The 52,846-nt window shown below is 44.8% G+C and overlaps 2 protein-coding genes across 3 annotated transcripts; one reads left to right on the top strand and one right to left on the bottom strand.

Annotated features, from left to right (window-relative positions):
- Window positions 1-473: 473 nt before the first annotated feature.
- LOC121573578 (2-acylglycerol O-acyltransferase 2-A) lies at window positions 474-12,160 on the bottom strand. The gene is made up of 6 exons (XM_041885668.2): window positions 11,984-12,160; window positions 10,759-10,937; window positions 4,634-4,838; window positions 2,336-2,510; window positions 1,554-1,753; window positions 474-1,044 (listed from the first exon to the last, which is right to left on the bottom strand). The coding sequence occupies exons 1-6, from the start codon at window positions 12,075-12,077 to the stop codon at window positions 890-892; spliced, it is 1,008 nt and encodes a 335-aa protein (XP_041741602.1). The 5' UTR covers window positions 12,078-12,160; the 3' UTR covers window positions 474-889.
- A 2,722-nt stretch (window positions 12,161-14,882) lies between these two features.
- Window positions 14,883-51,188, top strand: LOC121573577 (microtubule-associated protein 6 homolog). 2 transcript variants are annotated; one of them, XM_041885666.2, is made up of 5 exons: window positions 14,883-15,959; window positions 41,304-41,523; window positions 41,841-42,073; window positions 49,100-49,210; window positions 50,649-51,188. In XM_041885666.2, exons 1-5 carry the CDS (start codon window positions 15,226-15,228, stop codon window positions 50,785-50,787), a joined length of 1,437 nt encoding a protein of 478 aa, XP_041741600.1. In that variant the 5' UTR covers window positions 14,883-15,225; the 3' UTR covers window positions 50,788-51,188. The 2 variants fall into 2 exon arrangements, with proteins under 2 accessions (XP_041741600.1, XP_041741601.1); XM_041885667.2 differs by lacking the exon at window positions 49,100-49,210 and having other exon boundaries at window positions 14,884-15,959.
- The last annotated feature ends 1,658 nt before the right edge of the window (window positions 51,189-52,846 follow it).

Raw genomic sequence — 52,846 nt, 5'->3', positions numbered from 1 at the left:
GCAAACGTACAAAATCAGCAGGGGATCAAATACTTTTTTCCCTCACTGTATATTCAGAAGTCTACTTTTAACAATTTCCACTGAACATTTCACTAAAACACATTTACTTGAGGAACAGTGCAGATGCAAAGTTTGGTTACATAATGACAGTAAGATCTCCTTACGTTTTTTATGTCACCACATTTTCCAGAAACATATCTAGTCCGAATTAAGATTCAAAGACATCTACAGAAAGAATGGGGTGTCAGCTATGACATGACACTGAGTTAAAAAAATATATTTTGGTTATTGAACTACAGTATATGAAGTGGATCAACACCCGGTAGCAGAATGATGGTAACAGAATGACATCATGGGTCCTTGATTTGTACTATACAGAAATGAATAATTGTTAATGTCATTCTCTTCATGGTGATGTATCCTGAATAGGTACACAAAGGTAGAAAAATGTAATATCCTCCTTTGCATGTTTGGGTATTATTCTACACACTGGCTATTATTCTAATGAGCTCAGCCACCAAACAAGAACAAATAGAGCACAGTACAGTCCAGTAGATTACATTTTTCTGAAGATGGGAAATAAGTAAATACGTGTGGGATAGGCACATACTCAATACAGTGGTTTGCATGAAGGGAAAGATTTGTCCATATCTTGGCTAAGAATGTTCATATCAATTCATCGTGTTGCTTGTCTTCTGTAGTTTGGTCCTTTAGTTGGTTATGGCATTAAAGGTTTTTATGTTTGAGGAAAGTCAAGTGAGAGGATTTTGTGGTGCAACTCCAAAAGTGCTCTCTCTCTCTCTCTCTCTCAACACCTCTCTCTCTCTCTCTCTCTCTCTCTCTCTCTCAACACCTCTCTCTCTCTCTCTCTCTCTCTCTCTCTCCCTGCTCAGACGAAGCTGAGGTGTTGGTCCTCTGGCACTCCGTACTTGCCCTTGTGCTCCTCAAACAGCTGGCTGAGTTCTTCTGTGTAGAGCTGATGGAGGGTGTCCAGCTCCTCCACTGTGGGCTTCTCATTCTTCTCCACTCTGATCGGCTGTCCCACTGTGGAGAGGTCAAAGGGTATGCATGATGACATCACGTTCAAATATAGATTACAGTGGTAGTGCATAATGCGCAAAAATGTATTTGCTTTTTGGATATGATTTTTATTAAAGGTATTTGTTTAACATAATATGATGCCATTTTCAAGTGGGGATTGCCAAATAGATTTACACAGCCAGCCACTGTTGCTGAGAGGTTGCAGCAAACTGACGCAATCAAACTATCTAGCATGTCAAATATAGCCGATGGGCAAATGTGTCCGTCTCTGTCGCTCTCTGCCAGATAGTTTACTGATATGAAACCTCTGCCAAAAACAACAATTGCCTTTGCAACATAGCTTGAGAAAAGGATAAATAAATTGGGCAGATATAGTGGACAGCTACTGATAACCATTCTGGCTTCAACTGGCAAGGCCCAACATTTCTAAAACGTTGCTTAGAGTTATCTAGTCTACTTAACTATGAAATTGGAACAATGTCCTAGGCAGTGAAGATGAGACAGTGACTCACCCACAGTGTTGATGGGCTTCCTGTAGGGCATGATACCAAAGCTGTACTGGAAGACGCCCCGCGCATGGAAGAGGGGCAGAGAGATACCCATGATGCTCTGCAGCTTGTCCTGAATCCAGCGGAGCCAGGTGCCTCGAGGGTTCTCCACCTGGTCAAACAGCTCGTTCTCTCCAAAGGAGAAGACTGGCACCAGATGAGCACTATGGAGGGAATGGGTGGAGGAGAGGAGACGAGGAGGGGAGCGGAGAGGAGAGGGGTGGAAGAGAGGTGAGGTGAGTTGAGACAGGAGTTTGGCCTTCAGTTTTGTTACGATCGTCTATGAGTTTGTAAGGTACAGTATATTTGTAGAATGCAGACCCATGCAGTTTCCATTTTATTACTAGGTGTTGAAGTTTGTCCTAAATGATTCCACTATTGATGAAATTCATAAGCAGTCATGTAAAACACGTGATTCGAGCAAGCTTTGTGTATCCCACAAAATAAGTTGTGAGCTACTGTAGCTGGACTTGCTGTGTAACCAGCAAAGTCAAGGGAAAACTGAATTGGGTAACACTGATGTCACTTGACTTGTCCCTCTGCATGTCATACAGTGCTTGCATGCGCCCAATATAAATTCTCAAAGGGCTTACACAAGTCACTATTTCAGGAAGCCGCCCACAAGTACACACTGTACATATTCATATCAAACTATGAAGCGATTGATTCAATTGAAGCCACTTGTGCAACCATGAGATAAGTTATGAGACAGATAATGAAATGTCCTCTGCCACCTCTGACCCTACCCATGTTCCATTGCCAGTTTGACGAAACCTTTCTTATTGGCCAAGAGAATGGTGAAAGCGCCAGGGCGTGCGTCCAGGGCCTCGGGGGCTCCTCCCACTGCTATGACAACGGCATTCCCACCTCCCTGTCGACGTAACAGATAGCTGGCACTCTCCTTGTCCGAGGGAATCAGACCTGGGAAACCCATTATACACACAGGTCAGGTGTTTGTAATAGTGGGGGGAAAGTTTGGTATACTATACTTCACTGTCGAACGATGATCAAACTCAAAGATGTTAATTTGCATCATGCTGGTTGTCCCCAATCAATCAGCTAATGAATACAATTGATTTATATTACATTCTTGTCTTTACAGTAACATACACTGAGTATCCCAAACATTCGGAACACCTTCCTAATATTGAGTTGCATCCCCCATTCACCCTCTGAATGGCACACATACAAAATCCATGTCTCAAGGCTTAAAAATCCTTCTTTAACCTGTCTCTTCCCCTTCATCTACACTGATTGAAGTGGATTTAACAAGTGACAGCCATAAGAGATGATAGCTTTTCACCTGGATTCACCTGGTCAGTCTATGTCATGGAAAGAGTTCTTAATGTTTTGTACCAAAGCTGTTCAGACCCTTCACTCAGTTCAGTGCATTCGGAAAGTATTCAGACCCCTTGACTTTTGCCACATTTTGTTGTGTTACAGCCTTATTCTAAAATTGATTAAATTGTTTTTTTCCCCTCATCAATCTACATACAATACCCCATAATGACAAAGCAAAAACAGGTTTTGAAATGTTTGCAAATGTATAAAGAATAAAACGCAAAAATAACATTTGCATAAGTATTCAGACTCTTTACTCAGTACTTTGTTGAAGCACCTTTGGCAGGGATTACAGCCTCAAGTCTTCTTGGGTATCATGCTACAAGCTTGGTACACCTGTATATGGGGAGTTTCTCCCATTCTTCTCTGCAGATCCTCTCAAGCTCTGTCAGGTTGGATGGGGTGTGTCGCTGCACAGCTATTTTCAGGTCTCTCCAGATGTTCGATCGGGTTCAAGTCTGGGCTCTGGCTGGGTCACTCAAGGACATTCAGAGACTTGTCCCGAAGCCACTCCTGCGTTGTCTTGGCTGTGTGCTTAGGGTCGTTATCCTGTTGGAAGGTGAACCTTCACCCCAGTCTGAGGTCCTGAGCACTCTGGAGCAGGTTTTCATCAAGGATCTCTCTGTACTTTGCTCCGTTCATCTTTCCCTCGATCCTGACTAGTCTCCCAGTCCCTGACGCTGAAAGACCTCCCCACAGCATGATGCTGCCACCACCATGCTTCACCGTAGGGATGGTGCCAGGTTTCCTCCAGACGTGACGCTTGGCATTCAGGTGTTTAATTTTGGTTTCATCAGACCAGAGAATATTGTTTCTCATGGTCTGAGAGTCTTTAGGTGCCTTTTGGCAGACTCCAAGCGGGCTGTCATGTGTATTTTACTGAGGAGTGGCTTCCGTCTGGCCACTCTACCATAAAGGCCTGATTGGTGGAATGCTGCAGAGATAGTTGTCCTTCTGGAAGGTTCTCCCATCTCCACAGAGGAACTCTGAAGCTCTGTCAGAGTGATCATCGGATTCTTGGTCACCTCCCTGACCAAGGCCCTTCTCTCCCGATTGTTCCGTTTGGCCGGACGGCCAGCTCTAGGAAGAGTCTTGGTGGTTCCAAACTTCTTCCATTTAAGAATGATGGAGGCCACTGTGTTCTTGGGGACCTTCAATGCTGCAGAAATGTTTTGGTACCCTCCCCCAGATATGTGCCTCGACACAATCCTGTCTCTGAGCTCTACAGACAATTCCCTCGACCTCATGCCTTGTTTTTGCTCTGACATGCACTGTCAACTGTGGGGACTTATATAGACAGGTGTGTGCCTTTCCAAATCATGTCCAATCAATTCAATTTACCACAGGTGGACTCCAATCAAGTTGTAGAAACATCTCAAGGATGATCAATGGAAACAGAATGCACCTGAGCTCAATTTCGAGTCTCATAGCAAAGGGTCTAAATACTTATGTAAATAAGGTATTTCTGTTTTTTATTTTTAATACATTTGCAGAAATTTATAGAAACCTGTTTTCGCTTCGTCATTATGGGGTATTGTGTATAGATTGATGAGGATTTGTTTTTATTTAATCAATTTTAGAATAAGGCTGTAACGTAACAAAATGTGGAAAAGGTCAAGGGGTCTGAATTCTTTCCGAATGCACTGTATGTCACAAAGTGTTTCACAGTAACCCGGCCTTGACCTAACCCCAACCCCACTAACCTGCCATCATGATGTAGTCTCTGAAGAAGGGGGCTCTGAACCAGAGAGGCAGCATCAGCAGGAAGCTGTCAAGGCCAGGGAACAGTTTCCTGAAGCCTGTAGCGTACGTACAGAAGTTAATGAAGGCTCCAGCCACCAGCACCCCATGGGGATGGAAACCAAGGATGTAGTTCTTCCCGGGGTCCAAGTCTGCTGTCTTCACCAGCTGCAATACAACACACAGGGGATTCACTTGTGAATTCAATAGTCATAATAGTTATGTACTATACAGTAAACAGGGTGCAATCACATGAATTTCTAAATCTGAATCTTTGTGAGAGATTTTTGAAACATTTCAAAAATGTATTGAAAGCCATACTCTCTAGGAAGCCTATGAATTGACTTCCAGGTATTTGGCCTATATCTTTATGTCATGTGTATCTTCATCACATGTCACCTGTGTGAGTTCTAGCTGTTGTTTGCCTGCCTCCACAGGGGCTGTGAGAAGAGACTATCCTGCCTCTAACCAGTATCGACCGGTGTCTCCTGTCTCTTTGCACAGGCAGATTGGAGATAAACAGGAGGAAGGATCATGCCTGTTGTCTCCCTTGATAGGATGGTCACAGGTCACTGGATGGGGTCAAAGTTCCTTGTTAGTTAACCATGTGCTGGGAATGTTATGCGCATACATGTCAAAACCAAAGCTGCTAAAAACACTTTTTGAATCGACCTCAGTGTTTGAGACTAGCAGTTCAAGGCCAATGAACTCCAAGAATCCAGTCCCCACCTATTAGTTATAGGGCTACGCTAACCTCTCACTAGCAAAACAAGGGTAGTCATCGTAGTAAACACTAAGCACTAAGCAGGCATATGGTGGGATATATTGACTTAATGGATTGAGATGATTAATTCAAGGACGAACCACCAATTGTAAACAACCCGTTTGACCTTCTCTTGTTCCTTCTCTTGTTTGTCTGTAGTCCTCTGTCTAATCATGAGATTTTGCTGTTTCCAAGAACAGATCACAGAATTAGTCAAGCTCTAAGACTAAATATACCAATAATATGTCTGATTCTGTTGTCTGGGGCCATGCAGTCCTCTGATGTCTGGAGGTACTTGGCTCACCCCAATATCTGGGCGTGGGGAATGCATGTTCGGAAGTGTACTGAATGTATATTGGGGAATGGAGCTTTATCAGAGTTTGGCCTATTGGTCAACAAAGATGTCTGTATGAGTGAGAATGGAGCTCTAGTCGTGGGTTGCCATAGAGCGAGAACACTGGCCAATTATTTAATGGCCACTCATTATTTTGGTCTGCGCTGGAGGCAGCCTCTCTTTTCAGGGTTAATCATTGGCTCCTGTTCCTCCATGTTTACTAACAAAAGGGGTGTCCACTCCTATGCCCGCCGATACAGTGAACACATTTTTCACAAAGTGTCCCGCTCATGCTTGATATACAGTAACCTATATCTAACTCTACTATTTGAACTCAGCAGAGGTTTTAGGCATGTTGTTGGATTTTGGCTTAGAGTTGGGTTCAAACAAGACGAAAAGTGTATATATTTCTACAAATTCAAAGTGATGAGAGGAGTCAGTGTCTATAAACTATAGTCAAATGTTTTCAGTTTGGAAGTTGGGGTGCAGGCGGAGACAGTGACGCTGTCATTAGGGATGGTAGTGGAGAACCAGACCTCAGTGAAACCGATGACACCCTCTGAAGGACACTGCTCTGTTCAGACTAACATTGACTCTTTATTCCAGCCTTAATAATGCATGAAGTCAGATGCTCTGTTGGCACTTAGGGGAAATTACATTCCAGGTTTGAAGAAGTAATCTTTGTTTGGTACTTGGTATCTGGTTGTGTTTAATGTACTGTATCTTTCCTTGAGAAATGAAGGAAAGTCCATATGAACTAATGATGATGTTGCTCGTTTACTGTAAATTCCCCATGTGGAATCGATCTGTGTAAATTCACCATGTGGCATTCAGAACCAATTCATGTTTTGCTTGAGGGAGAAATTACTCTCTCTAATACAGTTTTTCTCAGTGGTGTAGTAGAGGGTATACGCAAATATACACCATATACCCGCTTATTTTTTCAGTGGGCATTGCGTATAGTCACTTCTTAATCCCCACAACGCATATCAAAGTAGTGTAGTGGAGATATACAAGGTTGATGGAACAGATCAGAATGTTTAGCTTAAAATGTTGATAAACTATTATTTCTTTACATTTTAGGCGCAGCAATGTGCACACGGCGGCAGGCCTACATGCAAATATTCCAAAAAGCAATTTGCGGAAAAACACCATTCATGGACAGAGATGTAAATATCATTAGAAATTTAGAAAGAGGGGAGATCTAAAGATGTAACAACTATCATGGGTTGCTATTATGAATAGGATAATGCTAGACAATGAAAGAAAGTTGACAGAAAACCAATAGAACAAGAGAACGCATCCGAGGAAGTCTTTATAAAATAATTGCCTCCACGTTTCTATGGTAGGATTTTGTCTATAGGCTACTTTGAAGCAAGTTAAGACATGCCTCCTAATATAAAGAAAAACGTCCAGGTTTCAAACAATTAAGGAACAGGAAAAATATAGTGATGCTAATCCTAACCTTCTTCTGGTAGATGGAAAGGCTTTCCCAATAGCCTTCTCAATTAAATGTTAACTAGCTACAAACTAGCCTATGCCTACCTGGCAGAATGATATCATGATTATTTGCATCAATCCAGTGGCCATTTGTTTTGCAAACTCCATCTTATGAAACACCACACTTGAATTAAAGGGTAACTACCCTCAAAAATCTAAATTTCTTAAATTTACCCCAGACCTCAAAAGTGGTCTCTGGATGTGGTTTAAGCATTGTTATGGACTTTGAACATCCAATTGTGTTGTTTTTCTATTAAAAAGGGTAACTTTAAGAGTGAAAACCTGAAACAATAAAAACTTAAATGTGCCTACTTGCACAGTACAGCTTGGGTTGGGACCGTTTGGGAAATGTTGGGCCAAATGTTAGTATCCCCACTTCTCCAGGAACCACTACACCACTGTTTTTTCTCAATCGGGTACAACCATTGTTTGGATCTGTGTTGAAACGTCTCTATAGCAAAACAGCAATGATCAAATGTTCAAATACATTTACAGAACTTCTGATCATTTTCTTGCCTTTGTACCTGAGTTGCATATCTTACACCCCCTTTTGCAAAACTTTAAATACAAATGTCATGAGTGAATACAAAATTCACTGTTAAGTGGTTTCTTCACAGAATATTAACACATTGTTTTCATTAGAAGAGAAATGTGTGCAATCATGTTGTTTCCAGCTGTCTGTAAATACTAGTGCACAAAAGTCTAAAATCATCCCATCAGTGTCATACTATGTACAATATAGGGAAAGATCTAGGCAATAATTTCTGTGATTTTTGTGGAATGAAGTTGGGTTACTTCTAAGTAACTTTGGGTTACTCCTAAGTCATCATCTCCAACATTGTTAACTTTGAAAATCGATAACATTGTTCCAAGAAATGATTGAACGTGATTGAGAAAAACTGTCAAACGTACAGGCGGTGTAAGGGCTATTTGACCAAGAAGGAGAGTGATGGAGTGCTGCATCAGATGACCTGGCCTCCACAATCACCCGACCTCAACCCAATTGAGATGGTTTGGGATGAGTTGGACCGCAGAGTGAAGGAAAAGCAGCCAACAAGTGCTCAGCATATGTGGGAACTCCTTCAAGGCTGTTGGAAAAGCATTCCAGGTGAAGCTGGTTGAGAGAATGCCAAGAGTGTGCAAAGCTGTCATCAAGGCAAAGGGTGGCTACTTTGAAGAATCTCAAATATAAAATATATTTTGATTTGTTTAACACTTTTTTGGTTACTACATGATTCCATATGTGTTATTTCGTAGTTTTGATGTCTACACTATTATTCTACAATGTATAAAATAGTACAAATAAAGAAAAACCCTGGAATGAGTAGGTGTGTCCAAACTTTTGACTGGTACTGTATTTGCCTTAATACTGCTCTGTCTGTAGACTCTCTCTGTTGACTCAATTACCACATAAATACTACAGTTGACTATAGAATACAACAGTACTTACTGTAGAATTCTGTTATAAACTGTAGTCTACTATAGAATACTATACTACACACTGTAGTATCCTTCAATCATGTGTAGTACTTACTATAGAATTATGTAGTATATTGTAGGATACTATAGTAAATACTACAGTTTTATCTGCAAAAAAACACTTAGTAAATACTACAGTAATATCTGCAAAAACACTACAAAACACAAAACTTTTTTAACTATAGTAAATACTACAGTATTTAATTTGCATAGACCCTGCCCATTCATCCCCATTCTCATCGACGGGGCTGTAGTGGAACAGGTTGAAAGCTTCAAGTACCTTGGTGTCCACATCACCAACGAACTATCATGGTCCAAACACACCAAGACAGTCGTGAAGAGGGCACGACAAAGTCTATTCCCCCTCAGGAGACTGAAAACATTTGGCATGGGTCCTCAGATCCTCAAAAAGTTATACAGCTGCACCATTGAGAGCATCCTGACTGGTTGCATCACCGCCTGGTATGGCAACTGCTCGGCCTCTGACCGCAAGGCACTACAGAGGGTAGTGCGTACGGCCCAGTACATAACTGGGGCCAAGCTTCCTGCCATCCAGGACCTCTATACCAGGCGGTGTCAGAGGAAGGCCCTCAAAATTGTCAAAGAATCCAGCTACCCTAGTCATAGACTGTTCTCTCTGCTACCGCACGGCAAGCGGTACCGGAGCGCCAAGTCTAGGTCCAAAAGGCTTCTCAACAGCTTCTACCCCCAAGCCATAAGACTCCTGAACAGCTAATCATGGCTACCCGGACAGTCTGCACTGCACACCCACCCCCACCCCGTCCCCCTTTTTTACTCTGCTGCTACTCTGTTAATTATTTATGCATAGTCACTTTAACTCTACCCACATGTACATATTACCTTAATTACCTCGACTAGCCGGTGCCCCCGCACATTTACTCTGCACCGGTACCCCCCTGTATATAGCCTCCCTACTGTTATTTTATTTTACTGCTGCTCTTTAGTTATTTGCTTTAAAAAATTTTGCTTAACACTTTTTTTATTTGTTTTACTTTGCATTGTTGGTTAAGGGCTTGTAAGTAAGCATTTCACAGTAATGTCTACACCTGTTTTATTCGGCGCATGTGGCAAATAAAATGTGATTTGATTTGATTTGATTAACAGTACAGAACAAAGTGTAAATTCTGACAAAGGGCAAGAGCGTAGACCCATCTCAGCGTAAGGATATTATCTTACCTTATCTTATTATCACACTGTTAGTATGATGTTGAGAGACTGAGTTCTTACGATAAGACCATTGATGATCAAATTCCAATTTACATCTCTCAGCTGAACTCGTGTCTCTCTACACACAATCCCTATTTCACCACTAGATGGCGGCATCAACCAGCAACAGTTGTGGAAAGGCCCATCCCTCCCTCGTGTCAAAAAACATGCACAGACCTGGCCCCTGCTCTTTTAATGATAAGCCCCCCAAATCATACAGTCACAAACACTCATGTTTTTTTTTGGCATCACTCCTAAACTGAGACCTGACAAAGAATGAGATCTGACTGCTAATGAGCCAATTACAGTGGGATCAGAATGGGCGGCAGAAGGATGTGGTCGTCATGCGGAGGGAGCATACATAACTCCACACATTGAGAGAGCTCATTCTAGAATTGGCATTATCAGTGGTGCTGTCTGGCTGGGCCCTGCATGCTCTTGTATAGAGATAAGGCCTGAGGAGCCACTGCCAGATCGCTGCAATCATCCTCTGCAGAGGGCTTCAGCCTCCAGTCCAAATAACACAGGAGGGATTTGAGATGAGGAGGATAGAGTTTACTGGTAGCAAAAGATGTTGGAGATACTGCCTGACCTCTACCAAAGGTTGAGTAAAGGTCTTTGCCATCTCCATAGTATATGCACTCCCACAGAGTATGTCTGAGAATTGTCTGTGTTTATATGAAACATGTATTCTCCATTGAACATTCAAAAAAGGGCTACACTACAGTTCTGACTCTAAGTATAGTCATCATCAGCTTGCAGTAAAATCAGCAAAGTCACCCCACCTTGACAGGGAAGTAGTCCCTCATGTAGTCCCAGACACGTAGGTGGCACAGGAAGTGGAACCTGCGGCCCCCCTTAGACGGCGTTTCCCAGTCGAGGAAAAACCAAATGGCATACAGCACGCTGATCAGCCAGAACCGCGTGAACATCAACACAAAGAACATCATGATGCAGCATGGAGCTGGAGGAAGACGACCAAAACAGACAGACACACACACACATGCACACACACACACACACACACACACAGACAGATAGACAGACAGATACACAAACAGACACACATAAACAGATACACATTAGTCAACTGGGAATATTAGTCTTAAAATCAATTTCACAGAAATCAAATACATGTATTTGTTTTCTAGGTGATTTGGTTGTTTATATGAGAAAAACAGTGGAAGAGCGGCAGTCTATAACTTGGGGAGACTTGAGGTTGATAGGGCAGCTTTATGATGTGATGGGCACTGCACTATTAGGTTGCAACTCTTAACCTGCTGACGTACTGAACAGCAGCGAGCAGGAGAGGGACAGGGATAGAGAGAGAGAGACGGGAGAGAGAATAAGGTAGGGAGGGATAGAGAGAGAGAGAGACCTTCTAAGCAAACCAAGAATTGTACTACAACTCAAGCCATGAGTTTTCCTGACCACGTGACCTGAACAGATTGACCAATAACTAGGACCCAGAGTTCTTCTTGGTCAGGTCATTTGGTGGTCTTGAAAAACTAATACCAGGCAGTGAGTTCCCTCTTGTCCACTAGGTACCACTGATGCACAGTAACCAATCCATCTATGGGAGAATAAAAAGTGTGGAAGGCCTAACGGACAAATCTATTGTGACACACACTGGCATGAAATCATGCACTGAAGACCATGGAGGTCTCTCCACTGTCCAACACATGTTAAGTAAGAGTTAGTAAAGTTACTTAAGGCAGTGGCTTCTGTATGAATATATTACTGTACGCACTTGCCTTGGTCCGTTTCAGGCACAACTCCATGGGCACATGGAAGTCAGCCAGCAGTTAGCCTGCCTGGCAACTCTCATAGAATTCCATTTCAGCTTCTCCACACTGAGCAACCCATTAAACAAACAGAACTGGACACAAGGCTCCCCACTTGTTACGCAAGGAGGAAGAAAGGCTAACTAACACTACTGCACAGCACAAACACACATAGACTGCCCAGAACAAACAGAGCAGAGCAGAGCAGAGGCAGACAGACACTCACCGAGGCCCAGAAAAGAGAAGACCCACTGCAGCACTGAGGCCATCTGCAGTCTCCTGGTTAGGGGCAGGTCAGTAGGGGCAAACTGGATCTTCATGGTGAGGAACTGGAGAGAGCTGAGAGCTAGGCAGTGCAGGCAGATGGGAGGCTAATGTCTTGGACTAGGACACCCAGGAGAGGAATGAGCAAAGTAGGTCCAAAGTCTGCCTCTCTCCCTCTCTTTCTTTACAGTCGTCCTATCATCTTATCTCTGCAATCCTTTTAATGCATGGGTTAATTACTCAACCCATATCTATAGCTTCAAGAACTTTGACCTTGCTGGTACTGAGCAACTTGAAATGCCCTTCACGTTGAACAATAAACAACAAAGTAAAGTTATTGTACAGTGAGCTGTCAGCAACAATAGTGTGAACTGAGCCAGTGTATTTATAGATACTGCATACTTTGAGAGCCTGTAGCCAATCAATATCCATATTAGTTTTCCATTAAGTGTGTTTTCTTCTTGTGGTTGAACCTCTTGATCTTTTTATATTCTGCTGTTCACCAATCAGTGCTCAGTCCCAATACATTTTATCCAGGTGCTTATAGAAGGGCTTTGAGCAGTTGATTCACACTAGATGTGATCTACATTTTAGTCATTTAGCAGACGCTCTTATCCAGAGCAACTTACAGGAGCAATTAGGGTTAAGGGCACATCAACAGATTTTTCTCAAGGGCACATCAACAGATTTTTCACTTAGTCTGGGCAGGGATTCAAACCAGCAACTTTTCGGTTACTGGCCCAACGCTCTTAACCGCTAGGCTACCTGCCGCCCTAAAGTGAGATTAGCCCTGTTCTATCAATCTTTCTATTAGGTGGTTTATATGATTCATTATTGATTGTGACTTTTCCATTTTCACATCATATTGATTATTTGGGGGCTATCTGTTACGCCATAAACATATGAAAATCTGACATAATGTATATCATAACCTTGAGGGAATATATTTGATGTCACTGATAACTAGTCCTGTGAATACCATTCCTTATTTGTATGCTCTCACCAGCAATTTGGTACAAATAACCCACTGGGCACACCACGTCATTTCAACATGGATAATTGGTTAATAGTTGGTTGAGACGTTGATCAATGAGATTACAATCAATATTCACCCGCAAAAAAAACAGCCAAAAGTTAGTTGAATTTCCAACGTTTTATCATTATGCTTTCAACCATCTAAAAGTACAACCAAATTCCAATGGAAAAACATTGTCTGATTTTTGGTTTAGTTGTCACCCAAATGTCTATCCCTGCGCTTTCAACCATTTAAAAGCACAGCAACGTTCAAATGGAAATACAATGTCAGATGTTTTGTTTATTTATACAACAGATTAATATGTTATCACTGTGCTTCACCAAATAGCACAACCATATGACCTGGATTGCAGTTGAGATTACATTAAAAGTGCATGGCACAAGTGATGAATGCCGTTCAAGATTCTGCACAGATTATTACAGCAATTGTGAAGATCTCCACAGACCTGCGATGACCTATGCATGCTATCTTGAATATGCATGCTTTATATGATTATATAAGACTTTTATAGTTACAGTAACCTCAAAATGTGGTCATGGATGAGTTACTCATTTTAAGGTTGAACGTTACATTAATTTGTAAGATAGCCTTATCTTTAGGCCATTTACTGTATTTAAAAAGTAATATTAAATTGTGTTTGGTTGACAACACAACCAAATATCAATATTTAAAGGAGATGTCGGTCTAATGCACTGCATGGCAGTGTTAGAGACATCACTACAGACCCGGGTTCGATCCCGGGCTGTATCACAACCGGCCGTGATCGGGAGTCCCATAGGGTGGCGCACAATTGGCCCAGCGTCGTCCGGGTTAGGAGAGGGTTTGGCCGGGGGGGGCTTTACTTGGCTCACTGTGCTCTAGCGACTCCTTGTGGCGGGCCGGGCACCTGCAGGCTGACCACGGCCGTCAGTTGAAAGTGTTTCCTCCGACACATTGGTGTGGCTGGCTTCTGGGTTAAGCGTGCGGGTGTTAAGAAGTGCGGTTTGGCGGGGCATGACTCGACCTTCGCCTCCCGAGCCCATTGGGGAGTTGCAGCGATGAGACAAGATCGAAATTGTGGAGAAAAAGGGAGTAAAAAAAAGGGAGATGTATCTACTGATTGGATAGTTCCATCAGAGCCACTGGCTTAATCCCATTCTTCAAGTTATTAGGCTATTCATTGGATTTCAAAAGTGATATTGAATTGTGTTTGGCTGTCAACGCAACCAAATATCAACATTTGAAGGAGATGTATCTTCTGCTTGGATAGTTCCATCATCTGTACCACTAACTTAGTCTGGCTTCCATTCCAGTTTGTCTACAAATTAATAATTGATGTGTTGGATTCACGTCTCTATCCCAACCCAAAATCTAATTTAAAGAATAGGACTGAATCAAATCGAAACAAACTTTAAATGCACTTTAAATAAGGTTTGATTTGATTTTAGTCCTATTCTTTAACTTGGATTTTTGGTTGAGATGGAGACGGGAATTAAAGCATATTATTAAGTAAAACTTTACTCCAAAGCCTCCATACAACGACACATAAATGAAGTAAAAATAATGTAATCCAATTGCAGTATGTGCAATAGCTCAGTTTATTCCCTATTTGATATGCTAAAGCACACCATCAACTTGTCATGCTTTATTAGCCTCTTCAATTGTACCCTACATGAATTAGCCTACTACTAGTAAATTCTTGGTAACTTGGTATGAACTTATGGAAACATAAAGCTATAATGGAATTGAATGGGTTGAAGCTTCAAAATGTCTCTCCTCACTGCAGTAGTTGCGTGATGATGACGATGCCAGGTGTTATTTCTCTGCTTCAAGCCTGAGCACCCATCCTGTCATGTGGAGGATGCTGAGCGCGTGGGCGGGGCCGATTTTCCTTGCAGTGCCCTGTTTTAATGCAATGTGCATGACTGGACAGAACGGGCAGAGCTGAGAGCAGCGCAAAAGGAAAACATCCGAGACAGTAATCTTCATATTTGGTTCATGGATTTATCATTCCTCTATTCTCGCTAAACATCGGAGCTTGCACCATTCAACAACTCGGACATTTTGTTCCTCTTTAGCAATATACTGGGGCCCATCAAGAGCCGAGGAGAGACAGAGTCATTTTCCCTGCTCGGATCAGTGGCATATTGAAGAATTGTATCGCGCGCAGGAACTGAGTTTAAACCGACATGGCGTGGCCCTGCATCACCAGGGCGTGCTGTATGGCCCGCTTCTGGAACCAGCTGGACAAGGGGGACATTTCGGTGCCATTGGTTTTCACCAGGTACGATGTCTCGGAGATGCAGCATCTTCAGCTGCAGCACCAACAAAAACAGCCGCATCACCACGCACATGCGAGTGCAGTCGCCATAGAAACGCAACCCTTTCACAGCGACCAGGCCGTAGCGGCTCGTGCGAACCCCGCGACTGGCACCGCTGAGTCTGGGGAGCGCGAGTGTGGTTCTGTAATGCGGCAAGACTTTAAACACTGGAAAGTGCGACCTGAGCCAAGCTGTAAACCTAAGAATGAATATCACACTCCTGAGATCCCTTTTAACAACAAGACACAATATCAGAAGGATTTCCAGCCATGGCCTATTCCTAAAAGGAGCGACCATCCTTGGATTCCGAGACCCAATCCCTCCATCTCTATCGGCGATGATCGCGTCCAGGATAGGTCCAAACACTCCCAAGCGCACGCGGAGGTTGACAGCGGTGTGGAGAAATGCGAAATTGCTGACAAATTGCAAGAAAAAGAAATCCTGGGAGGGAGTAAAAAGAAGCAAACTGCAGAGAAGCAGGGTGGAAAGAAAATTAGCATCAAAGTGGAGCGAGAAGATGCAGCAGGGGCCAGAGGCAGGGCAGCACTAGATGCGCTAAACAGGCAGTTAAAACAGGAAGTTACAGTTGGCAGCTCATACAAGTAAGTTCTAAACTTCACAGGTGAAATCCAGAACCACACATTGCATCAGATCATTGTGGAGGTTTAATGCGTTTCCAAAGTGGCTTTGCTGATGTTTTGCCTCTTTGTGTTGTAGGTGAGTGAGTTCACCTTCAATATGAGGTAGTGTGAAGGTCGTTGCATATTGATGAGAAAAGCAAATAGGCCTACATGTAAAATATTCCTGATATATAATTCAGTATCATCAGACATCAAACCAATTTTTTTTTTACCAAGGAATTCTAACCACTGCTTTCTATTCAAAACTTTGAAGCAGATTTGCCTCAATAAAGTACAATGGATAAAACAGCATTGATCATAGAAATAGTGTAACAGTGTAAAACATTTTGTTCAGATGGTCTTTACTTGTATATAATGTTCAATTCAAAAGGTTTGTGCTAAGGTAGAATGAATGTCCATGTTAAACTAAATCTGTCTCTCTGTCCCAGCGGTATGCGCTGTGCATGAGTGATGATGGAGACCTGCCATCTCTCTGTCTGTCTTAGTGAGCCGAGCACTAAGACCCGTGCTAGATATGCAGTTTACACAGACACAGCTTGGGGCAGCAGCAGTGCCATGTTTTTGTTATGCTCTGTGAACAAAGATGGTGGATAAGTTGTTTAGTCATCTGCCACATCCCATTAGAGTTCCAGGGAGTGAGTGCCACAAAGAGTTTGAGTGTTTGAGGATAACAACTTGAGAAAGTTTTGCCTTTGTTGTTCAAGATGCATCAATACCACTGTTATTGATTGTCCTATTTCAGTTTTCTTTGCTCAGTTCGGCAAGAGTACAGTCCCATGACCAAGAGATCACACTCCATAGGTTTTATGTCCAAGCCTTACTGCCAAACACAGTACCTCTTGTCTGATGAATAGAAGCACATTTCATCCAGTGAGTGTGACATGACAAAACTAAGCCTGACTCAGCTGTGAATTATATTAGAACACTTCCTTACTGAAGTTACCCACAAAGCATAATTACTAACACTTAGGGCTGAGAAGAATAGACTCCCTGACAGGAGGTGGTGTGAGAGAGGAGAGCAACACGTCTGGCAGCTGGTCACAGTGGTGCGGTCCACTGCTGTTGTGTCAGTGTTGTTCTGCAGCCAGTGGGGACCAGCCCAGGGCGGAGAGAGACCTCCTCAGTCCTCACATGGCATGAAATGGCAGCATTGTGACAAGCAGGAACCCTGAGTCTCTGTGTGAGCACTGAGAAAGGAAGAAGCAGGTCAGCTGTGGGTTAATCTCTGACACACACATGCATATTCACACACACACATGCATGATCACGCACGTATGCATGCACTCACACATACACATATACAGTACCAGTCAAAAGTTTGGACACACCTACTCATTCCAGGGTTTTTCTTTATTTGTACTATTTTCTACATTGTAGAATAATAGTGAAGACATCAAAACTATGAAATAACACATATGGAATCATGTAGTAACCCAAAAAGTGTTAAACAAATCAAAATAGCTTTGAGATTTGAGATTCTTCAAAGTAGCCACCCTTTGCCTTGATGACAGCTTTGCACACTCTTGGCATTCTCTCAACCAGCTTCATGAGGTAGTCACCTGGAATGCATTTCAATTAACAGGTGTGCCTTGTTAAAAGTTAATTTGTGGAATTTCTTTCCTTCTTAATGCGTTTGAGCCAATCAGTTGTGTTGTGACAAGGTAGGGGGGATATACAGAAGATAGCCCTATTTGGTAAAAGACCAAGTCCATATTATGGCAAGAACAGCTCAAATAAGCAAAGAGAAATGACAGTCCATCATTACTTTAAGACATGAAGGTCAGTCAATCCGGAAAATTTCAAGAACTTTTAACGTTTCTTAAAGTGCAGTTGCAAAAACCATCAAGCTGTCACGGTTTCGGCCGAGGCTGCTCCTCCTCCTTGTTCGGGCAGGCTTCGGCGGTCGTCGTCCCCGGAGTACTAGCTGCCACCGTTGTATGTTTTCGATGTTTGCTTGGTTTTGTCTTATTGGTACACCTGTTTCCGTTTAGTGTTTATTATGTGTCCTATAAGTTCTCGTTGTTTTAGTCATGTGTTGTGTGTAATTGTTCACCGGTCAGCAGGTGCTGTGTTAGTTTCCTCCATTGTTTTGGAGAGAGTTTCCGCACTTGTGTGCGCGCTATTTTGGTACTTTGTGTTTTACGCAGTGTGTGCGTAATTTCACTTGCCTCCGGGCTCTTTTTGAGGCCTGTTTGTTTTCGTGACTATACTAAAGTCTGTTGGACGAAGCCTCTGTGTCCTGCGCCTGATTCCTGCACCACATCCACATTCAGCACTGGCAGAATTACACACCACTCGATGGAATCAGCAGGAGCAGCAGCAGCACCCGAGTCGTTCGAGGAGCGCGTCCGCGGACAGGACGACAGGATCAACCAACTCGGGACCGCCCTGCAGGGAGTGATAAATACTCTGCACCGATGGGAGACCAGTGGGGTACCCACACCTCCACCTACTTCACCACCACCATCGGTCAGTCCGCCCGTCCAAGCTCCGGAACCCAGTGGGATTCGGCTCTCGCTCCCGAGGGCGTATGATGGCACCGCTGCCGGGTGTCAGGGTTTCCTCCTGCAGGTAGAACTCTACCTAGCCACCGTACACCCGGCGCCCTCGGGACACGAGAGCATTTCCGCCCTCATCTCCTGTCTCACCGGCAAGGCGTTGGAGTGGGCCAACGCCGAATGGAGGAGGATAGACGCCGCTACGATCACCTACGCGGAGTTCTCCCGCCGCTTCAGGGCTGTGTTCGACCATCCACCTGAGGGGAAAGCGGCGGGGGAGCGTCTATTCTAACTCCGGCAGGGGAAGAGGAGCGCCCAGGAGTTTGCCTTGGAGTTCCGGACTCTAGCGGCACATGCAGGGTGGAATGAGCGGGCCCTCATTGACCACTTTCGGTGCAGCCTACGGGAGGACGTCCGCCGAGAGCTGGCTTGCAGGGACACCAACCTCTCGTTCGACCAGTTGGTGGACATGGCCATCCGTCTCGACACCCTGCTGGCCACCCGCGGACGTCCCGAGTGGGGGCCGTCCATTCCACCCTCCAGCACCTCCGAGCCGAGTCCTATGGAGCTCGGGGGTGCTGGCGCTAGAGAAAGGAGGAGAAGGAGTCCGAGGGGGGCCGTCCCCTGCACCAACTGTGGCCGTGGAGGACACACTGCGGCTAGGTGCTGGGGAGGGTCTCCAGGGGGAAGAGACAACAGGCCACACACTGGGGAGTCCTTCCAGGTGAGTAGGCGCCCCACTTACCCAGAGCTCTCTGTTGTGCACCTAACTATACCTGTCAGTTTTCCACAGGTTGCACCTCGTTCCCAGCATAAGGCGCTAGTAGATTCAGGCGCAGCTGGGAATTTTGTTGATCGGAATTTTGTGTAGAGTTAGGGATTCCTCTCCTTCCTGTCAATGCTCCCTTCCCTGTACATGCTCTAGATAGCCGCCCGTTGGGATCGGGGTTGATTAGGGAGGTCACAGCGCCACTTAGGATGAGGACGCAGGGGGTCATGAGGAGACTATTCAGCTATATCTGATTGACTCTCCTGCGTATCCGGTGGTGCTGGGGCTTCCCTGGTTGATTACCCATAATCCCTCTATTTCGTGGCAACAGAGGGCTCTTAAGGAGTGGTCTGCCCAGTGTGTGGGGCGATGTCTGGGTGTTTCCGTGGGGGCGACCTCGGTGGAGAGTCCAAACCAAGTGCCCGCAATGCACATTCCCCCCGAGTATGAGGATTTAGTACTCGTGTTTAGCAAGGCGAGGGCGACGCGATTGCCACCTCATAGACAGGGGGATTGTGCGATAGACCTCCAGGCAGGAGCTGCGCTTCCGCGAAGCCATGTGTATCCTTTGTCTCAAGAGGAGAAAGGGGCTATGGAGACATACATAGCCGAGTCTCTGAGACAGGGATACATACGGCCCTCCACTTCCCCTGCGTCCTCGAGCTTATTTTTTGTGAAGAAAAAGGATGGAGGTTTGCACCCGTGTATTGATTACCGTAGTCTCAATCAGATTACTGTGAAATACAGTTATCCACTCCCTCTGATTGCGACTGACGGAGTCATTACACGGAGCGCGGTTCTTCACAAAATTGGACCTCAGGAGCGCCTACAACTTGGTGCGCATTAGGGAGGGCGATGAATGGAAGACAGCATTTAGTACCACCTCGGGTCATTACGAGTATCTCGTCATGCCATACGGGTTAATGAATGCTCCTTCAGTCTTCCAATCCTTTGTGGATGAGATCTTCCGGGACATGCAGGGGCAAGGAGTGGTCGTGTACATAGACGACATTCTGGTGTACTCTTCTACCCGAGCCGAGCATGTAGCCCTGGTGCGCCGAGTGTTGAGGAGGCTGTTGGAGCACGACCTGTATGTCAAGGCAGAGAAATGTCTGTTCTTCCAGGAGTCTATCTCCTTTTGGGTTATCAGTTGTCCGCGTCAGGGGTGAAGATGGAGGTTGACCGTAGTGTCAGCCGTGCGTAATTGGCAAACCCCAACCACGGTTAAAGAGGTGCAGCAGTTCTTGGGCTTTGCGAATTACTACCGGAGGTTTATCCGGGGTTTTGGACAGGTGGCAGCTCCCATAACGTCCCTTCTGAAGGGGGGTCCGGTGCGCTTGCAGTGGTCAGCTGAGGCGGACAGGGCTTTTGGGAAACTGAAGGACCTGTTTACTTCGGCTCCGGTGCTGGGGCATCCGGATCCCGCTTTACCATTCCAGGTAGAGGTGGACGCGTCAGAGGCCGGTATAGGGGCCGTTCCATCGCAACGGTCCGGCACGCCACCTAAACTCCGCCCCTGTGCTTTTTACTCTAAGAAGCTCAGCCCGGCGGAGCGAAATTATGACGTAGGGGACAGGGTGCTGTTAGCCGTGGTACAGGCCCTAAAGGTGTGGAGGCATTGGCTTGAGGGGGCTCAACACCCTTTCCTCATTTTGACTGACCACCGTAACCTGGAGTACATCCGGGCAGCTAGGAGACTGAACCCTCGCCAGGCTCGGTGGAACATGTTTCTAGCCCGGTTCGTATTTAAGATCACGTACATCCCTGGGTCCCAGAACGGTAAGGCAGACGCCCTGTCCCGGCGGTATGACACAGAGGAGAGGTCCGTTGAGCCCACTCCCATACTACCGAAGTCTTGTCTGGTGGCACCGGTGGTGTGGGAGGTCGATGCTGAAATCGAGCGGGCGTTGCATACCGATCCAAGCCCTCCACAGTGTCCTGTGGGTCGGACGTACGTTCCGCTCGAGGTTCGGGATCGACTTATTTATTGGGCTCACACGTCACCCTCCTCTGGACATCCAGGTATTGGCCGGACAGTGCACTGCCTTAGCACTAAGTACTGGTGGCCAACGTTAGCCAGGGATGTGAGGGTTTATGTCTCCTCCTGCTCGGTGTGTGCCCAGTGTAAGGCGCCCAGACACCTGCCCAGGGGGAAGTTACAACCCCTGCCCGTTCCACAACGACCCTGGTCTCACCTCTCGGTGGATTTTGTTACAGACCTTCCCCCCTCACAGGGGAATACCACCATCCTGGTCGTTGTGGATCGGTTCTCGAAGGCCTGTCGTCTCCTTCCCATGCCGGGTCTCCCTACTGCCCTACAGACCGCTGAGGCACTATTCACCCACGTCTTCCGGCATTACGGGGTACCCGAGGATATAGTATCTGATCGAGGTCCCCAGTTTACCTCCCGAGTCTGGAGAGCGTTCATGGAGCGCTTGGGGGTCTCGGTGAGCCTTACCTCGGGGTACCACCCGGAGAGCAATGGGCAGGTCGAACGAGTGAACCAGGATGTGGGTAGGTTTCTGAGGTCGTATTGCCAGGGCCGGCCGGAGGAGTGGGCGAGGTATGTCCCCTGGGCAGAGATGGCACAGAACTCTCTCCGCCACTCCTCCACCAACCTAACCCCTTTCCAATGTGTGTTAGGGTACCAGCCGGCTCTGGCACCATGGCATCAGAGCCAGATCGAGGCCCCTGCGGTGGATGAGTGGGTGCGGCGCTCGGAGGAGACGTGGAACGCTGCACACGTCCATCTGCAGCGGGCCATCCGTCGACACAAGGCGAGCGCCGATCTCCACCGCAGTGAGGGGCCGGTGTACGCACCTGGAGATCGAGTCTGGCTCTCGACCAGAAACCTACCCCACCGCCTGCCCTGCTGGAAGCTGGGTCCGCGGTTTGTGGGGCCTTTTAAAGTCCTGAGGAGGTTGAACGAGGTGTGTTACAGGTTACAACTGCCTATTGATTATCATGTTAACCCCTCGTTCCATGTGTCTCTTCTCAGGCCGGTGGTAGCTGGTCCACTCCAGGACTGTGAGATAGGAGAGACTCCTCCGCCCCCACTGGACATCGAGGGGGCTCCGGCGTACACAGTTCGGTCCATCTTGGATTCGAGACGTCGGATGGGGGGTCTCCAATATCTCGTGGAGTGGGAGGGGTACGGTCCGGAGGAACGGTGCTGGGTGCCGAGGAGGGACATCTTAGACCTGTCTCTTCTGACTGAGTTCCACCGTGGTCACCCCACGCGCCCTGCTCCGCGTTCTCCTGGTCGTCCCCGAGGCCGGGTCGGCGCACGGCTGGAGCCGCGTCAAGGGGGGGTACTGTCACGGTTTCTCGCCTAGGCTGCTCCTCCTCCTTGTTCGGGCAGGCTTCGGCGGTCGTCGTCCCCGGAGTACTAGCTGCCACCGTTGTATGTTTTCGATGTTTGCTTGGTTTTGTCTTATTGGTACACCTGTTTCCGTTTAGTGTTGTGACGTCACGAGAGGCTACACAGCTTTCAGCGGGATTGCTCAAGTAGTGCAAGGAGACAAGGTTCAAACAAAACAAGGATTTTATTATAGGTCTTGGGAAATTAACGAAAATATAACAAAATTCTGTTCTCTTGTGGCTCTTTAAGGGTTAACAGTTCAGGGATGTCTCTTCCACATCCAAAATCATAATTCTCACTCGCTCAGATAACTTTTCCCCAGCCTTACTGTAGTCCACGTTGCAGCTAGTGGCCAACCCAGCAAAAAGTCCTTCCAAATGTCTCTCACGTATTTCCACAGGTGCATATATCCAAAGGTGAGTATTTCCCAAAGGTAAGTATCTCCAAATCCTTATATTCCTCATGGAAGTGGACGTGCAGCACTCTTGTCCTCCAGAGAGCCCAGGTTGGAGACTGTGTCTCTTCACCCCCACACACTCCCTCAGTGTGTCTCTTCCCTTCCCAAACCTTCAGCTCATCAGCTCCTCATTTGTTTCAGCTGCGTGGGAAGATTGGCCATAGAGGGGTGGAGTTCCCGACCATACCAGCAGATGGAGCCATAGCTGTCTGGGTTTGCAGCCACCTCAGGGGATGTAACGTCCCTCCAGGACACAGCCTCTCGTGACATCACACATCCCCCTCCTCGGGACCGACGTCCTCGTCGGGGTAAAGGCAGCGAAGAAGGCATCACGCCGGGAGAGGGCGTCCGCATTGCCGTGGTGCTTGCCAGACTGCTCTCTCTTCAACTCCTCCAACTCTAGGACCAGGGACTCAGCCTCCTGTTGTCTCTCCTTGAGTTTCTTACTGAACGCATCAGCCTTGGTTTTAGCAGAGTTTAGCTTCTGTTGAGCAGCTTTCAGTTCCTTCTCTCTCTCTGCCTCCGCATTCTTCATCTTGTTCTCCAACACCTTGTACTTCTCCTCTGCCTTCTTCTGGACCTCCTTACTACTGCGCAGGGTCTCCTCACACTCCTCGATGGTCCTGCGCAGCCTCTCCAGCTCCTCCTGTTGCTTATGGAAGGAGCTCTGTTGGAGTTTAGCCTGGAGGATATCTAACTCTTCTGTCTTCATGTCTAACTGTTGCTTTAACAAACGATACCTCTCAGCGGTCCCCTTCAGACCAGACAGTTCTTTGTCCAGATTCTGTAGCTCCGTCTCTGTGTCGGTCTGGGCACCTGCCATCCCTATCAGAGCCCGGGCGGGAGTGAGTAACTCGGAGGATTGCACCGGAGCCTTCCCAGGATGAGTCTTGCCTCTCCGTTTCCGAGGTACTCGGGTTATCCTCTCCTGAGACTCTCTCCAGAGTGGGTAAAAGGCTGGGCAGTCTCGTCCAATTAGGACAGGGACGGGGAGGGAATCAACCACCCCCGCCGTCGTGTGTATGGTTCCCCGTGTGCTGGTCATTGTAAGTTCAGTAATGGGGTATTCTCTGGTGTCCCCATGGACACAGGAAACTGGGAGGACTTTCCCCGGGGTCAGACACGTTGGGCCCACCAAATCCTTACGCACCAGGGTGGCCCGGCTACCAGAATCCAGTAAGGCCTCCACATCATGGTGATTCACAGTTACCGGGCAGGTGGGGGTCGATCTGGGCCGCCATCTACGACTCCCAAGAGCGAGGCAAAACGGTGTGTGGGTGCTGAGCTGGAGGACTCCGCAGTGGGCATAGGTTCATCGGCTGGTTTCCCACACTGCCAGGAGATATGTCCCATCTCCCCACACCGGTAACACTGTCGAGTTTCCCCCTCCTGGTGTACTCTTCTTGGACCCGCCTGGTTTCTGGCTCCCCCTGGAGCCGGGATAAGTCCTGACGTGGCTGGGTTCGAGACCTTGGGGTCCTTTGGACGGGTTCTTCCCATTTGTGGTGGGGCCGCCCTCCTGGGGTCTTTTCGGGAAGCATTCAGCATCTCCGCTGTGGCCTGGTACTTTTCCACAGCTTCCACGGTCAGATCAGCCGTGGTCAAGGCCTGTTGACTGATGAACCGTTTTGCCTCATAAGGCAGGGCGCGTAGGTAACGATCCACCACAACGGCCTCCACCACCGCCGCTGCTGTATTCCTCTGCGGATCCAGCCATTTCCTTGCGATTCGGACAAGTTCATGCATCTGCGCCCGAGGAGGTTGGTCTGGTTGGAAGGTCCAGCTGTGAAAGCGCTGGGCCATACCAAACTTTGTGAGTCCATATCTGCTGAGGATCTCAGACTTCAGGGCATCATAGTCAGTAACCTGGTCAGGGCCCAGGTCCCGGACAGCATTCAGCGATTCCCCGGTTAGAAAGGGGGCTAACAGACCAACCCACTGTTGCTTGGGCCAGGCTTCCCTAGTGGCCGTGGCCTCAAATGCATGCAGGTATGCCTCAATGTCATCGGTAGCTCCCATCTTAGATATAAAGTCACTTGCCTTTATTGGGCGGGTATTTTGGACCACCCTCTGTCTCTGCAACTGCAACTCCTCTGCCTTCAGAAGGTTGGCTTTCTTTTGCTCCTCCAAGAGAGCCACGTTTGCTTGCATCTGGGCTTGCTGGCCAGCAACAAGGGCTTTCAATATGTCCTCCATTTCAGTCGGCGGGGAGCCTACGGCCAACTTGGAAAACTGGGTGATCAAACCTTCGGTATCCTCCTCTGACATGCACTATTAACGCTTGAGCGTGCCCGTATTCTCCACCATCTGTGATGTCACGAGAGGCTACACAGCTTTCAGCGGGATTGCTCAAGTAGTGCAAGGAGACAAGGTTCAAACAAAACAAGGATTTTATTATAGGTCTTGGGGAAATTAACGAAAATATAACAAAATTCTGTTCTCTTGTGGCTCTTTAAGGGTTAACAGTTCAGGGATGTCTCTTCCACATCCAAAATCATAATTCTCACTCGCTCAGATAACTTTTCCCCAGCCTTACTGTAGTCCACGTTGCAGCTAGTGGCCAACCCAGCAAAAAAGTCCTTCCAAATGTCTCTCACGTATTTCCACAGGTGCATATATCCAAAGGTGAGTATTTCCCAAAGGTAAGTATCTCCAAATCCTTATATTCCTCATGGAAGTGGACGGGCAGCACTCTTGTCCTCCAGAGAGCCCAGGTTGGAGACTGTGTCTCTTCACCCCCCACACACTCCCTCAGTGTGTCTCTTCCCTTCCCAAACCTTCAGCTCATCAGCTCCTCATTTGTTTCAGCTGCGTGGGAAGATTGGCCATAGAGGGGTGGAGTTCCCGACCATACCAGCAGATGGAGCCATAGCTGTCTGGGTTTGCAGCCACCTCAGGGGGATGTAACGTCCCTCCAGGACACAGCCTCTCGTGACATCACAGTGTTTATTATGTGTCCTATAAGTTCTCGTTGTTTTAGTCATGTGTTGTGTGTAATTGTTCACCGGTCAGCAGGTGCTGTGTTAGTTTCCTCCATTGTTTTGGAGAGAGTTTCCGCACTTGTGTGCGCGCTATTTTGGTACTTTGTGTTTTACGCAGTGTGTGCGTAATTTCACTTGCCTCCGGGCTCTTTTTGAGGCCCGTTTGTTTTCGTGACTATACTAAAGTCTGTTGGACGAAGGCTCTGTGTCCTGCGCCTAATTCCTGCACCACATCCACATTCAGCACTGACACAAGCGCTATGATGAAACTGTCTCTCATGTCTGCCACAGGAAAGGAAGACCCAGAGTTACCTCTGCTGCAGAGGATAAGTTCATTAGAGTTACCAGCCTCAGAAATTGCAGCCCAAATAAATGCTTCACAGAGTTCATGTAACAGACACATCTCAACATCAACTGTTCAGAGGAGACTGCGTGAATCAGGCCTTCATGTTGGAATTGCTGCAAAGAACACTACTAAAGGACACCAATAATAAGAAGAGACTTGCTTGGGCGAAGAAACACGAGCAATGGACATTAGACCGGTGGAAATCTGTCCTTTGGTCTGATGAGTCCAAATTTGAGATTTTTCGTTCCAACCGGCGTGTCTTTGTGAGATGCGGAGTAGGTGAACGTATGATCTCCGCATGTGTGGTTCCCACCGTGAAGCATGGAGGAGGAGGTGTGATGGTGTGGGGGTGCTTTGCTGGTGACACTGTCAGTGATATATTTAGAATTCAATGCACACTTAACCAGCATTCTGCAGCAATACGCCATCCCATCTGTTTTGCGCTTAGTGGGACTATCATTTGTTTTTCAACAGGACAATGACCCAACACACCTCCAGGCTGTGTAAGGGCTATTTGACCAAGAAGGAGAGTGATGAAGTGCTGCATCAGATGACCTGGCCTCCACAATCCCCCGACCTCAACTCAATTGAGATGGTTTGGGATGAGTTGGACCGCAGAGTGAAGGAAAAGCAGCCAACAAGTGCTCAGCATATGTGGGAACTCCTTCAAGACTGTTGGAAAAGCATTCCAGGTGAAGCTGGTTGAGAGAATGCCAAGAGTGTGCAAAGCTGTCATCAAGGCAATGGGTGGCTACTTTGAAGAATCTAAAATCTATTTTGATTTGTTTAACACTTTTTTGGTTACTACATGATTCCATATGTGTTATTTCATAGTTTTGATATCTTCACTGTTATTCTACAATGTAGAAAATAGTAAAAAATAAAGAAAAACCCTTGAATTAATAGGTGTGTCCAAACTTTTCACTGGTACTGAATATACACACACAGACACACACACACACACATACGCACACACACACACACACACACACACACACACACACACACACACACACACACACACACACACACACACACACACACACACACACACACACACACACACACACACACAGACAGACACACAGACACACAAACACACACACACTGTTATGGAGGGCCTTGCCAATGCGGACTAGGCTCCTTGGGATGTGGGTGTCTGAGGACTGAGGAGTGACAGACAGCCATCCCAGTCTTACTGTGCTGAAGTTTAAAGGTCCAATACAGCCATTTTTATCGCAATATCAAATCATTTCTGGGCAACAATTAAGTACCTTACTGTGATTGTTTTCAATTAAAATGGTCAAAAAGAAACAAATATAGCTTCTTAGCAAAGAGCAATTTCTGAAGCAATAATTTTGCTAGGACTGTCTGGGAGTGGTCTGAGTGGGGATGGGACACAGAAAATTAGGTGCTTTTGGAAGAGAGGTTTGGAACTCTCTTTCTTATTGGTCTATTAACTAATTTACGGCCAAAACTCCATCCCACCAAAACAGGCTGAAATTTCAGGCGGTATTTTCACAATTTCACAGTATTATTCCAACCTCAAAGTGTGAAAATATATATAAAACACAGGAAAATTACTTTTTTTCTGCACTGGGCCTTTAACTGCTCAGAGCGGCTTTATTGACCTTGCTTTCATGAGTCTGTCTCTAATTTGTGTATGATAAAACCTTGTGTCACTGTATGCCACTGCATGGTTGGAGATTGACGTGTCATTCATACGAATGAAGGATGTGAATGAGATTTGCTGTATCTAGTGGTTGCTCCCAATTCAGCCATGTAAAAAAGATTAGCTTCAGTTAATGCAATTCTCCTCCTGGACCTACAACATATAAATTAGGCCTATTCAGAAAAGCAGGAGTTTTATCCAAGCTCTCCTAGAATAGGATATGAAGCTTCTTGACTTCAAGTTACAGATGGAACCTGACTGGATAGCTGGACCACATCCTAATTTGTGTTCAGCCAGTCGACCATTTCTCCAAAACAACGGAAAATAGCTGTCTCTCAGAGGAGATTGTTTATGGCACCGTGAAGTAAATAAAACTGCCCTCACGGTACAAAAACAAAAGTACTGAAGCTGAACCAAGAGCTATGCCTGGACTGCAGCGGTCCTTTCAAAATGTAGGCCGTCTAAAATGATGCTGTGCAGCCTGCATGCCCCAAAGATGCACCCCAAAGAAGTAGCATTTATGATGAATGCCTTGCTTTTATGTCAGGTTTCAGTTATTCCTCACTTCTCACCTTTTTCTTTTGATTTCACAATAACATGAGTGCATGACATGGTGGATGGCGAATTGTATGGACTGTGACAGATGTGATCAAGGACCTCTATATTCATCAAAGCCACCATTGGGTAGACTTCAATGACTTGTATTAGCTGTGACTGGAGAACCTGCTGCCACTTCAGGCAGAGCAGAGGTTAAGATCCCTCAGCTCAGCTGCCTTCCTGCTTTGTGTCATGTTTACGCTTTGAATGTCACTTTCGCATGAGAATAAAATGAGAATAACCCTAGGGTCAGGCCTCACCTGCTGTTTTTAGGCTTTGTTTACTCCACTATGCTATCATTATCATCCACACCAATCACCAGCCTTTTCCTGGTGGGGAAACCAGACAAAGACAATGAACACAGTGAGCAACAGCACAGACAGCTCTTCTCTTCATCTCATTATGTCGTTTTCGTTTCCTTTGCTGAAATCTAATTAGAAAACAATCAAATGCTGGACTTTCAGAGGCAATTACTTCTTCCTCTATTGCATAATGTGCAATAAGCTCATGACATGTGGATGATGAATGGGGAGCAGGTTGCATTACTTTAAGGAAGACAGGTAGTTTAGTTTAGTTTCCTTTAGCTCAGAAGGGGCGAGAGGGAGGCAATGAATTGTTTATTTGAGATGTTCTCAGGTTGCGTTACAGCACAACATGTTCATGCCAGCAGAATCTGGTCTTTGCTTGAGTCCAACATTGATTCATTTATTTCAGTCATTTATTTATTGTGTTTTATTTTATTTTACAAACACCATTGACTCATTCGATACCCACCTCACTCTCATCATGGTTAGATGGACAGCTGGCTAGTCATTCACTGGCCATAGGGACCTCTGCTCTGCACACTGCCAACCAGTCCAGGCCAGGGTGTTCACAATGCTGATGAGAGTGCCTTGTTTTATCCTAAGATCACCCATGCCTGCAGAATGAATGTCGCATGTGAGCAGAGCAGCAGTAGCGGCTGAAATATTGTAAAGAGGCCAACAGATTTTAGTGGATTTAAAAATGATCCTCTTAGAAGGCCTGTAAAGCCCGGTGTTTCCACCGACAGGCAGGCAATGCGTGCTGAATCACTGAATCTAACCACACAGGCTCTGACTGGGGAGAGATGAAGAGAGTGATGGAGAGAGAGGGGAGGGCAGGACATGCTGCTCAATCTCTCCTCACACAAAGCTTAGCTTCCAGGAACTCCCTGCAGATGCAGGCAGGTTAGGATCAGAGGTGTGGCATTACATGATAGTCTGAAGAAAGGATTCTCTAATTGAAGTGTTAAACATTAATTTTAGGATTATGGTGCTTATTTGTCATTCAGTTAGTGTGTCTATGCATATAATGTACTGTATAAAGCCAATAAATTAGCATAATCAGCCTGAGGCAGTTTACACTGCTCTTTCTCACTTCTCACAAAACGTGTGTTTATTTTTTGTAAAAAATGTAAATGTTGCTATGAAATACTTGGGTGAACCATGATGGCTCAATTGGTAAAGCATGGCGCTTGCAACGCCAGGATTGTAGGTTTGATTCCTGGAGCCACCCATACAGTGCCTTCGGAAAGTATTCAGACCCCTTGACTTTTTCCACATTTTGTTACGTTACAGCCTTATTCTAAAATTGATTAAATTGTTTTTTTCCCCTCATCAATCTAATAATAATAATAATATGCCATTTAGCAGACGCTTTTATCCAAAGCGACTTACAGTCATGGTCAATCTACACACAATACCCCATAATGACAAAGCAAAAACAGGTTTTTAGAAATGTTTGCTAATTTATTACAAATACAAAACTGAAATATGACATTTACATAAGTATTCAGACCCTTTACTCAGTACTTTCTTGAAGCACCTTTGGCAGCAATTACAGCATTGAGTCTTCTTGGGTATGACGCTACGAACTTGGTACACCTTTTTTTGGGGAGTTTCTCCCATTCTTCTCTGCAGATCCTCTCAAGCTCTGTCAGGTTGGATGGGGAGCGTTGCTGCACAGCTATTTTCAGGTCTCTCCAGAGATGTTCGATCGGGTTCAAGTCCGGCCTCTGGCTGGGCCACTCAATGACATTCAGAGACTTGTCCCGAAGCCACTCCTGCATTGTCTTGGCTGTGTGCTTAGGGTCGTTGTCCTGTTGGAAGGTGAACCATATCCCCAGTCTGAGGTCCTGAGCGCTCTGGAGCAGGTTTTCATCAAGGATCTCTCTGTACTTTGCTCCGTTCATCTTTGCCTCGATCCTGACTAGTCTCCCAGTCCCTGCCGCTGAAAAACATCCCCACAGTATGATGCTGCCACCACCATGCTTCATCGTAGGGATGGTGCCAGGTTTCCTCCAGATGTGACGCTTGGCAATCAGGCCAAAGTGTTCAATCTTGGTTTCATCAGACCAGAGAATCTTGTTTCTCATGGTCTGAGAGTCTTTAGATGCCTTTTGGCAAACTCCAAGCGGTCTGTCATGTGCCTTTTACTGAGGAGTGGCTTCCGTCTGGCCACTCTACCATAAAGGCCTGATTGGTGGAGTGCTGCAGAGATGGTCGTCCTTCTGGAAGGTTCTCCCATCTCCACAGAGGAACTCTAGAGCTCTGTCAGAGTGACCATCAGGTTCTTGGTCACCTCCCTGACCAAGATCCTTCTCTCCCGATTGCTCAGTTTGGCCGGGCGGCCAGCTCTAGGAAGAGTCTTGGTGGTTCCAAACATCTTCCATTTCAGAATGATGGAGGCCACTGTGTTCTTGGGTACCTTCAATACTGCAGACATTTTTTGGTACCCTTCCCCAGATCTGTGCCTTGACTCAATCCTGTCTCGGAGCTCTACGGACAATTCCTTCGACCTCATGGATTGGTTATTGCTCTGACATGCACTGTCAACTGTGGGACCTTATATAGACAGGTGTGTGCCTTTCCAAATCATGTCCAATCAATTGAATTTACCACAGGTGGACTCCAATCAAGTTGTAGAAACATCTCAAGGATGATCAATGGAAACAGGATGCACCTGAGCTCAATTCGAGTCTCATAGCAAAGGGTCTGAATACTTATGTAAATAAGGTATTTCTGTTTTTTATTTTTAATACATTTGCAAACATTTCTACAAACCTGTTTTCGCTTTGTCATTATGGGGTATTGTGTGTAGATTGCTGAGTTTTTTATTTTCTTTAATCCATTTTAGAATAAGGCTGTAACATAACAAAATGTGGAAAAAGCCAAGGGGTCTGAATACTTTCCGAAGGCACTGTAAGTAAAACGTATGCATGCATTACTGTAAGTTGCTTTGGATAAAAGTGTCTGCTAAATTACATATATTATTATATTAAATGCTTGATGCATCTAACATTATTAAAGGTGTGGGTACATCCGAGGTTTAGCCATGCATCAGAACGTACAATACCCTCTGTGATGATTTCACTGAGTTGCAGTATGTCACAGTGTAGCCAATAACCATCTGACTGCATGGGCAATCTTGACAGGCTACAGATTCAGCTCCAGCTACCGTAACGCCAGAGGCAAGCTGATCCCAGAGGGAGGAGAGAGTATTGATCAGGAACAATCAGCAGTTGGCTATGTGTAATGGCTGACTGACACAAAAAGAAACAGTGTCAGTAAATCAAGGCACTGTTACTGTACACTGGGAGGGATTGATTCACCTCAAATGTGAGAGAACGTCTGGCATACTGTATTATGTATAGAATTATCATTGATTCTGCCTTGTGTGACGCGTACTGAGTATACGAAGAGGCAGGACGCAGACGCAGGAATTAACAAGGTCAAGGTTTACTTAACAATGATCAAGAGAAATAACAAAGATAGAGTAAACGACATGACACTAACAACCACACACAACATCATCCAGAACAGTCCAGGGCTAAATAGGGGTGGTGATGAGATAATGAGGTGCAGGTGCGCTGGAGGTGATTAGGGTGCGTTGGGTTTCCATTCCGGTGTTGCCGAGGTGGTGCGCTCAGACCGGTGGCTCAGTAGACTGGCGAATCAGAGCGCCGGAGGGGAGCAACGGGAGGAGACGTGACACCTTGTAGTAAATCGTGTAATCATTTCAGACGTGTATGTTTTTTTATTTGAAACTCTGGGCCACAGTCAGATGGACCAGATTAGAATTTCTGTGCTGTCAAAGTGGGATGTTATAGGAAGGTCCATTTATAGTAAAATAGACTGGCTGTCCGGTCAAACTGATGATGACAATTATTAGTATTTAACACTGTATGATACTTTACTGTCCAATGTAAATGCTGCAATCAATTGGATTTATTCCATATCCTGTCATGAATGGATGTAATCTAACTGACATGGCATGGATGTAACTGTTTTAATTAAGGAGAGTGACAGATTTTATTTGGCAATAGATTTGTTCAGATTAGCGCTGTAGCTATGCGTGCTAATGGTCCTTTTGGCGTTCTCTGTCCTTTCTAAGTCTCTAGGAGAGGAGTGCCAGATTGTTCCCTCTCTGCCTGGCTGTTGCCTGGCCGTGCTATGTTAGAGAAGGGTGGCGTGTGTATCTCAGCAGTGTTGTTCCCTGGCATCCCTCCACCACTTGTCAGTGCCAGTAGTCATATCGTCATAGTGACGGAGCTTTTCACAACACAACTCATCTCCTGCAGGGTCAGCAGGGTCGGCTCCACGAAGCAGGCAGAACCATTAGCCAATAGCCATACAGCAGCAGTAAATGCAGTATGTTAACTTAACCTCATCAAATAACAGCTTGTTTTTGGGGAGGAAAGTAACATTTTTGCACCACATAATAGAGGGAGGAAAGGGACATAAAAATGTTAATAGAGGTTGTTAGAGTTATTAGATGTGTGTAAGGTGAGCAAGCATGTTCAAGAAACGGCCTCCCAAATCAAGTCATACGTCAAACATTTTGATACTTGTCATTGACAAAGATCTGTTTTGAAAGAAATGTCACACTGATCAGATGGAAGGAGAGTAGGTACCAAGCACACACTGACCTGGAAGACACTAGCTTAATTGTTACCAGTCATATGAGTATGACGTCGTCCAGCTAGCTATGCACAGTATAGACTTGTGTTTGACTCTCTCTGCCAGTCCTACCACTACCCCCTGTCACTAGCGCCCTGTGCGGGTAGTAGCACTCTGTGCCCTTGGCCACAGACATTGTATAATCTGACCTTGTACTGTTTCTCCTCTCTTTAATTGCCCAAGCATTAAAAATGGACTTCAGTCCTCTTATGTAACAACTCTCTGTGATTCCATCTCACTTCCACTCCACTGGAGCTAGATCTATCTATCTATCTAACATCAGCCGCTCTTATTTAACCACTAGTCCACTCATCATATCATGTCATCGACATCATGGGCAGTTTACTTTATGAGAAAATACAATAGTGTGAGTCAATTTATCATATCTGACCAAATGCTTAAACTTTAGAGTATCAAATCAAATCAAATGTTATTTGTCACATGCGCCGAATACAACAGGTGTAGGTAGACCTTACAGTGAAATGCTTACTTACAAGCCCTTAACCAACAATGCAGTTTTAATAAAAATAAGTGTTAAGTAAAAAATAGATAACAATTTTTTTTTTTTTTTTTTTAATTAAGAGCAGCAGTAAAATAACAGTAGCGAGTCTAAATACAGGGGGTACCGGTACTGAGTCGATGTGCGGGGGCACCGGTTAGTCGAGGTAATTGAGGTAGTATGTACATGTAGGTAGAGTTAAAGTGACTATGCATAGATAATAAACAGAGAGTAGCAGAAGCGTAAAAGAGGGGGTGGGGGTAACAATGCAAATAGTCCGGGTAGCCATTTGATTAGCTGTTCAGGAGTCTTATGGCTTGGGGGTAGAAGCTGTTAAGAAGCCTTTTGGACCTAGACTTGGCGCTCCGGTACCGCTTGCCTTGCGGTAGCAGAGAGAACAGTCTATGACTAGGGTGGCTGGAGTCTTTGACAATTTTTAGGGCCTTCCTCTGACACTGCCTGGTATAGAGGTCCTGGATGGCAGGAAGCTTGGCCCCAGTGATGTTTTATGGGTAATTAAGTTGTATTGGACTGATATATAACTACAGTGTGGTAAATTAGATATTTTTGAAATGCCACACGATAAGATCTTATTATCAAATGCCAATAAAGGTTAAATGAAATACATGAACAACTTTGAAACAGTTCTGAAGTGTTTTACGCTACATCAATTAGATTGGGGGCTCACAGAGATAGCGTTTCAGTCTACCTATTGGATTAGTTAAAGGCAAGCTTCATCATACACTTGCCATATAAACATGCCATACAAAAGGTAGCATTACGCTGTACATATAGGATAGCTTGAGATAGAGGGCTGAGGTAGATGTAGATAGAGGACCAAGCTTGGATGTTGTGGTTAGGGCTGTTACGGTGACTGTATTACCGCCACACCAGCGGTCACGAGACATTTAGTCACAGTAATTAGGCTACTCCAAGCTCTGATGCTGCTGATGGTCATTAGTAGCCTACCAAACTTGCTAACTGCCTGGTACTCAGCACTTTATTGTCCCTCTAACCACTCTGACATAAATGCAAATGTAATCGAAAGTCTAATCAAACACTTCACGAGAGCCCATGAGCTCATGTTGTGCAACATTTCTATAGGCTATGCAATTGCATGAGAAAACAGAGTGATGGCCTCTATTAAAAAGAGGAGGATCCCATCAGCTTTCTTTAAGCTAGGCCTACTATATATTGATTTATCAACTTTCCTAATATTTAGCACTTTGCTTCTTTTTACAACAGGAGTATAGCCTACCTGGCTGGCATGAAAATGAACCACAGGAAAAGCATCCTCCATTCGCTATTTAAGTGCATAGATAACATTTATTTTTTCCCTGTCCCTGTTTCGAGACAGGTGCATGATAATAGTCCATTCTAAAAATGTAAAAAATCACACATATATTATTTAGTATATGTAAATACAAGATTAAATCAAGAATAGTCTGATGGGTGACAATATTAGCCTTGTGAATGATATATTATCACTTGTGAATGATGCCCAGCTTAAGGTAAGAAACAGCGCATGCCTTTTTTTGCGACTTTTTCTAATCATAGTCGCACACCTCATGTAGCCTAGCCCATAGGCCTATATGTTTTGAAAAGGTTTGTATCACAACTAAAGTGGCCAAATAACTTTTTTAAATCAAGCACATTAATCCGCTTTACAACGGGTGTAGAGCCTAACTGTGATGAGTGTGATAGAAGTCAGGCGCAGGAGGGTAATCACCGAATGCAGAGTTTATTCCGTCGTACACAAAATAGCGCTGGATAGCGACAAACGAAACAGGCACAGGGGAAAATCTACCCTGGCAATAAAAGGTAACAGTAGCTCCAACAATAACAGGCACAGGGGAAATCTCTACCCCAGCAATAACAAGGTACGAGTAGCTCTAGAGATTGACAAGACAAGACAAATGGAATGATGATATATGGAGCGGCAGTGGCTAGTAAGCCGGTGACGACGAATGCCGAATCCTGCCAGAACAAGGAGGGGAGGCAGCCTCGGCGGAAGTCGTGACACTAACTGGCATACAGTACATACTGTACGCAGCGTGTGAGTTTCAAGTTTGGGGAAGATAATTTTCACCATAAAAATGCTGTCACGATCGTCATGAAAAGTGGACCAAGGCGCAGCGTGAAATGCGTACATCTTTTTAATAGTGTACTAATCAACACAATAACACAACAAAACAACAAACGATACGTGAAGTCCTCGGTCATACACAAACCTACACGGAACAAGATCCCACGAAACACAAGTGCACAAACGGATGCCTAAGTATGGTTCCCAATCAGAGACAACAAGCAACAGCTGATTCTCGTTGCCTCTGATTGAGAACCACCCCGGCCAACATAGAAACACATAACCTAGAATATGAACATAGAAAACGAAACATAGACACTACACAACGAAACTAACACCCTGGCTCAACATACAAGAGTCCCCAGAGCCAGGGCGTGACAGTACCCCCCCAAAGGCGCGGACTGCGACCGCGCCAACATAAACCTAACAGGGGGAGGGGCCGGGTGGGCATTCCACCTCGGAGGCGGATCCGGCTCCGGGCGTGACCACCACCCTCTAACAACCCCCCCGTAGTGCCCCTGGTCTGGTCCCGCTGGCTGGAGCTGGACTGGACATCGGTGGAGCGGATTGCTTAGGCTCCGGTGTGGAGCAGCTGACCAGGCACAGGTGAAACAGGCACGGGCTGTGCCGGACTGACGACGCGCACCACAGGCTTGGTGCGGGGAGCAGGAACGGGCCGGACCGGGCTGACGATGCGCACCACTGGCTTGGTGCGGGGAGTAGGAATGGGTCGGACCGGGCTGACGACGCGCACCACTGGCTTGGTGCGGGGAGCAGGAACGGGCCGGACCGGGCTGACGATGCGCACCACTGGCTTGGTGCGGGGAGCAGGAACAGGCCGGGCCGGGCTGGCGACGCGCACCACAGGCTTTGTGCGAGGGGCAGGAACAGGCCGGGCCGGGCTGGCGACGCGCACCATAGGCTTGGTGCGGGGAGCAGGAACAGGCCGGGCCGGGCTGGCGACGCGCACCATCGGCTTGGTGCGGGGAGCAGGAACAGGCCGGGCCGGGCTGGCGACGCGCACCATCGGCTTGGTGCGGGGAGCAGGAACAGGCCGGGCCGGGCTGGCGACGCGCACCATAGGCTTGGTGCGGGGAGCAGGAACAGGCCGGGCCGGGCTGGCGACGCGCACCATAGGCTTGGTGCGAGGGGCAGGAACAGGCCGGACCGGGCTGTGGAGACGGACTGGAGGTCTGGAGCGAAGAGCTGACACAACCCGTCCTGGCTGAATGCCTATTTCTACACACTCTGTGTGAGGCATCAGCACAGGACGTACAGGGCTGTGTACTCGTACTGGCACTACAGCACATGACACTGGCGCAGGATATCCGGGACCGAGGAGGGGTACTAGAGGCCACGAGCGTTGAGCCGGCACACTCCGTCCTGGCTGCATGCCCACCTTAGCACGACACGTGCGTGGTGCTCGCACAGGATGTACCGGACTGTGCCGGACCACTCGCGGCACAGTACGCAGCTCTGCATACTTCGGAACCTGCCCAGTCTCACGCTGCCTAGCCTGAGTACGGGGAGTTGGCTCTGCTCTACCTCTAGGCTCCGCCAACCTCCCTTCCAGCCCCCCAAACCCGGTGGCCTCCTAATCCCCAAACTCGCCCTGTAGCTGCCTCCAGCAGCCCCGTCGTCCATGCCGTGTGCCCCCCCCCAAAAATGTCTTGGGGTTGCCTCTTGCGTGTCCGACGTCGACCCGGTTGGCGCCGCTGCTCCTCTCTATGGCGCGCCTCTACCGTCTCCTCCCACGGACGGCGATCCATCCCGGCCTGGATTTCCTCCCAAGTCCAGGACCCCTGCCCGTCCAAGATCTCCTCCCAAGTCCAGGCTGTCTGCTCCTGGACACGCTGCTTGGTCCTGTTTTGGTGGGATCTTCTGTCACGATCATCATGAAAAGTGGACCAAGGCGCAGCGTGAAATGCGTACATCTTTTCAATAGTGTACTAATCAACACAATAACACAACAAAACAACAAACGATACGTGAAGTCCTCGGTCATACACAAACCTACACGGAACAAGATCCCACGAAACACAAAGCACAAACGGCTGCCTAAGTATGGTTCCCAATCAGAGACAACAAGCAACAGCTGATTCTCGTTGCCTCTGATTGAGAACCACCCCGGCCAACATAGAAATACATAACCTAGAATATGAACATAGAAAACGAAACATAGACACTACACAACGAAACTAACACCCTGGCTCAACATACAAGAGTCCCCAGAGCCAGGGCGTGACAAATGCACCTTTATAATAAAAGCATCACATGCATAATCGCATTTGCGGTCACTTTTGAGAATGGTGTTTTCCGGCTAATGGAACACTTGCGCTTATAGCCTACTGCCGTGTGCGCATTGCTGTGCTTGTAATGTGAAGAACTAGCCTAATAGTTTATCAACATTTTAAACTAAACGTTCTGATCTGTTGTGTCAGGCTCATTGCTTAAAAAAGTTTTGTTGATGCTAGTGGTTATATTAATTTGGGATCTATCGCATCCAACAACTGTCCCAGACTATGTTTGGAATATTTATTTCTCGCACAGAATAGAATAGGTCAACTTTTGTACTATGGGGGATAGTAGATTGACATAGGCTAGTGCTTTTGCTGTTCGTTAGGCCTACTCATCTTGTTGGCTGACGAAAAGTAAATGTGAACAGTTCTTCCAATATCTTCAATATGCGCCTCGGAATTGGATAAGGACGCGCGCAGTTGCGTTCCAGATGTGTCTGTCTTCACTTGTAGCTTGTGAGAAAGACCTGATCACGTGATGGAGGGCCATGTGAGTGAAATGTGCTTCGGCATGCAGCCGGGAGAAGGGAATCATAATTATTATATTCAGCCCAAGGGCACAACAGCCACACAAAGGGGATGCAGCTGGGAAATTCAAGGCATTATCAAGTGCTTGTCAAATTGTGAATGAGAGACTGATGAAGTGTGTACAGCCTGCGCAAAAAAACTAAGCAGAGCTCATGCCTTTCATGCAACTTTTTTCAAATCATCATTAGAGTCGCATCATGTAGCCTTAGAATGTATTAAAAATCTAAACATATAGCCCAACAAATCTTGTCTGCTAAATGAACTAGAGTAGCCCCCACCATATGGCATAGCCAGATCAGGGCCTAATATAAGGACAACTCAGAGTATACTATTCTGTTCTTCTGAAATAGACTACATTTTCTTCAGACTGGTCTAAAACAAATAATGGATTTATTGTGATGGTGTAGGCTATATTACATGGATTCATTAGAGTTTTTAAAATGTAGATGTTCCAAAGGTCTGCATCAGTGGCTTGTAGGCTATGCGTGGAAGCCAGGAGATGCTAAATGTGTTTATGTTAATTAACGGTCAATTACCGTGAGACCGGCAGTTATTTGCTTGACAATCACCTACTGACAAAATATCATGACCGCCACAGCCCTAGTTGTGGTTTGAAGGCAGAGCAGATTATGTTCCATTGTTCTCAGAATAAGAGAATGCAGATCGTTTTCTCTTTGAGGCATTCTCCTTATCACCACACATTCTGTTGTTTTTCTCCACCCACATTCTATCCCATGACAACCTATTACAAGAGGATCTTTGCGGTATGGACCCAACTTTGATTCATACTGTGATGGAAAAGAGACAGCTACAGATACAGTGTGATTTATTTTCAGCCTGAAATTCATTTGTATCACACATAATGGTCTTTAAGGCTGGCTGGCTGGCTGTTACTTAAGCCTTCTCGTCATCCATTAATGGCCATGCTACATTAGCTGCCATGGGTTGAGCTATAGTGTGATATATTTCATATCTTTCTACGTGATCTTCAGCAGCAGCTTAATTGTTAAACTGGGTATGTAGTACTTGAGCCTGACTGGGCTGCCTCCTCTATCCAGGCCAGTAATAGTGTTACCTAATCCCCTCCTCCCTTCACTGCTGTAGTCCACAGCGGGAACATTGAGTTTTTCACTGTGGTCTTTTATTCTTTGTTGGATCTATGCAGTGTTTTTCAATGTGGCTGTAAGGGTAGGGGTGTATATTGTGTGGTTGTGCAGGCCGTTGGGGGTTGGGGGTTGGGGTGTCCTGCTGCACAGAATGGGGTCACTGGGGAGCCTTGACAGGTAGTTTGTCCTTGTCCAGGGCAGGGGTCATCTGTTTTCATTTGGTGTTTGCTACATTAGTCGCATGAACAATGGACATTGGCAAGGAAGGAAATACACTGTGAAAAGCCAATTCAATCGGCAGAAAAATTTAAACATTTTATACACTGGTAAGATAGTATGGAGGAGCAGTGGGAAAGGGATGGGGAAGTTATGTATAATGAATTAATATGTTTCCACCTGACCTCCCAATAAATTAAGTGAGTATAAGTTAATATGCCATGTCCCAGCCTTCAGCTGCCCATCAGTGAGAAGACTATCATGTAGTCATTTCTGGAAAATTAGGTCTGCTTTTATGAGTTCAAAATCCATTACAACTTTTAAAATCAACTTTATCTATGACGGGCAGTTCAATCTAAAACTCCAATTAGTAGCAACATGTTCGTTTATATACCTGCTAGAGAATTGATAGTGAACAGATCTCACTTTGATGCCTATCTCTAATTGCTCTTGGATGTGTCTGGAGGTTGGCTGTACAGAACCCCTTTATGAGACAGACTGGAGGTCAGGCTGTTCTGTGTGAACACTATGGACCTGACCTTCTGAAAAACAGCTGTGTCTGGACTATATTAAACACCTGAGCCGCTGGCTGCCTGGCGCAGTCACCACCCAGCTCCTATACATTACACACACCCACTCACTCATACTGTGGGAGAGACCCAGTCATTCCACTACATCTATTTCTATATCCAAACAGTGCTTTGGGGATCGCTGCCCGTTCTATGTCAATGTACTTGTTTGTATGTGACTGCTTCATATTTCATGTTTTTTTTTAATGCCTACATACTACAACACAAATTGCCCTTTGGGACAATACAGATTTAGTCTTCTCTCCTGTCTATAAATAGATTGTAGGTTGAAATGTGAAGAGAGCTATTTTACTGACTGTATTTGGCGCTGATTCTTCTCATAGGACTGAGTTCAAAGCCCACAGGGATGTGAAGCCAGTGAAGCTGATCCGAGCCAAGTCCCAGTACCTTCCCCCTGATGAGAAGACCAGCCTGGAGACCAGCTATAGCGCCACCTACAGGGGAGAGCAGAGCAAGCAGCAGCCCAACGACAACAAGCCTGTGGACAGGAGGAGGATACGCAGCCTGTACAATGAGCCCTACAAAGGGCTACAAGAGACCAAGGTGAGAACCTTTAAGATCATGTCCTATTGACTACTCCCATGGTCCAGCCATAATGCAGCTAATCTCCTATTCAGAACCACAGCCTTGTAGAGTGCATTTTCAAACTCACTGTAATGACAGAATCTTTCTCTTGGAGGGCTGCTGTTCTGTTTACTGTGTATGTTGTGATGGCAAATCATATCAGTAATACTGAAGCAAACACAATATCAAACTGAGGACAGTTACAGCTCTTTGCAGAGTCATTTAAACCCGCTGCTAATGTCTTGGGTGATGGAATATATAAAGAATCTCCATCTTCCCCCATCCCCTGTGCCTAGGTTGAGAGGTCTAACAGGGCTCCCCGATCCAAACCCAAAAAGGCAGGCACCACGGTAGCTAGTCAGGGGGGCAAACCTGTCAAGAAGGCCAAAGAGCAGAAGCAGCCGGGCAGCACAGCACTGCGGGGCACCAAGAAGACGACCTCTGAGAACCAGCCCACTGAGTCCAGGCCTGCGGAGGGGGACAAGGAGAAAAGTAAAGAGATGAACAACAAACTGGCTGAGGCAAAAGAGTAAAAATCATTTAGCACTACTTTTTATTCTTCTTTGGGGGAAAGACAACGAAGGCTGCAAAATTAATTAGAGGTTCTCATCCCCTTTTATGTTTTCTCTCTCTCTCTCTCTCTCTCTCTCTCTCTCTCTCTCTCTCTCTCTCTCGCTCGCTCTCACTCTCTTTCTCTCTCTTCTCTCTGCCTCTTGGCTAAGTTAGAAGTAGTTACAGTAAATGTCAGGGTTGGGACATGACATGTCGTTGCTTCCCCGCCTCGCATTACATTAGATCACCGTAGGAACAAGTAGGCGTGTGCATCTGCTTCCTCTGCTCCCCGATGCCACCCACCACCCCCCACTCTCCACGTCTCCATCTCAAGGTTGCCATGGCTACTGGCTGCCTGGTTAGCCAATGAATGGCGCGTGCTATTGTTGCATGAGCCCACCAACTAGCAATCCTGTGTGGTTGGCTTCCATCTTCCAACTGATCAGATTGCTTTGTTGAGTTTATCAAGGATTTTTGGGAATGAGAAGACCATGAAAATTGGTTCACTGACTGGACTCGATTTCTGTAGCTGTAACTTTCAAATTTATGCAAAGATACATTTATAAATGTATGCTAAGATACAGTAGATGCTCATCTAGGATAACAGTCTGAAAATCTTTGATAAATGTGCAGCTTGGAGTGTATCGATCCATGGATGAGTTTGTGCCTGCTCTGTATTTCCTGAATGCTGTCTTCTTGTGCACATGGGGCTCCAAGTCTGTCTGTTATCAGATTGGCATTACTAAGATGCTTTGTTAAACTTTGCCATCATTCTTGTATGCAATGTCTAATTTTGTAAACCTAATAACTATGTTGATTGTGGATGACGTGGAAATGGTTTTGAACAAATAATTGTCAGGACAACATTTAAAACCTCATACCCTCTCATTCAAATAGTTCTTCCTATTCGCAGTCAAATTCATTTATCAAGTTATTTTAAAGGTCAGACAAGGTTACCTTGTTTCATCAACCTTGTTGCCAAGCTGGGAGCCATCTGGGTTATTGTAACATGATTATGCATTACTAGACCAGTCATTTGCACAGCAGATGAGAATATCCACTGAATTAAATGTTACTATCATGCAATTATAATTACATTAGCCATTTTACAGTTTTTTCCAACTGCTTACACACAAAATCTTTTCATGTCACACGATTTTTGAAACCTCTCACTCAAAGTGCAAAACTACACACCAAATCTCCAAAACCATAAGCTATTTCTCAGCCTTTGACTCAGTTGTCAATTGCATAAAACACTTTTTTCAAAACACTACACACAATTCTCTACCTAAAACACAAAAATCTAACAGGAAGTGACTTGCTTTCCTTTTCCAAACACAACCAATCAAAATGCTACACTTATTCACCAGGTCAAACACACTCTCCTCGAATGTTCAAACACTAATTGCTTTACTGATCACTAACCAATCACTGCTTTACTGTAGTATAGGACTGTTTTGAACAATGGATGCCAACAATGGACAGAGAGCAAGAGGAGTAGGAGGGAGAGGCAGGGGACAACAACGAGGACAAATTCAAAGATGAAGAGTTGGAGGAGGAGGAGGAGGAGGAGGAGGAGGAGGAGGAAGAGGAAGAGGATGAGAGCAAAGAAGAGAAGGAAGGAGAGCCATCTCTGATGAGATTAGGGCAACACTTGTTGATCATGTGATCAACCACGGTTTGACCATGAGAGAGGCTGGACTGAGAGTCCAGCCCAACTTGAGTCGATTTACAGTGGCGTCCATAATTTGAACCTTCAGAAATGAGAACAGGTATGCAACTATCTAATGACTATTTTAGCATTAGAGTAATGTACTGTAAAATACGTATGACTGCATAGTATTGCATAAACATTTGTAACTCTAAGCCATCCATTTACTGCACTGCATTGAATGAATGAGGTTGGTTATCATGCTGTACTACATTTTTGTGTACATTGTTTACAGTTCCTATGCTGAACACATACTGTGTTTGAATTCTGTACAGAGTGGAAAGGCAAAGACATCATGGAGGACGAGGACGTTTGTTTACAGATGTACAAGAGACTGCAATTATAAATATGGTTTTGGCCAACAATGCAATTAGGATTTGAGAGATAAGAGAGCATATCTTGAATAATGACACCATATTTACAGTTTTTTCCAACTGCTTACACACAAAATCTTTTCTTGTCACACAATTTTTGAAACCTCTCACTCAAAGTGCAAAACTACACACCAAATCTCCAAAACCATAAGCTATTTCTCAGCCTTTGACTCAGTTGTCAATTGCATAAAACACTTTTTTCAAAACACTACACACAATTCTCTACCTAAAACACAAAAATCTAACAGGAAGTGACTTGCTTTCCTTTTCCAAACACAACCAATCAAAATGCTACACTTATTCACCAGGACACACACACACTCCTCACATGTGCAAACACTAATTGCTTAACTGATCACTAACAAATCACTGCTTTACTGTAGTATAGGACTGTTTTGATCAATGGATGCCAACAATGGACAGAGAGCAAGAGGAGTAGGAGGGAGAGGCAGGGGACAACAACGAGGACAAATTCAAAGACGAAGAGTTGGAGGAGGAGGAGGAGTAGGAGGAGGAGGAAGAGGAAGAGGAAGAGGAAGAAGAAGGACGAGGACGAGGGCAAAGAAGAGAAGGAAGGAGAGCCATCTCTGATGAGATTAGGGCAACACTTGTTGATCATGTGATCAACCACGGTTTGACCATGAGAGAGGCTGGACTGAGAGTCCAGCCCAACTTGAGTCGATTTACAGTGGCGTCCATAATTCGAACCTTCAGAAATGAGAACAGGTATGCAACTATCTAATGACTATTTTAGCATTACAGTAATGTACTGTAAAATACGTATGACTGCATAGTATTGCATAAACATTTGTAACTCTAAGCCATCCATTTACTGCACTGCATTGAATGAATGAGGTTGGTTATCATGCTGTACTACATTTTTGTGTACATTGTTTACAGTTCCTATGCTGAACACATACTGTGTTTGAATTCTGTACAGAGTGGAAAGGCAAAGACATCATGGAGGACGAGGACGTTTGTTTACAGATGTACAAGAGACTGCAATTATAAATATGGTTTTGGCCAACAATGCAATTAGGATTTGAGAGATAAGAGAGCATATCTTGAATAATGACACCATATTTAACAACATCAATGCTGTAAGCCTGTCGACCATACAACGCATCCTCCAATGGCACCAAGTGACGATGAAACAACTTTACAAGGTGCCATTTGAGAGAAACTCTGACAGAGTCAAGAATCTGCGACATGACTTTGTAGAGGTATGTATGCAACACTACTTCCAGTACTTCAGACATACCATATTTACTCATCTGTATATCATTTTGTCTGTTACAGAGAGTATTGGAGATGGATGCCCATGTACATTTATTTATGTGGATGAGGTTGGCTTTAACCTCACCAAAACCAGGCGCCGCGGAATAAATGTAATAGGACAGAGGGCAATTACCAATGTCCCTGGACAGCGTGGGGGTAATATAACTATGTGTGCTGCCATCACTCAAAACGGGGTCCTCCATCACAATGCCACACTGGGTCCGTACAACACCGGCCATATCCTCACTTTTCTGGATGCAATTTACACAATGCTTGTCCCTGATCCAGATCAGGAGCCTGCTAGATTTGTGGTAATATGGGACAATGTTAGTTTTCACCGGGCTGTTCTGGCCCAAAACTGGTTTGCCACCCATCCACAATTTGTAGTTTTGTACCTACCCCCATATTCACCTTTTCTAAATCCCATAGAGGAATTCTTCTCAGCCTGGCGCTAGAAAGTGTATGATTGCCAACCCTATGCCCGCGTGCCGCTTCTCCAGGCAATGGAGGACGCATGTGGGGACATAGAGGTTGCCTCTGTCCAAGGTTGGCTACGCCATGCTAGGAGATACTTCCCTCGATGTTTGGCAAGAGAAAACTTATCTTGTGATGTGGACGAAGTATTGTGACCAGACCCAGCCCGGAGAAGAGATGAAGCGTAGCTTAGCACTGGTGACTGCCCCCCGCCTACCAATTCCTGGACTGCCCCCCCCCCCCCGGACCCCACACACACTTTTGTGTTCTTTACTGTATTCTAAAGAATATACTTTTGGTTTACATATGTTTATGGTTTTGTTGTATGCTACTGTATACAACAGTAATGTTTGGCCTAATAAATATTTTTTGTTTCTACATTGCATTGGTGTTTACAGTGTACTTGTTACCCCTCTCAGCAGATTACTTTCACTGTAGAACATTGTATTGAAATGTATATATAAGCCTATGAAAGACCAAAGGGCTTTAGATTTAGAACAACAGTGTTTACATGGTATATCCAAAAATTTACTATTATGAAAGTAGTGTTTGCCATTTGATGCAAATGCTTCATTCTGACATGTGTTTATGGCATTTTGAATGAAGTGTTACATTTTTAAGGAGATGTGAGGCATTTTGCATTTTGTGTGTGCAGTTTTGGGAATTGTGTGTAGAGTTTTGAAAAAAGGAGACATAGTTTTGAAAACGTGTGTAAGCAGTTGGAAAAAACTGTAATAACTACGTTACATTTCACTGTGTCACGATAGGAAATTGATATTGTGGCTCTATGGTCTTTAGCTATGCTTTCACCCAGGCCATACAGACTCTATGTAGCTATAACACACACACACACACACACACACACACACACACACACACACACACACACACACACACATACACACACACACACACACACACACACACATACACACACACACACACACACATACACACACACACACACACACAGGGAGTCATGGTTGACTGTAACCAACATGAATATTTAGGCCCCCATGGGACTAGCAGATGGGAGAAGCCAACAACAATATTCACATCCCAGAGGTCTAAAGAGGTGTCTGGCAGGATATGTTACTAGTCAAAACTCTTTGTCTCTTTCAGCAGATTTATGGTTTTATCATTATATGTTATTTATTGTTTTATTTATTCATCTATTTATTTGGGTATAAAACACTAATTACTTCTGCTAATACCTTTATTGTAATATACCCCCCAAAATGTGCCTGTGATGTTATGGTAAGTTGAATGCTGACCGTTTGGAATGCTTCTTTTTCTGGACTTGTTTCTGTCTTTGTTTCTGGTTTATGCATGTTGAGTCTCTACGTTTCTGTCTAACACGGGCCTCAAACAACTGGCCTCTTCCCTGGACCAGGTGTGTGTGTGTGTGTGTGTGTGTGTGTGTGTGTGTGTGTGTGTGTGTGTGTGTGTGTGTGTGTGTGTGTGTGTGTGTGTGTGTGTGTGTGTGTGTGTGTGTGTGTGTGTGTGTGTGTGTGTGTGTGTGTGTGTATGTGGATTTCATTAGGTTGAGAAGATTACATGTAGATGTCAAGATTATATTAAATGCATTCAACTCCAAATCAATCTCTCCTCTGCTGCCTTCTATGGCAATTTAAGTATTGTAGGCATAGGCTACCAATGTAGAATGACTTGATATTCTCACATGTGATTTGATTGAATTAGGACAAGCAGCTAAACTAAATGTTATATTTGGTTTACATTTGTATCATACTTCTGCATATGTATGCAGTTTCTTGAATGGGATAAATTGAGCGAGCAAGGAAAGTTATCTGTATTACAAACGTAAACCTCATTATGTCAAAATTAATCAAGTTAGACTAATCCCCTTTGAATTGGCTGTAAAGTGCCAGTAGAGCTCTATTGGCTGTAAGTAGTAGTAAGCTACTACACATGTCTACTTGTGTCTTAGCAGACAGTAGTAAAGACCAGAACAGCATTTCAGATTCCTGGGATGGAATAGACCACAATAGAGCAATGCATTGTGCTGAGCAGGACTTGTCTTGTCATGGGCCACCCCCACCTCCCCACACTCCCCAGTCTCTCTCTTGTGTTGTTGTCATCTGTTGTGCTAGTCAGAGCCCACTGGCTGCCTCCCCTCCATTTTGAATACTGGAGTGTGTTGTCTCTCCATTTGCCATGGTGGTGTCTTGAGTTAGTATGTCACAATGAACCACCATGCCATATTCCGCTCAGACTGAGCATGTGCCCACAGAGCGGAGGGTGAAGGCCATCTCATTAGCATTTTGCAGCATTTTGTTGGGGAGGGGGGGACACTTTCTCTCGTAACACAGGGAGTGGGGTCGGGGGGTCATACATGTAAAGTGCTGACACACAACACACCCGGTGCTATTTATCTTTAATCCAAGCATAAGAAACAAACAAAGAATAGAAAGTAATAATGGTACAAAAAAGTTATAGTATGTATTGGACACAAATATTTTACTGTGACGTGCTTGTGTTTCTCTCTGCTTGCTCCTATTTACTGAAATATTATGAATAAATGAAAAGCAGAAAAAGCTGTGTCCTCTTGGTTCTTTGTGTTGAAACGTATGGAGGAGGAGGAGGGTGAAAGAACTGTGGTTGCAGGTATTTGTTGAAATCTTTTTGTGTCTTTGTGAGACATGAGATGCTTTTTAGTGAGTGAATCCACATGGAAGAGAATTTTGCCTTCAGGTTTTCTTTGGCGCTTATCAAAGACATTCTGGCATGAGTTCTGACATCCTTCCAAGGGCTTGCATATTGCTGCTACATTATGTGAGGAATATATTATTATTTTGCATCATGTGTCCCAATATATTCAAAGACCTCGCCCAAATTATATAGCAATATGCAAGTTAAGGATGGGTAGAACATTATTCCAGAATTAGATGTCATGTATTTACTGGGCCAACAAACTGTACAAATGCGCACAATGTAATGATTTATGAAATGTTATTTCTTTGGGTGTAACAAATGTGTGACATTTGGATATATTTTCTAAAATCATTATAATCATGTAATTACTGTATTTTCCAGCTTTATCTGGTATCGTGATTAGCTTTTCGAGGATATCACATTTGGATATGCTGTGCAAGGTGAAGTCCTACCTCTAGAAAACCTAATGAGTGACATTCTGATTCATTTGAAGGGTTGTGCTAAAACAGTACCACTACATACAGCTCTGTCAGCCAATCCGTGATACAGGCTGGGTGCAGACGCTAAAGCAACACCTGTGGGGCTGTACACTACCCATTCCAAGGTAACCTAAAAACACACCCAGCTGCCGCAAGCCACAAATCTCTCATTGTCATTCATATGTGCTCATAAGATGTATTTCAAAGTTATGATTTCTTTGATATTTGATAATGGCACAGTTTTGTGTTGAAAATCTCTGTACTCCGATACAGTTCCCACCAGGTCAGATCCCTCCTCTATTTCTCTTCCATATGGAAACTAGAGTAGGGGAATGAGTGTGTGGGGCTGTCTGTCTGTGTGAGTGTGTGGCTGTCATGTCCTATAATGTACGTATGTCTCCTTAAGGTTCCTCTCTTAAGGAGGCCTTGGGTCTGCCTTGTTGTAGTAGAATGTCTATATTCCAGACCATCTTGGAATCCCTCCTTGAGCTACTAGAAGATACTAGATCCATTTATTGCTCGTGGTTAGAATAAATAGGTCAAGGCTAAACAAATTGCATGGCTGTGTAGTAAAATGTGACTTTTGAATTATTCACACAGATGACTAGAGATCGCCCATCGTTTTTTATTTTTAGAGCAACTGGATTAGCCCTACCATGCAACCACTATTATTTGATATAACATTATTTGATATTATATCAAAGGTATATCGTAATTACACGCATGTTACCAGTGTGATTATATTGAAATGATTAATAAACCTGTGGGTAAACACACCTACAGATATATGTTTATAATAACACATAGTTATCCTTTTTGGTTTGATCATTTTGATCATTTGATGTAATGTTGTTATGGTGTCTGAGTGGGACCTGTAATCCAAATGTTATACAGTATTACCAAATGTGTGGTTATTTTATATGGGCTAGACTTGATACTAAATCTGAATTGTTTATTGAAAATATGTCGATTCAATGTTTATTGGGGTGCATGGTCGGAATAGAGTGAGGAGGTACAGTAGTTCTAGCATTGGAGAGAGCCAGTTCTGCTACTGGAGAAGATAGTAAGTGCATGTTTTAGTCCCCTCAAGTTTCATTTTACATTAATCCTGAATGTCCTGTGGCTGTTTATCCTTGAACACCCTGAGACTCTCATTAGACTCTCATTATTCCCATTGCTCTAGCTTTTAGTCTGAGAAGGTTTCAGCTGACAGATTGGATTCAAACTCGGAGAGCAGTGGCTATTTATTGATCTGAACATAACACAAAATCCTAACTTTGATTGATTGTTAACTTTTGTTTGGAATTGAGGAAGGTAGGCAGGTGAACTATGTTTTTTTTGGTGCTATTTTAGGTTTGAAGTGATAAGAAACCAGTTCTGAGACTGAGCTTCACATTCCCACAGTAGCAGTGTAATGTTGCCCTCTGATATGAGTAGTCACAGGGTGCTCAACTCAACTCAGCAGAATGCTTTGTGATTGGCCTCTGAGAAATGCTTCATCTTGTGTCTCTTTGTTTTTGTCTTTTTCTTTGTGTCTTAACTCTGTGCTGCCTCGCCTCCTAGAGCGCTTAATGGCGAGGTTCTCCGACCCGGTGATCATCATTCCCAGGGTGCCGTTGGAGGAGAACCAGAACCACTGGAGGAAAGACCCGAACCAAGGAGGAGCGGCGTAGTCGTGCACTTTGCCCCAGATGTAAAGTAGATCCACTAGATCTGTACTGTAGGGACATACTGTACTATAGGCCTATGGTATACAGGGAGGGACTGCTGTCCTGTTCTGTACTGTACATATCTAGTATTTTCAACTCAGATCTATTGGAAAAGAGAAATACCCCATTAACAACTCCTCTGCGTGAGGAGGCTAACCAAAATAGGATGCACGTAGCGTGTTTGAAACAGCTTTAGGGCAGTGCGGTCATAGCTGTTTGAGCAATTGCAAATGCAAAAGGTGCTATAAATTTAATTTCCGTTACATGCTTTTGTTTTAAGATAATATGTTTTAATTTGGTAATGATGTTAGAAATGCCAAACCATAAAGTGCTTATTAAAAAATAAAGAACTGTATAGTGATAAATTCAAAATGCAAATAAATATCAATAACTTGCTGATTTGCTAATCTGTGTTGTATTTTTATTGGTGTGTGACTTATTGGTGTTAGTTTAGAACAGACTAAGAAGCTATCCATAACTCAGAGTACACTGAAGAAGACAGAACTGACATTGAAAAGCACAGTTGGAATATAGCCTACAATAAACACAAATTAAACATGTAAAACACACTCACATAACAATATCAACATTCTCAGGCAACCCCTTTTTAAATGCTTTAGGACACATATTCCTTTTTCTTTTACTGTATGAGTTTCATTCTAGTCTAGTGAATATTTGTGTGAGAGTGTTTGTGTGCTCTGTCTACTCTGGATAAGCACTTGTGTGAAAGGGGTTTTAGGGCTTGGCTAAAGCAGCTGTTTCTCTGTCACTCTTCATATTGCTCTTCATTAAATACCCCTCTCCCTTTTCTTTGATTATGCAGTGAAAGATGATAATGAATTTGTATTGGATGATAAAATGATAAGTAGGCATATAGTTATCTGATTGTACAGATGTGCTCTGCTGCCTCATTCTCCTCAATGTGCCTATCCCAGAGGAGTAAACACACACACACACACACACACACACACATGCATGCACACACACACACACACGCACGCACACAACACTTTTATGTGAAGCCTTCACATCTTCACATGATGTCACATGGACTTGAGCTGCTCATCAGGATTGGAGGACTAGTATCTCTAAGGATGATTCTCCTCCTATAGACTGTGTCTCATCACACATAAGTCTCCTCCTACTACCAGTAAACATCTCGCTATCTACAGTACTTACAATGTTCAAAAGCAATGAATAGGAAATCATAGCCTACAAACCTTCCAGCTAGAATCCTTTTGTACAGTTATTGTCGGTCATAATGAGTAGAGGAGATTTCAGAAAGATACCACTGTTCTATCTGTCACTCTCCATCACTGAGTAAGCCATCTTGATAAAGAGCTCCTGAATAATTCAGTCAACAAAGACCACTTTGTTCAGAAAGCACAGCGCCATCAAATATTGAGCTCTACAAGGAAAAACAAGGAAAAACAAAAAGAAATGGAGAAACTTATTCAAGAAAGATCAAGTGTAATATATTATAAAAATAAAGCAAACTGGATGGAATATGGGGAAAAATGCACAACATTCTTTTTTAATCTTCAACATAGGAATGCTACCAAAAAGAACTTAATGAAACTGGTTACAATTGACGGAGTCACCCATAATTCATCAAATGATATTTTGAAGGAAGAAACAAAGTACTTTAAGCATATGTTTTCTTTTCAGTCGCCTCCATCTCCTCTAACTGAAGCTAATTGTAGAGATTTTGTTTCTATTGATAATGTCAAATTAACAGCCACACAGAAAGACTCATGTGAAGGTGAAATTACAGAGGAGGAACTTCTGGATGCAATTAAAGACTTTAAGTCCGGGGAAAACTCCAGGGTTGGATGGCATACCAGTCGAGGTATACCAAACCTTTTTGATGTACTAAGCGGACCGTTATTAGCATGTTTTAACCACTCCTATGTAAATGGTAGATTATCTGACACTCAAGAAGAAGGTCTGATCTCATTATTACTGAAACAGGATACAAGTGGAAAATATAAAGATCCAGTCCATTTACAAAATTGGAGGCCCCTTACACTTCAGTGTTGTGATGCAAAAATC

This window comes from Coregonus clupeaformis, chromosome 9 (assembly GCF_020615455.1).
Source record: "Coregonus clupeaformis isolate EN_2021a chromosome 9, ASM2061545v1, whole genome shotgun sequence".
In the NCBI taxonomy this organism is placed as follows: Eukaryota; Metazoa; Chordata; class Actinopteri; order Salmoniformes; family Salmonidae; genus Coregonus; species Coregonus clupeaformis.
Note: the sequence above shows the minus strand (reverse complement) of the source record. Positions and strands in the feature narration are given on the sequence as shown.

What these genes read in the sequence shown, in the direction of transcription:
- LOC121573578 (XM_041885668.2), bottom strand. Translation starts at nt 12,077, where the DNA reads ATGAAGATCCAGTTTGCCCCTACTGACCTGCCCCTAACCAGGAGACTG. An exon ending in CTTCTCTTTTCTGGGCCTCG is followed by an intron (nt 10,938 to 11,983) that starts GTGAGTGTCTGT and finishes GTCTTCCTCCAG; the next exon opens with CTCCATGCTGCATCATGATG. An exon ending in AGACTACATCATGATGGCAG is followed by an intron (nt 2,511 to 4,633) that starts GTTAGTGGGGTT and finishes TGGGTTTCCCAG; the next exon opens with GTCTGATTCCCTCGGACAAG.
- LOC121573577 (XM_041885666.2), top strand. Translation starts at nt 15,226, where the DNA reads ATGGCGTGGCCCTGCATCACCAGGGCGTGCTGTATGGCCCGCTTCTGG. An exon ending in ACAGTTGGCAGCTCATACAA is followed by an intron (nt 15,960 to 41,303) that starts GTAAGTTCTAAA and finishes TTCTTCTCATAG; the next exon opens with GACTGAGTTCAAAGCCCACA. An exon ending in TGTACACTACCCATTCCAAG is followed by an intron (nt 49,211 to 50,648) that starts GTAACCTAAAAA and finishes CTCGCCTCCTAG; the next exon opens with AGCGCTTAATGGCGAGGTTC.